Source organism: Leguminivora glycinivorella, chromosome 17 (genome assembly GCF_023078275.1).
Source record: "Leguminivora glycinivorella isolate SPB_JAAS2020 chromosome 17, LegGlyc_1.1, whole genome shotgun sequence".
Lineage (NCBI taxonomy): Eukaryota > Metazoa > Arthropoda > Insecta > Lepidoptera > Tortricidae > Leguminivora > Leguminivora glycinivorella.
Genome location: NC_062987.1, coordinates 12831811 through 12903693, shown reverse-complemented (window position 1 = coordinate 12903693; position 71883 = coordinate 12831811). Strand labels below are relative to the sequence as shown.

At 37.1% G+C, this 71883-nt stretch overlaps 6 protein-coding genes across 10 annotated transcripts; 3 read left to right on the top strand and 3 right to left on the bottom strand.

The window, feature by feature from the left end:
* Positions 1 to 18747: 18747 nt before the first annotated feature.
* On the top strand, positions 18748 to 25693 carry LOC125235310 (acyl-CoA Delta(11) desaturase-like). The gene is made up of 5 exons (XM_048141831.1): positions 18748 to 18815; positions 19333 to 19552; positions 23685 to 23851; positions 24354 to 24527; positions 25063 to 25693. Exons 3-5 carry the CDS (start codon positions 23685 to 23687, stop codon positions 25496 to 25498), a joined length of 777 nt encoding a protein of 258 aa, XP_047997788.1. The 5' UTR covers positions 18748 to 18815; positions 19333 to 19552; the 3' UTR covers positions 25499 to 25693.
* A 1304-nt stretch (positions 25694 to 26997) lies between these two features.
* LOC125235432 (collectin-11-like) lies at positions 26998 to 48199 on the top strand. Of its 5 annotated transcripts, XM_048141997.1 has the most exons (10): positions 26998 to 27286; positions 28212 to 28331; positions 28768 to 28902; positions 31573 to 31746; positions 32382 to 32606; positions 33225 to 33353; positions 33511 to 33883; positions 44336 to 44509; positions 46420 to 46530; positions 47950 to 48199. In XM_048141997.1, exons 1-7 carry the CDS (start codon positions 27253 to 27255, stop codon positions 33543 to 33545), a joined length of 852 nt encoding a protein of 283 aa, XP_047997954.1. In that variant the 5' UTR covers positions 26998 to 27252; the 3' UTR covers positions 33546 to 33883; positions 44336 to 44509; positions 46420 to 46530; positions 47950 to 48199. The 5 variants fall into 5 exon arrangements, with proteins under 5 accessions (XP_047997954.1, XP_047997953.1, XP_047997952.1 ...); XM_048141996.1 differs by lacking the exon at positions 26998 to 27286 and having other exon boundaries at positions 27848 to 28331; positions 31573 to 31686; XM_048141995.1 differs by lacking the exon at positions 26998 to 27286 and having other exon boundaries at positions 27848 to 28331.
* Positions 37321 to 39742, bottom strand: LOC125235606. Its single transcript, XM_048142204.1, has 2 exons — positions 38045 to 39742; positions 37321 to 37335 (listed from the first exon to the last, which is right to left on the bottom strand). The coding sequence occupies exons 1-2, from the start codon at positions 39740 to 39742 to the stop codon at positions 37321 to 37323; spliced, it is 1713 nt and encodes a 570-aa protein (XP_047998161.1).
* Positions 48200 to 48694: 495 nt separating the features above from the next.
* LOC125235266 lies at positions 48695 to 52607 on the top strand. Its single transcript, XM_048141766.1, has 4 exons — positions 48695 to 48841; positions 49216 to 49386; positions 50499 to 50621; positions 52384 to 52607. The coding sequence occupies exons 1-4, from the start codon at positions 48776 to 48778 to the stop codon at positions 52447 to 52449; spliced, it is 426 nt and encodes a 141-aa protein (XP_047997723.1). The 5' UTR covers positions 48695 to 48775; the 3' UTR covers positions 52450 to 52607.
* On the bottom strand, positions 52603 to 56286 carry LOC125235265. The gene is made up of 5 exons (XM_048141765.1): positions 56184 to 56286; positions 55060 to 55227; positions 54347 to 54472; positions 53408 to 53670; positions 52603 to 52717 (listed from the first exon to the last, which is right to left on the bottom strand). Exons 1-4 carry the CDS (start codon positions 56259 to 56261, stop codon positions 53527 to 53529), a joined length of 516 nt encoding a protein of 171 aa, XP_047997722.1. The 5' UTR covers positions 56262 to 56286; the 3' UTR covers positions 52603 to 52717; positions 53408 to 53526.
* Positions 56287 to 60478: 4192 nt separating this feature from the next.
* LOC125235643 lies at positions 60479 to 63559 on the bottom strand. Its single transcript, XM_048142244.1, has 4 exons — positions 63421 to 63559; positions 62247 to 62414; positions 60905 to 61012; positions 60479 to 60617 (listed from the first exon to the last, which is right to left on the bottom strand). The coding sequence occupies exons 1-4, from the start codon at positions 63484 to 63486 to the stop codon at positions 60504 to 60506; spliced, it is 456 nt and encodes a 151-aa protein (XP_047998201.1). The 5' UTR covers positions 63487 to 63559; the 3' UTR covers positions 60479 to 60503.
* Positions 63560 to 71883: the final 8324 nt, after the last annotated feature.

Here is a 71883-nt window from a genome sequence, read left to right as displayed (position 1 = left end):
AATGTGCCAGGCGAACGCCATTACGCTATTAAATAACAACAAAAAGGTGAGTTTGATGGATCATTATTGCATCGCAAATCATCTTCGCGATCTTGATACTGTTTCCAAATGGTATGAGATCAAATTAAAATCATGTATCGTTTTGCTCAATGATTGGCAGATGTTGTACATCACTGTATCATTCGATTCGAGTTAGTAGAAAACTGTGTCATGTTTCTGTTTACCCAATATTATGTTGACAGTGGAGGATCATGACCTACTCGTACATATACCTTAGTACAGATACTACACAATGATGATTTTTAGATTTCATGAATTTAAAATTCGAATAAGTACGTTTGTGAATAGAGCACTACGAGGGCGACACTGAAAGTTTTAGAACTGGCTTGTAAAGAATATAATTAAAAAATTAACTTTTTAACAAAAAATAAAACCGCCTTCAAAAATAAGCGCGTTACAAAACACGGAGAAACTAAAAAGCAAAAAATAATAAACCTTTGAATTCAGATTTCTTATCGGATTGCAATAATCTAAACATCCAAATTATAAACAAATCAATTACTTTTGTAGTCGGTACCAGACCTGTTCATCGCCTTGCTATTCCTGTTTGCACCACCCAACCATACGCAGGCTGGTACCGACTCCAAAAATAATTGATTTGTTTATAATTTGGATGTTTAGATTATTGCAATCCGATAAGAAATCTGAATTCAAAGGTTTATTATTTTTTGCTTTTTAGTTTCTCCGTGTTTTGTAACGCGCTTATTTTTGAAGGCGGTTTTATTTTTTGTTAAAAAGTTAATTTATTTGTTGATTTTTAGTGGTTCCTATTGATATTTTACGTATCAGTCCGAATATATGTACAGTAGTGAAAGAATTATCCTTTAACTCCTAACCATTGAGGAGTTGACCTTCCATCATCAGCTCAGCCACATAAAGTTATCACCATCAGGCGTAAATACTGGTGTACCTTTGAAAAATACACTAAAAACATTACATGTGCCTATAACATTTGAGGAGTTCCCTCGATTTCTCCAAGATCCCATCATCAGACCCCGACTTGGTGCCAATGGGACCATCTCGGGGTTATACCTGATCGAATGAAAAAAAAAATTTTGAAAATCGGTCCATGATTCTCGGAGATATCGAATAACATACATACAAAAAAAAAATAAAAAAAAAAAAAAAAAAAAAAAAAAAAACATTCAGTCGAATTGAGAACCTCCTCCTTTTTTGAAGTCGGTTAAAAATAAGTTTTAAGTAGGTACTTGACTGACAATATAAGCGAAGAAAGCATGTGTAAATTTTGGCTAGGAAAAACTTGTGTGTCTCCTTGAAAAATGACAATGAGTTCATATGATTACATATACATATAATATGTAGGTACAAGTAACAGTAGCAAATGGGTATGTGCGACATTTCTCACTACTATAAACCATGCCATTCACGAATACGCGTGCCTCCTTATATCATGTCATGCCATTAAAGGTTTGATTGATGGTTTGACGTGATTTTTAAGTGGAGATAGTTGAAGGGATGGAGAGTGACATAGGCTACTTTTTGTCTCTTTCTAACGCGAGCTAAGCTGCGGGCAAAAGCTAATATAAGATAATACTAAGCTACTAAATACAAGTGTGTTAAAACACTTGAAACAAAAGCATACCGCAGCACCTACACAGATTATTACTATTTATGAATTGCGTATTAAATCGTATTACCATACTTAGCCATTAAAATATTGATTTAGCGAGTGTAACACGAGTATTTATGTTACATAGCCACTTAGCAGCTGTTAAATATTGACAGACATATTTCAACAAGATTTGAATATATCGGCCGTAAGTTACACACACTAGTGATATATTTCAATATTCATAAGATAATTTTCCAGCGGTGCACTCTTGCATCGAGGAAGTCATTAACATTAATTTAAATTGCCGATGAAATTTGCCATAACATGCCACTGGCTTTAAGCGTTATTTTTAGAAAGAAAACAAATAAGTAACATAATTTGGGTTATTTTTATTATCAGTATTTGATATTGCAATCCAGATACGTATTTGATTCGCAAAATTTTTATACAGGCTGATAAGTAATGTTGAACAAATTTTACTTTGAGTGAAAAAATAATCAGCTATTGTGCTGATGATGCTGATGTTATCGTAATGTATGAAGCTAGTTTTTAAAAGTTGACTTACATGTGGATATATATATATATATGTCAACGACAAAAGTCACCTTTCAGAGTATGACAAAAAATAGGTCAAAAAAAAAAAAATCCTCCTGTAAAAGACACACAAATTTAGGTAGGTACACCATCAAGTAGACAATATTATAATTATTATAAACACCGAGAAAGTTTTAATTGCTTCATGAAGATATTGCAATTTGATAATATTCATGATTATGGCATATTTCTATCATTAACTATGTACATAAAACGTTGATTCTGATGATTCTGATGAAAATAAACTCGTTTTCCATAATCTTGCGTAGTGTACTCGTACTTTATTTCATAATTATATGGCTTTTATTAATAAAACAGAAATTGTAGAATCATAAAGTTTTCAAAGATGTCATTTTGACCTTATTTGTAATATCTTTACGTACTTTAAAACTAGTAGTTTCTGCAATACTATTAAAGCTTTTGCAAGATATGTAAGTTTTGGCTTAGTCAACAGTGAGTTGAAATCAAATAGTACAAACGTTCATGTGTTAATGAATTAGTCCACATGTCAAATATAATTCTGCAAGTCAGGCACTCATGATGGCATCCAACGACTTGACCAACTTGGCTTGGTAGGTGCCTATTTGCTTTTTTTTTAACTTTAGTGCCTATTAAGTAAGTCTTTGTCTTTTGCACGCAATATTTTTCCACAGTTGTTGATCTGTAATAGGTTCGAACCGTTGTGATGTTCATATACATATATTTATTGTGCGCTATTGTCCGTTTCTTTAGTTCTATTTTATAAGCAGGTAATGAACGTCATAATTGAAGCCATTATTAGTACATTACATCAGAGGCCGGGAAAATGAGGATTTCCGGCCAAGTGGGTATATACGGATAGGGATACGAGGCCGGGAATCCGTTTTCACGCCGAGGCATGTAAAGTGCTTTTCTCAAACATACAATGGAATAAAAAAAATGCTCTAAAGGACAATATTTTATATAAAAAAAAGTTACTTTGCAGGCCTAGGCCTAAAAAATTATATGAAATCCCATGACAGTCCTCTCGAGTTGTTGCGCCCAAAAAGCGATACTTCCCAGCCCATTTTAAGGAACGTAAAGACAATATTTCATTGCATGTTTGAGAAAAATAATTTTGTTATATATCTAAATAAATGTTGAATGACAGTAATCCTTTGCTATGCGGAATGCAGCACCATTTCATTTCCACTTTATGATTATTACATCATATCCATAACACTTAAATTATAAGATTTAATTACTCATATAAAGAGTAACCGACGGTGGAAATTTCTATCAACTAATTATTGCATCTTTTTTACTCTTAATAGCTACACTTTAATAATCGTTTTTTTTTGTTCGAGTGCATATTCATCAACAAAGTTATCTAACTGACTCTTTTATATCGTGGTCGCATTTGAGGTACTGATGTGCCGACAGAGAGTTTCCAAATTTCTGAAATTTTCGAATAGGAAAACTTCGGCAACTTTCCATACTTTGTATGGATAATTGTATGGATGGAAACTTTCCATTTCATAAATTTAAATTCCCTTTATTTTTCGTGATAAAATTGTGATTGTAATAACTATTAATTTCAGATAATAAATTAGTGATTTGACAGGTGATATATTACTTATTTGCATATCCTTATTTTTCCATGAGATCTCTTTTTTTTGGGTGGCATGCGTGGGGCCGAAATATATTTGAAAAAGAGTTATTTTTACAACTTTTGATGGTAAATTGGAAAATCATGATATATGTATTGTTAAGCAATTTTGTAGCTAAATTCAAAAACACAATTTACACAACAGTAGAGTAGGTAGTGTATTGATCTTATACACACATACATTTAACTGTCATCAACTTCTTCATATTCTACTAAGGTGCGATGGATTGAGATACTTGGTGCAGGATTCAGATTATGACACAGTTACATTGAGCTACATTATGTATACTTTAAAAAATATGTGATAGTGAAATACGGTAGCTATTATAAGACAAATGCATATCATTTTTATGCATTTAAGTGTCCATCTGCTCAGTTATCATCGCATTAACCTGGGTTATGTAAAATGACATAAGCATAATATAAATCTAGGCATCTTATACACTCAAAATCTCCGTTCTCACCATTTCACAAAACACAATTGTTAATTATATATATAAGACCGTTAAGTGTCTATTTTACTAGAACTTGAAATAAACAATGACGTTGCTCTGAAATTAGAGATTTTATTTTAAGTATCACACAATAAGCAATAATTACACTTTAAACTAAAACACATAGGTACTTTCTCACCTGAAATTAGAGAAACGACATTTTAAGTCTATTTCTTACAATTCCTTTTTATATTATTTATTATCTTATTTATTGTTGTACAATTTGCATTTCCATGACATACGTGACATAACGAGTTATATTCTATCACCTAGCAACCGTTCTATTTTAACGACTGCGCAGAACGCTGTTATGAATAGCGCCATCTATGCTATTCTGTATGCAACCTGTCACTGCTCACCGGCCTTCAGCACTGAGCAATAGATTAAAGAAATATATTTTCTTTACATCTCCCTCCATCGAAAAGAAAATTTAACAAAAATTTTCTCATATACGTAAGTATACTAACTATGTACATATAAGAATACTAATATCATATTAGTCCTCATTTAGTTCAGGTGAAGGTATAAGTTTACTGATATGAAAGAGATTTGATTCTGACTTTTTATGGCCAGTATCAATTCTATATATTGAATTTGATATCTTCTCAACTATTTTGTACGGTCCTATCTTCAACTCATCCAATTTTTTTCTATTAAGTTTATTGCCATTTTCGACATAGACCATATCACCCTTATTTAAGTTTAATTGCGATCGGTTTTTATCATAGATTTGTTTGTTATAATTATGTGATTTCATTGAGTTTTCAAACGCTCTTTTTCTATCAGTTTTCCACTCTACTTCTACTTTATTTTTTTTTAGTTCTTTTGGCAGAAAAGAAACATCAGTACCATCTAAGAGATACTTGGGTGTAAATCCTGTAACTGTATGTTCTGTACTATTATATTTTTCAACACACTCATGAGCTATAGTGGTCCATGCTAGTTTTTTACTTTTATTTTCATTTATTCGACATCTAATTTTGTTTACAAGTGTTTGATTCAATCTTTCATTAAGGCCGTTAGAAAACGCAGCATTTACAGCAGTAAAGATGATTTTAATAGATTTTTCATTTAGAAATGTTTTGAACTCTTTTGAGTTAATACCTGGATATTGATCAGTTAAAAGAATTTCTATTTTATCAGAATCGACCACTTTATTTATTAACTTAATGAAATCATTAGCACTTTGCGTTTTAGAAGTAATAATATAAGCATATCTTGTAAAGTGGTCCACTAGGAGATGAAGATATCTTTTTGTCGATCGTGAGCCTCCAAAACCCCCAATTGTGTCTATTGAGACTATTTGGAATGGTTTTGTGGCGGGACCTAAATGAGACATCAGGCCATATTTTTCTTGTCGTCTTGTTTTATTTTTTAAACATATTTCACAATTTTTGCAATGTGTTTTTATATTTGTAGTTAAATTTCTTGCTGTATATAATTTACTTATTTTATTTTGCATTTGTTTTACACCTGGATGACACATGTTTTCGTGTATGTATTCAATGAGATTTTTACTAAAGTCCTCAGTTAAAATTATTTTATCACGCTTATTGTATTTTTTATAATAAATATTCTGTTTTGATACCAATTTACTTTTATTTTTTTGTACGTCCTCATTATTTTCCTGATCTGTAACAATATCATTCAATGTTATCATGTTAACTATTTTTAATTGATCTCTAGTATCGTCACCTGCCTCCAATACTGGGTTTCTACTTAGACAATCCGCCTCTACATTATATTTCCCTGGAGCGTACTTTATATTGAAATCGTATTGTGACAAGTAGTATGTCAATTCCCCTAATTCATCATCTGTTCTAGACTTAATATTTAAATTTTCCAAAGGTTTATGATCTGAAAATACTGTAAAAGATCTACCTAAAAGCCAATATTGCCAATATTTTATGGCTTCTTTAACAGCCAAACATTCTAGGTAAACAGCTTTTTTTTTTTTGTAATTGATTTAATTTTTTGAAAAGTATGCTACTGGTTTTTCTTTTCCGTTTGGTTGTGTTTGTTTTAGTACAGCCCCGACACCTTGTAAAGACGCGTCAGTGTAAATGTTTATGGGCAAATTTTGATCAAATATTTCTAAGATTGGCTGAGAGCACAATAAGTCTTTTATTTTTTGAAATGATTTTTGACAATCCTCTGACCAAATAAATTTCTGATCTTTTCTAAGTAAGTTATGAAGAGGTTCTAGAATTATGGAACTATTTGGTACATATTCATGATAGAAGTTAATTTTCCCCAAAAATTGTCGTATATTTTTTTGAGTTGTTGGTGTTGGGAATTTTTTTATTGAAATTAAATTATCTCTTATCGGGCGTACCGTATTATTATTAATTATATGGCCAAGGTATTTTACCGAGTCGGAAGCAAAATTGCATTTAGTGAACTTTAATCTAAAACCCTCCTTTTTTATGGCTTCTAATAATTTTGTTAAGTGATCAATGTGTTCTGAGAAAGTTTTAGAGAATATTAGAATATCGTCGATATAGTTAACAGCAAAATCAGTAAGCTTATACTTGCGTAAAATATTACTCAGTATTCTTTGAAAAATAGCCGATGACGTCTTCAGACCAAATGGTAAGCATGTCCATTGATAGTGACCATCCTGCGTGACGAATCCCGTCTTTTTTCTATCTTCAACTCTTAATGGAATCGACCAAAAAGCTGAATTAACATCCAATGTGGTGAAATACTCGGAATTTCTCGTCTTAACTACCAAGTCATCGATCAACGGGAATGGTTGAGCTTGTGGTACCACTATTTTATTCAGGTCTCTAAAATCTATGCACAATCTGGATTTCCTGTTGTCCTCTTTTTTAAAAGCTAATGTTACTGGTGCCGCAAATGGACTATACGACTCTTCTATAAGTTTGTTATCAAGTAGCTTTGCTATCTGATCCTCGATTTCCTTTTTGTCTTCGAATGAACATCGATATGGCCTTTTACTACAGTATTTGTCCACGAGTAGATCAATGCGTGCTTCATATTCTCTCACTGTACCAATGTCATATTTGTCTTTCGCAAAAACTGCCTTATAAGTGTCTATCAATTTGTATATTTCAGATTTTTGATGAGTATTTAAGTTACCCATACTTATTTGGAAATCATCCTCTTTTATATGCTCATTAAAATTTATTAAGCAGTTTTTCATCTCATATTTAACTTCATCCGAAGCATTATTTTTATCAGTTTTTACATTTTCTTCTGTAGTTTTATCATTTTCTTCTGTAGGTTTAACATTTTCTTCTGTAGTTTTAACATTTACTTCTGTAATATCTTTCCTTTTTTGGGAAATTTTCAAGTTTTCATCTTGAGTCAGTCCGAATTGTTTTATAGTGTCAAGTCCTAATAGAAAGTCGTGTTTAAATTCTTCTCCATCAATTATATAAACGTCCGCTTTCTTTTCAGTGTCAAAACACTGTATATCTATAGTTGTCAAACCCTTAGCTTTTTTAACACCATTAATTGTAGTTAGATTATCATTCCTAGAATTTTCTTCTCCTTTTACTCTTACTAATTTCGAATGTATCAAAGAAACATTCGAGCCGGTATCATATACTCCCTGAGTTTCTAACTTTTTATTTAATAGCAGGTCGACTTTAATTAATGGTGTTGTTATTCGTTTTTTTTGTCATTATTGAGTTCAACATCAATCATTGCATTATTTACAGCTTTATTGTAATAGCTCTTCGTCTTATTTTTATTATCTTCTGTCTGTTTGAACCAACATTTGTCTTCCGGATGGAACCGTGTGCCTTTATTTAAATTCTCACAAGTCTTGCACGGCAATATCTTATCCGATTTTCCTTTAGTTTCGTTGGTGTTCCATTTTTTTATGAAACTCTTCTTATTTGCTGTATGTTCGTACCTACCGATTTCATTGTATAAATTTGAAGTTGATTTTACCTCTTCTTTGTCTATTTTATCAATAATGTAGTCGGGTAGTCCAATCACAATAAGATTTATCATAGTTGGAGTATCTATATTTTTGTTAACCTCCAATAACAGTCTTTCTTTTCTGGTTGCATATTCCAATAATGATCCTGTTTTATATCTAAATGTAAAAGCATACTTGACTTGAGACCAGCCCTTTTTCCCGTATGTTTCACAAAAGTTGGCCTTCCATTCTGTCCATTCTGAGTTTACAGTTAGCTTAATTAACATACTGCTATACCAGTCAAGGCACTGTTTTTCCAAGAGATGTTTTAAAATTCCTATTTTGTCTTGATCCTCTTTTATGTCAAATCTGTCACATTCACCCTCAAATTCATCAAGCCATTGGTCAGCACTTGATGTTTTGTTCGAAAATTTTTCTATCAAAAACTTTTCAGCTGTTTTTCCAATATTCTTTTTTCCGGGTTAGTGTCTCTATTGTTATTTTCAAATGAATTTGTTTTTTCTGTAATTTCGTTCAAATATTGGTCCCCGAATTGTACATTTTCACCTTCATCTAAGTATGTTTTCTTTAGATCCTCAGTTAACGGAATCCATATAGATCGTGTTTGGTGCCTTTTTTTTAGTGAAGCTCTTATTTTAGTGAATACGTCTGACGAAAATATAGCTGTGTGTTTGCTTGCAGGCTTGAATTCATCTGGAATTTCAAAGATGCATCCATCCGGCGTTTCAATTGACATGATGCAGATCACATTTGTTTTTCCGTCCGACGCTCCCAAAACCGCAAATTTAAATCGAAGTTTCTCCATTATTCTTGATTTTAACGAAAAATGTCGTTTTATAAGACCGTTAAGTGTCTATTTTACTATAACTTGAAATAAACAATGACGTTGCTCTGAAATTAGAGATTTTATTTTAAGTATCACACAATAAGCAATAATTACACTTTAAACTAAAACACATAGGTACTTTCTCACCTGAAATTAGAGAAACGACATTTTAAGTCTATTTCTTACAATTCCTTTTTATATTATTTATTATCTTATTTATTGTTGTACAATTTGCATTTCCATGACATACGTGACATAACGAGTTATATTCTATCACCTAGCAACCGTTCTATTTTAACGACTGCGCAGAACGCTGTTATGAATAGCGCCATCTATGCTATTCTGTATGCAACCTGTCACTGCTCACCGGCCTTCAGCACTGAGCAATAGATTAAAGAAATATATTTTCTTTACATGTGATATATAAAAGTGGCTTTCTGTAAGGAGGAGGTCATGACTGTCATGACATGAGTGACATATGTACATTGTACACCGTGTGCCCCCCTCTCCCTCACTGAGGCCTGGGCTGGGCACACACATTATTAACCACGTGACTCCCCCTTGGCGCTGATGGTCCTTGATATATTTGATGATTAGAGTCTACAAAAAATAGCGGGAACAAAGAGATTACCAGTAGTTATTAATAACTTGTCTGTACTGTCGTAAAACTTGAAAACACTGTGCCGGAAACGTCGGTTAATGGTCTGTACAGTTTTTTTGCTATTCTTGTAAGCTTCTGCAGCTGCATCATTTCAAAGAAGTTACGTAATGATGTAATAAGAACATGCTATGAAATAATGTATACTATATGTAAGACAATACTGCGCGTTTTCTAAGGAAAAATATAAATAAATCAACAATATTATTAAATGATATTGAATTAATTCTACTTAACACAAGTGAAATTATATTCTATAGAAAATATTTCAACTTGTGCTATCTTAAAGTAATCGCACTACTATATATATAAATTAAAACTGAAATAAATTGCGTATAAAATACACATAAAATTTGTATTTCAAGTAGTATACATAATATTATGATATTACAACACTTATAAAGTTTATAAACCTCAAATAACGCTATAGGTACAAAACTCTATTCTTACCACTGCCTGTGTTACGAAACCGTTCAAAAATCACCCTGATTTTGATCCTGTATTCGTTAGACTAAGTTAATTATTTTTGTTATTAAAAATCATTTTTCAATTTTATACATTTAATAATAATAATTCATTTTAATTCTAATTCATTATCATGTAACTGTTGACATTTCAATTTGTATATTCTTTCATTAAAATATTCAGTATTGTTCGAGTCGACATTATGCATTTTATAAATCTTCAGTATTAATTTATTCAATTTTTAATTTCATGTTATTGGTAATGTTTTAATTCATTCACATACTACTTGACTATTTTTTAAATAAAATATTCATTGAATTGTATAATTATAATAATATTTCAAATCTCTAGTTAAATCTAAATTTACAAATGGCAATGTGATAAGTTCAAATTTGACAGCTTTTAGAGCTTTTTAAAAAACTTACGGTTATTCCGCCTCCAACGACATTCACTGTACCACTTTCTTTGTCTTCCCCAATTCGGATTAAAACCAGCAACTGAGACCAGCGAAGATTTTACATGGTCCTTCGATCCGGCTCGAAGGACCATGTAAAATCTTCGCTGGTCTCAGGTCTTCGTAGTGGTGGTAGAAATAATAAGCGGACTGTAGTTTGGTGCTGGTTTTAATCCGAATTGGGGAAGACAAAGAAAGTGGTACAGTGAATGTCGTTGGAGGCGGAATAACCGTAAGTTTTTTAAAAAGCTCTAAAAGCTGTCAAATTTGAACTTATCACATTGCCATTTATAAATTTAGATTTAACTAGAGATTTGAAATATTATTATAATTATACAATTCAATGAATATTTTATTTAAAAAATAGTCAAGTAGTATGTGAATGAATTAAAACATTACCAATAACATGAAATTAAAAATTGAATAAATTAATACTGAAGATTTATAAAATGCATAATGTCGACTCGAACAATACTGAATATTTTAATGAAAGAATATACAAATTGAAATGTCAACAGTTACATGATAATGAATTAGAATTAAAATGAATTATTATTATTAAATGTATAAAATTGAAAAATGATTTTTAATAACAAAAATAATTAACTTAGTCTAACGAATACAGGATCAAAATCAGGGTGATTTTTGAACGGTTTCGTAACACCTGCATTTTCACATTATCCGATCCGATATCGGATGATGTAGACCCGTATACATATATTAGAAGCGCAATCTTTCACATTCTTGCTGCACCCAATACCGGATCGGATAATGTGAAAACGCTCTTAGAAGAATCAAATCTAACTCGCTTTCAATCCAAGCGATCGACAATCTGAGGCCAACGACCGCCACTGCTCCGATGACCAACAAAAACTGCAACACTGCATCTACTCGGCCGACCGTTATCTTGATGGGCCCTAAATCTATCAGTACAAGGTCGAAATTAGAATACATTAATGCAAATTGATAGTTGGCATGCTGCGAAGCATTGTCACTGCCAAGTGAAAGGCTTATCTCACATTTGGGGCTAAACGTTTGTTTGGAATTAGTTTCAATAGATAAATAAAACATAACGTCATCAGTTAGGTATCGATTTCTTCAATGATTCGAACTGGTATTCTAAGATTCATCTATCTTCGTGTATATTCGTCAGAATCATGAAAGCCTTGGTAAGAGTTTATACATAAACATCAATATTAGCCTGCACGTTGAAAAGCAGTCAGATCCAGCATGAGGATCATTGACCTATACAAATGTAGCAAAATTGTTGTTGGTCTCTTTATTATATAGGTAAGTACTATTTTCTGGAGCTACATATCCCATAGTTTACTTATTACCTTAAATATGTATGTACATAGTTCGTGCCGTCAAAGTTTCTAAATATGTACCTATGTACACATGGGAATGGGAATGGGAACCACATTACTTATGTCAGATTTAGGAAACGGTATACTTACCTGCCAGTGTATTATGATTCCAATTTTATCACTTATCCACGTGGATAAAGCATCCGTCACGCTTTGGCAAGTATGTCAGTGTGAGAGTGACAGTTGTCTTATCCACGTGGACAAGTGATAAAATTGGAAGCATGATACGCCGGCTGGTCAAACTATTACATACATACAATCACGCCTGTTTCCCATATAGGGGTAGGCAGAGCACATGAAACTGCTAAAGTTACAGTGCCACTCTTGGCAAATAAGGGGTTGAAAAAAAAACGAAACTGTGACATTGCAGTGACAGGTTGCCAGCCTCTCGCCTACGCCACAATTTACCATATCCCACAGTCGCCTTCTACGACACCCACGGGAAGAAAGGGGGTGGTGAAATTCTTAACCCGTCACCACACGGAAAACGGTCAAACTATTGTATTTACAAAATATTCTTTTTCATTTATTTTCTGTTAGATAGGTACTATGTTCGTTTACTGTACTGTACCACATGTTGACGGTTCAGTTTGAGTTTACAGTTACACGTGTTAAAAATGTCCATGAAATCTTTAACTTTTTACTCGTTCCGCATATTGCACAAATGCACATCTGTAACTATTACTTTGTTGCACCGCATAACTACGTGACCAACATAAAACTACATAGACCCGATACGATACGACTATTAATTCTAAATGAGCATTAATTGTTACATAATACGTTCATCTACGCCGTTTGTGCGCGTAATTGTAGTGCTACATACAGATTTATTAAAAAATACTTTGAGCACGTTATTACAACAGCTTGAGTCTGTTGTTCAATGTTCGTAAACATTATTAAAATCGAGATGTATTGGATCATTGTTGACCGGAGCTACTATATGTAAATTATAAACTGAAATAGATATCATACACGATAGAAAAAACGACAAGGCCCACTGGTGGCCGAGCCGGGAATCGAACCCGGGTCTTCAACTTACGCGGCTAACGGTCTAGAAGTGGGCCTTGTCGTTTTGTCTTTCGTGTATGATATCTATTTCAGTTTATAATACACCATCCGGTTTCATTCAGTTCACGGCCAAAAGACAAAGCCACTAGTTACGGCCCAGCCACGACATTGGTCTAAGCGCGGCAGCGGCGAGCGGCAGTCATACGTGCGAATGAAAAGTCCCATCGCTGTGTCTCGCTTCAATGTATGGCCGCCGCTCGCCGCTGCCGCGCTTAGACCAATGTCGTGGCTGAGCCGTTAGAATCGAGCCGTAAGATTCGCTCATGCTTGTCAAGCAGTTGTAATGGCACGCACTGCATCGCCGGCAAATTTTCACTTTTCTTAGCGGTCTCCATCATTCGCGTATTCGGGTGTAATAACCGATGACGCGACTAATGCACTGGTCCCCCCGCGAGCTAGTAAGCTATGAACTATCGGCTATAAAAACGAACAAAAGACAATCACTCCCGTGCAAATAAGAGACACGGCCATGTTTATAGTTACTCGCCCAGCGGTGAGCTATCAAAATCGCCGTGTCTCTTTTATTTACACAGGAGTGCTTGTCTTTTGTTCGTTTTTATAGCCGATAGCTTACTAGCTCGCGGTGGGACCAGTGCCTCATGCATTATTCATGCCCATGTTGTCGTCTTGTGTCTCACGAAATTTTCAAACCGCCTTATGTAATGTGATCTCTAATAAGATGTTAACTAATGAACCGATAGTTTTAGAGATAAGTGTGCTGACTTGATCGTTACGATCATAAGTTAAGTTTAAAGAGGGTCAAACTGCTGTTTGTAAGTTGAGTTATAAGATTGGCCCACTGATAGGCCTTTGTTGTTGTGTATAAAATAAAATAAAACAAATACAGATAGTGAAAGAAACATTGAGTGACGTTGCCTGACGTGAGAATGAAACGCGAATTTATTAGGAACTAATTTCAATTTTATTTTTTATTTTTTAGCTGCAGAGGAGTGGAGCGTTGAGAGGGTTTACTGAAGGTTACCTACCTAAAAAAAATTTAGGCACCGATTAAACAGAATAATGTTCACCACATTCATACGTGGAAAATGCTAACTGTAAAACACTAAACAAAATCCAATCAAATGAAATACAAAAACTATCCAAATTTATTTAAAACTTTAAAGACAAGTCTTATGATATGAAGAAAGCTGGGTGAATTTACTGCCATCTGTAGTGCATTCTCCGAATTAACAAGGTTAAAGATAGGTACAGATGTAGTGCAAAAAGCTTTTCCTTCGTATATTTACGGAAACATTCGTATTTATTATGCTAGTTCAGACAGTGTCAGTAAGTCTTGTACTGAGACTGACTGAAAGAGCCACGTTCGTACGTTTCCGTAAGAATATGAAGGAAAATATTTTCGCACTACATCTGTAATAAATGAATAAAACCCTCTTAGGTAAGCTTTGAAAGTTGAAGCGTTAGCTGCGCCATCTGTGATGCGCGCATCAGAACTCAAGTGAAAGGTTACCAATACATCGTTGTAACTTAGGTGGCTAGTGGCTATACCTAGTTTGCTTCGTTGTCCATAGAGTGCGTATGAAACACTGAATAAACCTCCGCGGAGTTTGAAATAAGGTAATATGTACCTATTACATATTAGGTTCCTAGGGTGGTATATTTGCGGCGTTTGAGGCTTTCGGCTGAGGATACTGCAGCGCCAGCAGCAAGGCTGGTGACCGGAACATGAGACGGCGCCAGTGTATCAACGCAAGTAGCGTCCCAAACTTAGCGGCCGACCCATGCTCCAAGGCATCAGTGTCATACCGTCAGGCCTCTTTCCGAAAGTCGGTAAAATGCAATTTTTGCTATCTGTTTTCGAATAGCAAAGAGAGCCTTTGCCAGTTGGTGTGACGTGTGGTGAAAAATCAAAATAATCTAATACTACTCATACTCATTTATTTGTAACGCCATTTTACACGTCAAGATTTGATTTAAAAAAATAATATTCATACAACAATAATACTTAGAAAATAAATAGACAGAAGATTGAAATTACAAAAAGTTAGGCAATATTCACATAAAAAATTGACAAAAATATTTTTCTAATTAGGTAATAAAAAAATTGTCATAAGTGAAGAACGGGTGCTCGACCAGCCAATTTTTTAAGCAATACTTAAAGTTCGACACTCTAGGTACTTCAACCACATATTGCGGCAATTTATTATAGACGGCAGGGTCCATCACATGTGTTAACTTGTTGGATTTCGCCAATATACGGTCGATACCTACTAACTTTCCGGCATTTAGAGTGTACTTGGAACACATGTTGTTAGTGTTGTCACAGAATATATACAAGTACAGAAGGCTCACTCCTTTGATGTTCACAAAATACCGCCATTCTAAATTATTACCTTCATTAACAAACGGACCGTACGCGAGCAGCCAACATTGCATTTTATTTCGCCGTGCGAAGGTCGTCGCCAATGAATGGGCCGCGAACTCGCGGCCGCTGACATGTACTTGTAGCGCGGCGATAGAATCGCGGAGTCAGCCACCCCTGGTTTTGTATGCTTCCAAGTTCTCTCTTACATAAAAGGCTACCCGCATGATAATTAATCTTTACGGGTGGCGGTGTCGCCAGAATCTCGTAATTAGTACAGTACAATTAGTTCCGATTATTGTCACCCGCATAAATAAAGTTGTAAAGTAATGAGTGGTTTTAGATAGTGTATTAAGAGGGGACGCGAGTCGTATTAACCGTTAAAAAATGTCTGAAAACAAGTCTCAAATTGTAGGGACCGGCGTAAAATGGCGTATAATGCGGGAAATCGTATTAAACGTGATCGTTTTAACCGGGTTCTACTGTAATTGATGTCATAATCATAAGTGTATATACGTTAATTAAAACTAGGACGAGATTTAGGTACCACTGAGGTACCGTATCGTTTTTTGATTGCTAGTCATATCTCTCCAAGGAGGAGTAATTTCTCCATACAAACGCTCTTGGCTGTTTTCTCTGACATTGACACTGCAAGCTGAATAAACACATCGTCACTACTTTAAAAAAAACTTGTATAGGTCTGTCAATGAAAAGAAAATTGTAGTAAGTATGTACGGAATGCATATAGACTTACTGCGTTTTAGCTTTGAGGAACATCGTGAGATACGAGATTTTTTAAAAGTAGTGACGACATAATATTTCAAATGGGGATGAAACAAGAGACGACATGCAGATTCTGCCAGGAAACCGAGGAGACTGCAATGCACATCCTCTGTTCCTGCAGACCACTAATGTCAAAGAGAAGTATCTACTTAGGGCGGCATGTAAATACATACTGGAACTCTATGAGGTACAAGACCTTACAGCCCAAAGAATCTGGAACTTTCTGGACTCAACGGGAATAAGTAAGGATATTTAATCACAAAGGGCCGTCACAAAAGATCACTGCTGGTCGACGTGACGCAGAAAGGCCCACAACACACCCAATAATAATAAAACAGTCGGTACTAAGTAGCTCACGTGAGTCACGTGCAGTTTAACTGGCCTCGACCGTGACCACAGAATAATTAATTAATTATATCATAGTTTGACGCACTGCATGCAGATTTTGATTTTCGCTCGTTGTCATCAAGCGTCTTGGCAATTTTATTTTCCCCTCACTATCTCGGAAACACGTGTTTTGTCCTTTAATACCAGCGGGTAAAAACGCATTTTATCCACTAGTGGGTAAAGTAATTTGACCTTGAATAGAGGCAAATTTTCTGCTTTAAAATTGATAAAAGTGGGTAAATCTAGTAATGAAGATGTTTTACCACCTGTGGAACTACTGGAAGCAGTGATTAAGGCGTTTTTTGCGTTGTAGTTTCCTCGCTATAGTGAGGGGAAAAGTTTTGTGTTACACACGAGTGCAAATGTATTTTACTTCTCGTGTGTTGAAAAACTCGCAAGCTCAAGATTCTATTCTCGAACCACTCGCTTCGCTCGTGGTTCAACTATAGAATCCTTTCACTTGCTCGTTTTTCAATTCCACACTCGGCGTTAAAATACAACTTTGCACTCTTGTATAACAAATAACTATTTTGTCGTTCTCCGTTTTTAGGGTTCCGTAGTCAACAAGGAACCCTTATAGTTTCGCCATGTCTGTCTGTCCGTCCGTCCGTCCGTCTGTCCGTCCGTCCGTCCGTCCGTCCGTCCGTCCGTCCGTCCGTCCGTCCGTCCGTCCGTCCGTCCGTCCGTCCGTCCGTCCGTCCGTCCGTCCGTCCGTCCGTCCGTCCGTCCGCGGATAATCTCAGTAACCGTAAGCACTAGAAAGCTGAAATTTGGTACCAATATGTATAATATTGTATAACAATCACGCCAACAAAGTGCAAAATAAAAAATGGAAAAAAATGTTTTATTAGGGTACCCCCCCTACATGTAAAGTGGGGGCTGATTTTTTTTTCATTCCAACCCCAACGTGTGATATATTGTTGGATAGGTATTTAAAAATGAATAAAGGTTTACTAAGATCGTTTTTTGATAATATTAATATTTTCGGAAATAATCGCTCCTAAAGGAAAAAAAAGTGCGTCTCCCCCCTCTAACTTTTGAACCATATATTTAAAAAATATGAAAAAAATCACAAAAGTAGAACTTTATAAAGAATTTCTAGGAAAATTGTTTTTAACTTGATAGGTTCAGTAGTTTTTGAGTAAATTACGGAAAACTACGGAACCCTACACTGAGCGTGGCCCGACACGCTCTTGGCCGGTTTTTGCATGTTACCCTCGCTCCCATTTAGATTGGGCAAAATTATTTATTTATTGTTTTCTCCGTTAGTTATTTATGTGCATCTTTTGGGAAATAAATAAATACTACAACATTTTTCTTTACTCACAAAGATAGCTAAATTGCAAATTAATAAAAATCATTTTTGGTAATAATTTAATAAATAAAAAGCGGCCAAGAGCGTGTCGGACCACGCTCAGTGGAGGGTTCCGTAGTTTACCGTATTTTTCTCAAAAACTATTCAATCTATCAAGTTCAAAACAATTTTCCTAGAAAGACTTTATAAAGTTCTACTTTTGTGATTTTTTTTATATTAAAAAATATGAAAATAATCACAAAAGTAGAACTTATGGTTCAAACGTTAGAGGAGGAGATTTAAAGTTTTGGACCGATTATTTCCGAAAATATTTACAATATCAAAAAACCATTTTCGAAAACCCCTATTCATTTTTAAATACCTATCCAACAATATATTACACGTAGGGATTGGAAGGAAAAAAAATCACTCCCCACTTTACGTGTAGCCCCCCCCCCTACACTACTAATAATTAGGTATAGGCAATAGTTATTTGTTATACAAGAGTGCAAATGTATTTTACTTCTCGTGTATTGAAAAACTCGCAAGCTCAGGATTCTATTCTCGAACCACTCGCTTCGCTCGTGGTTCAACTATAGAATCCTTTCGCTTGCTCGTCTTTCAATTCCACACTCGGCGTTAAAATACAACTTTGCACTCTTGTATAACAAATAACTATTGCCTGTACCTAATTATTTTTCGCGCGTAAATGATACTCAAGATTCCAGTATAATTCGATACGACCTAATAAATTAACATCTTATATTTATTTGATCTATTGTTGTGTTCCGCTTCATTAAAGGATGTAAATTAGTATATAAGGCCATAATTTTAGTAATTAAGCATTTAGTTTTTAATCGACTGTAGTGTTGTTACATTCTACATTTCCTTTCCTTTCCCAGTAATAAAAGGAGCGTTTATGAAATGTAAAGTGTACTTGTAATTTGTAATCAGTTTTGGCAACTAAAATTGTCAGTTTGATATCGTATTCAATGCCAAGTCCTTGTGTAATTTAGCATTTTTTTTTTTTGCCATTTTTATGAAACGTGATATTTTTGAAAAAAAATATGCTATTTCTACTCAGAATTAGTAGCTTTTTCAATCCTAGTAGTAAAAAAAAATTTCCCATACGATTTTTTTTTATTTTCTTGCCATTTTCCGTACATGTTGTATGGGTAACAAAAGAGGAAAGTAACAAAAATGTATGGAAATTCTGGGACACTTTATGTCTCCCAGTGAGATTGAAAGTAGGTACTCGTGATTCTGAGTACAATTGACTTAAAATTCCCTAAAACAATCAAAATAAAAAAAATGGCAAAAAAAAGAAATGCTCAATTGTATAATACAGAGTGTATTTTTGATATTACCACGTGTATATTTAAAGTGTTCCTAATATGCCTAAGCCCTACGGATGTAATGTAACATTTGTTTTTGTTTCTTCAGGTTCTTATATTACAAACCGGAAAAATGGCACCAAATGTGAAAGACACGGATTTTCTAGAAGCAGTTAAGGAAATTAAGGAACCGCTAAAACCGGCAGCATTGAAGCGAAAATATACTATATTATATCATGTGGCATTGATCCTCGCATATCTGCACATCGGAGCGCTGTACGGAGTGTACTTGGCATTCACATCTGCCAAATGGGCAACTATAGTGTTCAGTACGTACCTACATATTACTTGACTAGCTTTTACCCGCGGCTTCGCCCGCGTAATAAAAGTATTCATTAAGATTTTCATTTGGATCCGTAGGGACCGTAGGTTTCTCTGTAGGTATATTTATCTGCGATTATTTCGATTGCACGTAATACTTTTGCTTGCAATGATTGTAGAAATATTACACATCGACCACAGCGTAGGTAATTCTATATACGCTGGGGAAACCTTTATAAACATCCCACATAGCCCGTATTTCGACACTATGATCGGTAAAAAGTACTTTTTTCTATTATCCCTTACAATTTTTTACATTTTGCTTATACTTATCGCAAACGTAATCTTCAAGCAAGCAAACAACGATCGGGTAATTCTATATACGCTGGGGAAACCTTTATAAACATCCCACATAGCCCGTATTTCGACACTATGATCGGTAAAAAGTACTTTTTTCTATTATCCCTTACAATTTTTTACATTTTGCTTATACTTATCGCAAACGTAATCTTCAAGCAAGCAAACAACGATCGTCTTAGAGCACATTGATTGTAAGAGACCGCCGACCAATTATCCGTATCCCTCTAACGATACCCATATCCGTATCCGTATCCGTATCCCTATCGCTATCGCTATCGCTATCGCTATCGCTATCGCTATCGCTAACGCTATCGCTATCGCTATCGCTGTCGCTATCGCTATCCCTATAGCTATCCCTATCGCTATCCCTATCGCTTTCCCTATCGCTATCCCTATCGCTATCCCTATCGCTATCCCTATCCCTATCCCTATCCCTATCCCTATCCCTTATCAAGATGTTTAATGATATAACACTTTAAGTTCTCGCGCATTGTACACATATTTAAAGTCACAACATACAGGTCGAACGCGATTAATTAACATTATTTTTACCTTTTCTCCCAACGTTTCGATTTAAAGTCACATACAGGTCGAACGCGATTAATTAACATTATTTTTACCTTTTTTCCCAACGTTTCGGCCAGGTTGCACTGGCCGTGGTCGCGGAAGACTGACGTCCCAGCAAAATGTCACCGGAGATGTAAACAACACAAAACTACCCGATATTAATTTATATAAATGTTCGGGGTAGACAAATAAATATAATCTACCCGCTTTTAGTTAATGTTTATTTCCCACCATGTTTATTTTAAAGGTAATAATCACGTTCGACCTGTATGTGACTTTAAATATATGTTTAATGATTTCTTATCAAGTGCTAAAATATAAAGTTTCATGGTTTTATCTTTTAAAATTAAGAAATACCATACAAACTTTCAACCTATTTTTCAACCCCTTCATCCCTTTTTTTCGAAATAAAAAGTAGCCTATGTTCTGTCTCAGGGTCTAAAGATTGTCTGTTCCAAATTTCATCAAAATCGGTTGCGTGGTTTAAGCGGGAAAGCGTAACAGACAGACAGACAGACAGACAGACAGACAGAGTTACTTTCGCATTTATAATATTAGTATGGATATTACTCACACACAAGATATAAACTCATGCCTTTATTTTTAAAAGCGGGACACATTCAACTACTCAAGTCACGCCCGTATTCCCAAAATGATTATGCGTGTACGCGTATGCACATGAAACTACTCAACTTTCATTGCCACGGTAGCAATTAAGGTAACGTACCCAATCATGGACAGTTTAAGATATTTTTTTGCCTATTTTTGATATTTCACTGATACGTGTAAAAATTCTACCGGTGTTAAACGTGTTAAATCTTGAATGTCCTATCATTATTTAACATTTCAAGCGTATTGCAGAATAGGTACCTACTGCTATTGGTTTCCTCATAGTAAGCAAATTAAAACGAGGTGTTTTTTCTCCAGCCATGGATGTCAGTTCTCCAGTAATTGATCCCCCATTATGGACAGTGAAATAAGTTTAAATTTTTACTTTTAAAGCCAACTGATATTCAATGTGTCAATTTTATATACCCCAAATAAAATGAATTTGCGTTATTTTACCATAGGATTATTTCTTGTAAATGTTGGTTTCGTAAATTGTTTCTTGTCCATCATATAGGAGGTATGTAGTTTTCCAGCTCCAGTTATGGACATTAGCAAAATAACACTATTTCTTTATATCTTTGGAGTAACAAACCAGTATGTTTTATACCTTATCTCATGGTTAATGCAGTAAGTAAAACTTATTCAAGTTTATACCGAGTATTATTTATTTATTATTTAATACATGAACTCTTAGCAACTTTACTAAGAATTCGTCCTAATGTTTTTTTCAGGTAGCTGATGACTTTTATCTTGCCGCCAAATCTTTCAGAAATAACCGAATTAAATGAAATGTCAAAATTAAGCAGCTCTATGACTCTTGCTTATGGTACAATGCCATCAGGTTTTAGAAACTACTTTATAATTTTAGATACATGATTATTTTTAAGGATTTGTCTTTTTTTTTGTCCATAATGTCATCACCGTCCATTAGAGGGTATTTTACCTTAAGGTGTTATAAAAAAATGAATTCGTGATACTAGACTACTGACAGATTGCTAGCCTATCGCGCTCACCACAACTAAACCCATACCTATCCCATGGTTAACACCCACGACCCACTGGTAGAAAGGGGGAGGTGCAATTCTTAAGCCAATCACTACACGGACTACTGAAGCAGTTTAATATAAGTAAGTCAGTAACCAAATAATGAACAGTCGACCAGTTTGAATCCTAGGCCACTGTACGTACAACCCTTTCACAGTAAAAGTACCTAAATAAAGCACGGTGTCAATACGACAGGGTTCTAGAGTGGCCAAGAATATAATTATATTTATTGTAATATAATAAAAATAAAAAGCCTTTTATTTCATTGCAAATTTAAAAAAAAAAGTGGAGAAACTAAAGTAGAATTTGTTAGTACTGTTCATTTTTATTAGTAGTAATATGTATCTCTAAGTTTATTATTAATTTTTTAAGTTTAGATGTTAGTTATGTTATTTTTTTTTTTTATACATTACATAAGTATTAATTATTTAATTTGCAAGAACCCCTCTGCAGGTGAAGGCCTCCTCCAAAGATAGCCAGTCTTCTCTAGATTGGGCTATTTGAATCCAGTTAGGGCCGGCAGTTATCTTCAACTCGTCTTCCCATCTGTCTACCGGTTTACCTTTCCTGCTTTTGCCCTGTGGACCTGTCCATGTAGTCACCCTTTTAGTCCATCTCTGATCTTGCAGGCGTACCACATGTCCGGCCCACTTCCATTTTGATGATTGAGCGTGTAGCAATGCATCTTTTGCTTTCGTGATATGTCTTATTTTTGTGTGTCTTATCTTTTGTATTTTTTTGATATTCATCATGCTGCGCTCTATGCCTCTTTGGCATGAAGTAATTTTGGCCTTTATTTTATTAGACTTATATTGACCGGGATATAGACCGTGATTACCTTTTTGATTTTTGTCGAGCTCCCGATATTTCGACGCAGTTGCATGCATCATGATCACGGAAAACTGACGAAGGCGGGTGGATGTTAAAGTTGTATAGACAGCGCGCGATCTACCCTCCTTCGCGCGCGTCGGTCTATATCCCGGTCAATATAAGTCTAATGAAAATAACCGTGAATCATTCAAAACTCTTTATTTTATTGTTGAACTTCCACGTTTGGCAAGCATATGTTAGGCAAGGTATTAGGCACGAGTTTAGTACCTTGGTTTTAATTTTAGTTGGTAAGTTACTTTTAAATATTTCCTTTAATGCCCAGTATTTGTTCGACGTTAATTGTGTCCTGCGATCCACTTCTTGTTCGTTGCTGTTCTGGTTAAAGCTAATTTGTCTTCCTAGGTATATGTACTTGTCTGTGTACTTGAGGGGCTCGCTACAGTTGCTTCCAACGTATATTGTCCTTTTTGTGCTGTTTGTCATCATCATTGTCTTTGCTAGGTTCATTTCTAAGCCAACTCTTTTACTGGCTTCATTAAGTGATTTTACCATATACTCGATTCCTTGTAATATAGTGTATTGTTAATTAAGGATTATATTATAGACATTCGAATACAATGTATATTGTTACTGAATAAATGAAATGAAATGAATGAAATGAAGAAATCCAATCGGTTGACTGTACTATGATGTGTCTATATGTATATATATGATCTTTATTATTTTCAGATGTTTTTATGTATGTACATAACCGGAGGTTTAGGAATAGCAGCGGGTGTGCACCGGCTCTGGTCCCACCGCGCCTATAAGGCCAACATGCCGCTGCAGATACTCCTGATGTTGATGCATACCACCTCAGGACAGACCACTGTTATTAACTGGGCCAGAGACCACAGGTATACGCTATAAGTGTTTTGCGATAAAATACGAGTAAGTAATGCTACAGAATTTGCAACTGCAAACTCTATCAACTATTATTTAGTGTACCGTGTCGGCGGCCGATCGTAAAATCCGCCAGATCACGAGATTCCTGGCGCCGTTTCACGATATGCCTAGGAATCTCGTGATCTGGCGGATTCTTCGTTCGGCCGCCGACAGATAGAAGAAATTTAATAAGTTCGACTATTTGTATAAGGGCCGAGCCTGTCACATTTTTAACCCCCACCCCGACGCAAAAACGACGGGGTGTTATAAGTGCCTGTCTGTCTGTCTGTCTGTCTGTTTGTCTGTAAGTCTGTCTGTGGCATCGTAGCTCCCGAACGGATAAACCGATTTAAATTTAGTTTTTTTTTGTTTGAAAACTGAGTTAGTCGGGAGTGTTCTTAGCCATGTTTCATGAAAATTGGTCCACTATGTCGCGGTCGGGGTTTTTTTTTTTCAAAATTTTAATTTTAACAGAGTGCACCACAAGTACTGTGACACCGATGCTGACCCGTACAGTTCAGTGAGAGGACTATTTTACTCACACATCGGCTGGATATTGGTGAAGAGACACCCGGACTGTGTTCAAAAGGGAAAAGAAATAGATATATCGGATCTACTGCAAAACCCGGTACTAAGGTTTCAGAAAAAGTAAGTTTGAGCCTGCCCACAGAGAGGGAGAGAGATAATAACCCACAACACACATTGCATGTAGTATTCACTTTTTTTATAGCCTATAATTGTGTCCCACTGCTGGGCAAAGGCCTCCCCTTTCTTCCGCCACCCATCACGATTTGCCGCCTGCTCCGGCCGACATTATATGATTATGATATATAATATTATGAACGTAAAATTGGCTTCGAAGTATTTTCACAAATACCTATGTACCTGTAGAAGTAGTACCAAACCACTTATAACAGTAGCGTTTTAAATATCTTTATTTACATGAACATATTTACATAAATAATTATATAAGAAACTAAGATTAGCGTTTTATTTTCGCACTTAAGTATGTTATAAAAACATGCATGGAGATGATTTTTGTATATATTTTTTCTGTCCGTGTATTTTTACTCCATTGTCATTGATTCTAAAAATGTTATTTAAATATACCTACCTACCTCACACCAGACTATGTTATGCTTAATTATGATCTCGAAAATTAAATATACTATTCTTTTTACAGATACTACGCAATCCTCAGTCTTTTGACAGTGTTCATACTCCCGACACTGATACCAATGTACTTCTGGAACGAAACTATGAGCAACGCGTTCTACGTCCATCTCGACGCGGTAATTTTCGGCGCCAACGCAACGTTTTGTCTCAATAGCGTCGCGCATGCATTCGGCACAAAACCCTACGACAAAAATATATCGGCGACAAAATTTGTCCCGTTGTCGCTTACGTCATTCGGAGAGGGCTACCACAACTTCCACCACGCGTTTCCTGTTGACTACCGATCCTCTGAGTTTGGAAATGATTATATCAATCTGCCTACTCTCTTTATAGATTTCTTCGCGCGGATCGGTTGGGCGTATGACTTGAAAACCGTGAGCCCAGGTATGGTTGCGAAAAGAGTGCGTAGGACCGGGGATGGAACCCATCATCGGCACGAATGATGGAAAAGTTTGAAAAACCAACAGGCTTTGGTTTGTTTGGTTTCACGATTCTGAGAGGGAGGTACCTAAAAAAGTTATTAATTTATAAATTAGGTTCTGAATTGTATTACGATAAAAAAATGTATTTTCTCAAACATGCAATGAAATATTGTCTTTACGTTCCTTAAAATGGGCTGGGAAGTATCGCTTTTTGGGCGCAACAACTCGAGAGGACTGTAAAGGGATTTCATATTATTGTTTAGGCCTAGGCCTGCAAAGTAACTTTTTTTATAAAATATTGTCCTTTAGAGCATTTTTTTTTATTTCATTGTATGTTTGAGAAAAGCACTATACATGCCTCGGTGTGAAAACGGATTCCCGGCCTCGTAGCCCTATCCCCACCCACCGTATATACCCACTTGGGCGGAAATCCTCATTTTCCCGGCCTCTGATGTAATGTACTATTACAGCTCACGGGCAACACGTGCGGTGCATAATTATTATTATATAAATTAAATAAATTTATTTTGTAATACAAACATACTAAAAAAAAATTGTTGTTTTTTTTATTTCAATTGTTTTTTTATTGTTTCTAACGTAGGTACTTTTTGTTTATAACGTATTTTTAAAGCAATGTAGGCACATATCGTCGGGTGACGAGTAAAACCCATCAAGTAATTTCCAACCTAGGACGATATAATACGGCACCTACAAAACCCATACAAAAATGCGTACCCCTGAAATGTATGGGCTTCTTAGGCTTAAAACTAGATAGCGCTGTTTCGCGGCCTGGAAGTGGCCAAAATCATATTTTCCCCAAATATTTTTACGTGTTTTTGTTTTTTTATAAGAACAAATGACATGCTTCTTTGTTTTAATATCATGATATCACGTCAATACACATTTTGAAAAAAAAATCGTAGGGATAATCAGTATAGTTATGATAGTATTTAATAGGTGGCACTAAAAAATCGAGGTACGATCCTTAGTATGAAGATTGTAAATGCTATATAAATTATCCTTGTTTCCAACACAAGGTCAGCCATAGTGAACCGATTTTTTAAAATACTTTTTCCCCTCACTAGCTCGGAAACACGTGTTTTGTCCTTTAATACCAGCGGGTAAAAACGCATTTTATCCACTAGTGGGTAAAGTAATTTGACCTTGAATAAAGTCAAATTAACAGCTTTAAAATTGATAAAAGTAGGTGAATCTAGTAATAAAGATGATTTACCACCTGTGGAACTATTAGAAGCAGTGATAAACGCATTTTTTGCGTTGTAGTTTCCTCGCTATAGTCTGAGGGGAAAAGTTTTGTGTTACACTCGGGTGCAAATGTATTTTACTTCTCGCGTGTTAAAAAACTCGCAAGTTCAGGATTCTATTCTCGAACCACTCGCTTCGCTCGTGGTTCAACTATAGAATCCTTTCACTTGCTCGTTTTTCAATTCCACACTCGGCGTTAAAATACATCTTTGCCCCCTTGTATAACAAATAACTATTAGCGCTATGTGCTTGCCTATGCCTATGCCTACACAGCAGTTGCAGAAGGCACAGATCATAAAATAATAGGCACCTACTGTGTAGGCAAGCATTGTTTGATTTTGCTGGTACATTTTTCCGGGAAACCACCAGTTATTTGTGGTAGGCTATCGGCTCACTCGATGAGCGAATGATCAAAAGTTTTTACTGGGTAACTGGCAACGACGAGGTAGACAAGTGAGCTTCAAATATAAACGAATAAATTAGTGATTAGTGATAAACGGCACTAAAAGATGTTCCCATTTTCTAGCATTTTTTTGGTCTTGGGTAAGTACCTAAATAGATTTTTATAGGTAATTATTTTTATTTGTTATTATTTATTGGTGACATATAGATAATATAGGTGCATGGTATGGTAGGTTGAAAAAGGACCTCAAAGGGAAGACCGTTAGAATTGAGAAAGAATGTGAGAATTTAAAACTAAATTTTTCTAAGTAAAGATATATTGAAGTATGGTTAGGTTCTCCCTTTGTTTAACATAATTATTGTGTCGTAATGTATATGATTGCCAGGTGCCAGGGTTTTTGTTAATGTCATCTCTCATGTCTGAGAAAAACCAAATTATGACTAATGAAAATGTCGACAAACGATACATTATGACTGAAGACTTGGGAAGCAATAGAGTCCCGGTTGGGTGGTTTTACCTCATATTCCTACTTCCTAGTTTACCCTTCGGGTTAAATGGTCTGATGGCAGTTGCTTTCGTAAAAACCAGTGTCTACGCCAAATGTTGGTATTTGAGAGAAATTTGCATTGTGAATTTAACAAGTTTGACTTGTTGCGGGTTTATCTGTTTGAAACCAAAGTATTTTAGTAAACGGAATAAATCACAATATTGATGATACAAGTCGAATTTGTTCGAACAACAAGGTCAAACTTGTTAAAAGATATTTGATTGAATCAGCCAACAATATGAGTCATGTTGCTTTTGTAAAATTGACTTGTAGAATGTACTAGTTACAGCTACACTTAACAAAATCGAACTTGTTGGTTGAACCAAAGTGCACGTAGGCGCTATTTTAACCAAAAAACTTGTTGAACGAAAATGAAAACTGGATGTTTTTTCTCCCAGTGATACCTAGTTGCCTGATAAGCCATGGCAAAGAATGTTCGGATAACGCTAGGAAGAAGAGAGTTGGGTACGCTGAAAGTGAAAGTTGGTTTCATAAAATGTCTAATGATACCTTTACAGGACTGTACTACGCTGCTAGAGCCGATGCCGACTTCGTGTACAGTTCAGAAGCTGGTGGGCTGGTTCTGCACACATTACCCGGCATCTGGTCGGACGCTGCCATGCGCTGCTATCTCGAAGGTGCCTAAGCAAATGAAGGGTCACCATGTAAGGGACGAGGGGACGAGGAGTGAAAGATACTCCTGAGGTGATAATTGTTGTTGTAGTCCTAAGGCAACCAGAGGAGCAAAGGGCCTTCACAAGCTCGTGCCACGCCTTCGTAATATCTTGTTGACAATGGACGAGGTTAAAATTTAAATCTTTATAAGATTATTTCATACCACAGTCTGAGGATCAAATTCAGGCGTGGGCGTGGGTTTTTCCATGTTTAAAAGATTTTTTTCGACCATCCATCGCATACTTATAGCGTATCTGTATAATATTGGTATGTCTGTTACTTAGTAAAATTCTATTTTATTTCGCATCATCTGTTAGATTAGTTAAGTAGTAAAATAATATTTCGTAGAGTAGATATTGCTTAAATGATTTTAAATTATCTAATATGTATTGATTGCAGGTGGGATGCTAGCTTCTCCGACGAGCAGTGGGTTAGTAAGGGAGATGACGGCCAATATGGCCGAACACAAGCTGACTCGTGTCTTCACCGGGATCAATTCCATCCTGTACCAAAAAAGCTTCAAGTCTCTTGACGGTAAGATTAAGTCATGAAGGATAATCATAATATTCTTAAATATTGCATATTATTCAACAACTAATACATACTACTATAAATGAGGATTTTTTTCCACCCATTCCCTTGCCATGTGTCAAAATCCAGTAAACATGTGTCTATTTCAAGAAAGCCGTTCTAGAAACTATTTAAAAAGTGCATGGTTGTAGAAAAAGTAGGTATTTTATGCAGCGACGTTATTTAACTGAGTCATTATTGCATCGAGTACATACCCTAATAGAGCAGAAATGTTATTTAATTTGTTCGAGAACGATTCCGCCAACTCGCGGCTACTCATATCCCCTCTCACTGCGCTCCCATTGGCTGATACAAGGTCAAGTAATAGGTGCTAGGGATGAGGTAGTGCGTAAGTAAGGTTTATCGATAAGGATATTTTAACCCCTTACGCGCTTTATGCACCACTGTGTGTGCAAGCCCCAAAAGTCCGTAACATTGCATGCACACACGGTGGAGCAGAAATCTATTACATACTACTACTATATTATTATTAGTATAAAACACGGTATACAAAAAGGAAAACTATATTTTCTTGGAAGTAAAAATCAGATTATAATTATTTTAAGTAAAAGTTATGAAATTTTCCAATCCCTAATTATGTATCTTCGAGTTTCTCAAATTGTGTTTTTTATTTGATTTAAATAACAATTTATTATTTTACAAATTACTTGAACGTAATATTTAAACTAATACATATATCAGATATAGATTTTACGAAATCGTGTCACCTAAATATACCCAAAACATATCTAATTACATCTAAGAATTAGGTACCTAATACATTAATATAATCAATCAAGCATAACATAATCGATAATATACAAATATTCGACATAAACCATTAATGCAAACATTAGTGAAAGATAACTTTCTCGTTTCTTTATTTAAATAGAGTGTGATCATTATATAGTAGGTACACAAAATAATATTCCTTACTCATTACTTAAATATCGATACACCACTTGATGCTATAAATTAAGCATGTACAACACTAGTGCAGACTGGAAAGAGATGGTGTGATGTGAATTGAGTTACGTGGAAGCAAGAGATAACGACATACGTCTAGCCTGCGTCATCACCTTTCACTTTTGTTGTCCAGTTTGACTTGGCCTCCGGACAAAATTTAATATAAAGTAGTTTATAATTTAAAATCGTAACTTACCGATGAAAAGTTATTCCTTATGTTTTAAAGTCAGATGTTTTGCTGTTTTTTCTACGAAACTGAATAGAACAGCACGCCATTATAATAATAGTAAAACAAACTATAATTTATTTCGTAATTCGCAGAGACGTACGCACGGATCCAATACTGGTTTTGTACTGTTTTAGTGAGAGCGTGCGCTAACATTTATAAGTGACAAATCACATATCCGTTGCGCAGACGGACAGCCCCATATTACCACTCTATTGGGTATGTCCTCGATGTTATTGTCATTAATACTCCAGCGTCTTTATCACACCTCGGACACTGGCGATCAAATATATGAAAGAGGCGCGTTCCTAGCACACATTCTAAGCTCGTGTAGGTGAACGCGTACCATGCTTGTATGAGTGAGATATGACAGGTCGACTGTTCGCGTTTTTGACAGGCGGTAACTGTCAGGTAACTGAGAGGGGGTGGGCGGCACTTTCAGCGGGGAGCGGGAGTGGCCATACTGTACGATAGTACTCTTTATTATACTGTGTCTTTATTATCAATTGTTGGCTTGGCCATTTAAGTTTAAATAATAAGCCACAAAATTATATCCTCATATTTAACGTCAACTGATAAAATTTTCCTGTTCGCGTATATTAATTTCATCAATAAATTATTATTTAAAATAGTAGCACTTTTAAATTGTTTATGATCTATAATTTAGACTCTTCGTCATACTTAGCTTTATTTAACGTTCATATGCGCATTGTAATAATAAGCATACTTGAAAAATAAATATTTCATTTTCATTTATTTTCGCAGCAACGAAATTTGTAAGGTGTCTAACTATTTACAAGTTACAACACCTAGAAGGTTTTTTAGAAAGCCTATTATCTCACGAGAAGGAAAAACCTCTATGTGTGTTAAAAAGCCGCCAAGTGTGCTTTGGGCCAGTCGCACCAAACCGTCTGTCACCGTTAAGGCGTTCGTTTAATTTTATTACATGGGAAGTTCCACAGACCTCTGCTGCGTGACGATGATGTGTCTGTCAAATGTGGTTGATGCAACTGGCCCTTAGTCGTGTAGCGTGTAGTAACATTTGACCGGCATCGCATGAAATGTCTAATCCATATAAGGTTTCCCCAAACCAGCTGACGCAGAATCGGCTCTAGCGGACTAAAAATCGCTCATTAGTAAGTATTAAGATGCTTACGCGTCGTCGTCGCTAAACGCATGCGTACACATGTTCATACTGAAGAGATTTTTGGCCGACGAAAGCCGTTTCCGCGTCGATAGGTATGAGACGCGAGCATACAGTCAAGTGCAAAAATACGTATCGATTTTATCCGCTCAAAAATATGTACCGAGACCTTATTCCGCCGACATAAAGTGCTATGGGACATATTTTTGATAAGTTGTACGCACCCATATTTTGACACTTGACGTACAACGAGCATTGTAGAATAAAGTTAGTATAATGGGTCTAAACTTTGTGTCAGGGGTGCCGCGGTCATCCATCCCAGTGGGCTGGGCCGAGGGCCAGCCGGACAACGCGAATACGGACGAGGACTGCTTGGTGCTGACGAACGAGGGCCAGCTGACAGACATGAGCTGTGAGAGTATACTGCCGTACTTCTGCCTAGACGACAAATGCGGTCCCGTTATGGCAAAAGGTGATCAAGCTAGATTCTTCTTTGTTAGGGGCTAATACCTATGTAAGGCTTCGTAGTGCCTATGTATCGATGCGACCATTCCTGATCTATTGTGATCGCCACCTAGTATTACAGCTCTCGGTCAAGCCCTACAAATAAAAGACAAAGAAAAGTATATTTCCGAACTCATCAAGCTACGTAGCTTACCTGAACTATCCTATTAAGTGTGACCATTACGTGGATCTCTCGTCCTAGATATAAGCAAACTGGTATAGGTACTAATATCATATACGTAAATGCAAAAGTGTGCCTGCCTGTGTATTACCACAGATCATATAATAATAGTACAGATACCTAATCTCACTACACACTTATTCCGCTGAACCGTTTTAAGTCCGGAAAAGGATTATTTCTATCTCGGCACTCATTCCTTAATAGGATAAAAGAATATCTATTTATTTCATTTTTACTTTGAAAGTAGCTAAGATATTAGGCATCGCCTGTTATTGATGTAAACATTTTGATCAAATGGTACAATTGCCTTTATATTTTTGTCAGGTGCAACGCTATCCAAAATATCTAAATTACTAATTCCCTCACTGAAACTCACTAATTCACTGTGTGTCGTCGCCTCGATCAACTAACTTTGCTTTCAGGGTACAAATGGGAGGAAAGAACTAAAAGCTGCTACAAATATCATGAGACTGGAGAGACTTGGCGCCAAGCCCTAGCCACGTGTCATGCCGATGGCGGCCATTTGGCTATCATCAACACACAGACTGAGTCTACTGTACTTAAGGAAATGTTCAACGAAAAAGGGGGCCTACACGCATTTGTTGGCTTTTCGCATTATTATGATGATGAGTGGGCGACTATTCATGGTAAGGGTTTGTAGGTATTTAGTTTTAGTTTGATATTGGACAAGATAGAAAGCCGCCGTGTTACGTTATACTAACTCTTTTCATCTTATCCCTCAATAAAAACCCTTCAATGTTACCTTATTTGACCATATTCTATAAAAAAGCTTTACATTTGCAAAAGAACAATGTGGGAATGATTATTGTATTTTAAATTACACAATTAAATATACATAGGAAGGAAGAAAATAGAAACGCTTTTCTAATGTAGTGTAGTGTAAAAAATGTATACCTACGATTGCCTCATCTTTTGTGGTGCGGACTGCAAAGGAATGGAATTGCGCTCCCAGAAAAATACGAACCGGAAACCGGAACCGCAAAAATAAAAATTGGTCGTATTTTTATTTTTGCGGTTCCGGTTTCCGGTTCGTATTTTTCGTATTCGGTGTTCCCAGAAAAATACGACCTCGGTCTCTTTAAAGCAAGAGTGAATTGGCTACTACTGAATCGGTGAGCTCCATCTTAGACTCTGTCTTCACTTTCCATCAGGTGTGACTAAAGGTCAATCGCCGATCAGTCCATAATAAAAATAAATACTTATATCATTTTGGTAAAACAAATTTGTATTTCGTGTGTTGGCAGGTGAGACGCTTTCTGGCGCCGGTTTTTCTAAATGGGGCAAAGATGAGCCCAACAACACGGGTAAAAATGAGTTTTGCGGGTCCATCAACCAGGAAGGACTCCTCAACGACGCTTCGTGCAACGTACCAGGCCCCGTAGCCGAATGGCATTTCTCCGACGCCAAACGAAAGCGATACGCCGCTGGCTCTGTCGCGCCAATACGCAAGCGCGATAGAGATAGATATCTACTAGCGCTTCGTTTCGTGAGCGTTTCGTGAGCGATTGTGCCATTCGGCTAGCCACCCAGCTCCATTTATTTGCGAGTTTATCCCTAAAAAATAGTTTGTGGCCATTTCATCGAAGCAAACACATTATATAAATCCATATGAGATATTTACCCTCTTATTCAGAAACGTACTCTAAAGTTATCAAGCCGATAAAGTTCGTTTGTCCCTTTCCGACGTATTGGTGTGAGAGAAAAGGACAAACGAACTTTATCGGCTTGATAACTTTAGAGTACGTTTATGAATAAGGTGGTTAAAGTGTAAAAATCGTACCTCGGAATCATACGGAAACATTTATTATGATTCAGATGGCGCTACACATTTGGTTGACACTCGGTGAGACCACTCGGGAATCTTCATTTTCTCGGCCACTGCTGTAATTCAGTATTTCTGACTGTTTGTTTATTCTGTGACAGTACTTAAATAATATTTAAGCCTTCTGGAACGTGTGACTTAAGTCTATTTGTTCAACCATGTCACTATACTATTTCTTTTTCTTTACGAGCACCGCATATGTACAGTCAACCAATTGGAACCCTACCGACCCTACCAACGAACCATGTCAAAATGACAAGCAGTAAAGGATTTCTTACAATTTGATTTCTAACGTCACTATGACATAGTTCTACAGTGGCCTAGGGTTCCGATTGGTTGACTGTACGAGTAAGCGTCTAAAATTAGCACATCCGAGCCAAATCGCGCGCGACACAATTAATCTAATACAATTTTGAATTGACGATAGAGTCGGCATGTGCACACAGATGGCTTTAATAGTTATTTTCAGTACAGATGGTGTTTTTCACGCACTAGTGCGAGAAGTGGTTCATTGAATGTCAGGTCGAAACTTCGGAGAGCCATCTGTACTCAAAAACGTCGTACGATACACGTGCGAAAAGGAAATAACTTCATTTTTTACGCACTTGTATCGTAATGTACTATTGTTATACAAGGGTGCAAAGTTGTATCTTAACGCCGAGTGTGGAATTGAAAAACGAGCAAGTGAAAGGATTCTATAGTTGAACCACGAGCGAATTTCATTTCTTTCGAAAACCACTCGCTTCGTGAATAGAATTCTGAACTTGGCGAGTTTTTCAACACACGAGAAGTAAAATACATTTGCACCCGTGTGTAACATAAACCTTTTCCCCTCACTATAGCGAGGAAAGTACAACGCAAAAAACGTGTTTATCACTGCTTCCAGTAGCTCCACAGGTGGTAGATATCTTCATCCCTAGATTCACCGACTTTTATAAATTGTAAAGCAGAACATTTTACTATATTCAGGTTCAGTGTCAAATTACTTTATCCACCAGTGGTTCAAATGCGTTTTTGCCCGCTGATATTAAGGATAACACACGTCTTTCCGAGCTAGTGAGGGGAAAGTCATAATATCGTATATCTACATATCATAAGTTCTCTATAATATGCTGAGGAGCGATAAGTAAATGGCCTATATTAAGAAATGTGTACTTAATTACCTACCCGCTAGTGCATTACAATTATTACCTTCCGATCGAACTTTCGGATTGAATAGAAGAAAGAATTTGCGATTGGAGTTCATCGGTCAGTCACTTGTTTCGTTTCAAATATCGAACGTTTTAAAAGTGAGTCAATCAACTACACTTCTAAACTTGATATTAACTCTTACCTTGATTTAGGCTACAAATATCTGTACATATTATTGTAGAAAACTTATTATACGGATGTAGATAAAGTTATGTATGTAACTGTACATAATTAGGCATTAAAACACTCGTGTTTTATGCACCATTCACATAAATTATTGTATATACGTGAGGTCCGTATCGTGCTGTCCCTAACCGCCAAAGTGGGCTGGGGAATAACTTACCGAATATTTAGGTCACTGGTTTGCTCCTTGGCGAGTGTTCTCACTGACTTTGGGTTTAGTTGGTTGAATTTAGATATTAATTTTAGGATCCTTTTAATTATATATGATTAACACAATCTTCGCAACACATGAATTTCGAGTTTTTCTTTCGTGACACTGACGTTACTGTCACTTTTTTCTTTATTTCAACTCCTTGTTGACAACACCCGACGAGGAGGCCATAATAGGTTTTTAACAAGAAGTTTTGAATTGAGGCGCAAACATTCCCCCGGCCTTGAAAGAAGTAGCTTTCAAAAGTTATTAAAATAAATAATTACGTAATAGCATCCTCATTGCTCAAAGAAATTAAAATAACATAAACAATTTAGGCCTAATACATAACCTAAGATTAATAACTAATATAATATATAATTACTGAGAAGGCAAAGGACATAATTTGACTAAAGGCCTTTTTAGTATGCCAGATTTTGTTTTAACCAAAGCAACTCTGGCAATACCATCCCTGCCTGGAATGAGCTGAGTTATAAGACCTAACGGCCATTGTAGAGGCCTGACATTTTCTTGAAGAATGATTACAACTGTTCCTTCCTTAACAGGCTTAGAAGGAGTATTCCATTTTTGTCTGGTTTGAAGCGTGTGCAAATACTCATCGCGCCACCTCTTCCAAAATGATTGCGTTAAGCGATCTAATAATTGATATCTTTGTAAGAGATGATCAGAGGTTACCTCCGCAATTGACGCAGCTGGGAGATAATTTAAAGGAGTAACATGAAGAAAATGAGCCGGTGTCAAAGCAGAAGGTTCCGCGGGATCAGAACTTAACACGGATAGTGGCCTAGAATTTAACAAAGCCTCAATTTGACTAAGAACTGTCATTAATTCTTCAAATGATAATATTTGTTTACCTATAGTGCGAAACAAGTGGGATTTGACACATTTGATATTACTTTCCCAACAGCCTCCAAAATGTGGAGCGCTGGGAGGGATAAACCGCCAAATTATTTGATTGGCAGCTAGTTCATTTTCCCAAGCTTCACGGTACTCATTTCCCAGAAAATCATGAAGCTCTTGCAAATATGTGTTGGCTCCCTGGAAATTGGTTCCGTTATCACTGTACATATATTTTACAGGACCACGTCTGGATAAAAACCGCTTAAATGCCGACATAAAACTTGCTGTACTTAAGTCAGTTGCAAGTTCTAAATGAATGGCCCGCGTCGTGAGACACGTGAAAAGGCATAAATAGACCTTTTGACTCTTCACACCTCTACGTCGAACAGGTGTACAATACAAAGGACCCGCGTAATCACAGCCAGTATGTATAAAGGCCTTTTCAACTTGATTTACCCTGCATGCTGGTAAATCTGCCATCATTGGGCAGTTAGCCCTTGGCTTGATTCGGAAGCAATAATTGCATAAGTGAATCCGATGACGAATAATACATCTAGCTGCTATAATCCAGAACCGATGTCGCAGAATAGATATAAGAGCTTCAGGTCCTGCATGTAAATGGCGTCGATGATAATAATCGACCAGTAAGTTAATGATGTGATCACGACGTGGCAATAACAAAGGATGTTTATAATCGTAATCTTCATTAGAGTTACTGAGACGCCCTCCAACACGTAGGATTCCATCTTCAATAAACGGCTTCAGGCTTGTAAAGGCCTTTACAAACCCCTTCTTCAAGGTCGAATCTAATATATGTCTACTAAAATAAACTCTTTGTAGAGCTCGCACTATTTCCAATTCGGCTGCTATTAAGTCATCAGCATTAATAGGACCTATAGATATTTTTTTAATGAATTTCAAGATATAGGCAACTGTGCGTACATATTTAATCCATGAAGAGAATCGTTTAGACAATTCATAAATTATGTTATTTTTCGAACTATCACATGTCACTAAGGAAACCGTTTTTTCTTCAGGAACATTGACTTCATCTGGAATAAACGGCTGAACAGGCCATTCCTTTTCGGAAACTTCATCCACGGAGGGCCTGAAAGCCATAGAGGATGATTTACTAGTTGAGATGGAGTTAAACCTCTGGACAGACAGTCGCTAGGATTCTCCGTTCCCTTAATATGGTAGAAATGATTACTTGACAAATTCTCTTGGATCTTGGTAACACGGTTTGCCACAAAGGTTTGCCATCGATGAGGCGACGAATGAATCCAACAGAGTGTTACTGTTGAATCGGAAAAGGCTAACACAGAGTCAATATTGAATCTGGTCGAGTATATGTCAACCACCCTTTTTATTAGTTGTGACAGCAGCAGCGCTGCGCATAATTCCAGTCTTGCTAGGCTTATAACCTTTACAGGTGAAATTTTAGATTTAGCGCAAATTAAATTAATAACTCCTCTGTCGTTATTAGGCAAGCTGACATAGGCATAAACCACTCCACCATAAGCCTTTTCACTAGCATCTGAAAACCCGACGATAGTTAATGAACAGCTTTCAATAACACCTATATGTCTGGGAATGCTAATGTGAGATAACAGCGGTAGTTCGCTCTGGAACAGTTGCCATTGGCGTACAATATGATCAGGTGGCAATTCATCCCAATCGATTTTCAAAAGCCATAACTCCTTTATTAGAAGCTTAGCGTACACGATGACAGGAGCCACCAGGCCTAGAACATCAAATAGTCGAGCTACCGATGATAAAATGTTCCTTTTACTACACGGTCGGTCATCGGAACTAACCTGGAATTTGAATACGTCTTCACCAGGATACCAACGTAGACCCAAAATCTTCAACGTCGTATCATCGTCGAAGGTGACACTTTTCGACAAATGTAGCTCTGTTGGTATTTCTTTCAGAACAGCTTCAGAATTTGACGACCACTTTGCTAGTTGGAATCCACCCTTTAAGAATAAATCCAGCAGCTCTTTAGTCGCTTGTACAGCTTGGTGTTCATCAATAACTGAACTGGCTACATCATCCATATAAACATCACGAGATGCAATTTCTTTTGCGAGTGGGTATTTGTCGCCTTCATCATCTACTAACTGTTTGACAGTTCGCAGCGCTAGAAAGGGACTGCTGCGTAGGCCGAAAGCTACCCTATTATATTGAAATATTCTTATAGTTTCTTCAGGATTAAACCTATAAAGTATACGCTGATAAGGACGATCCTCCCCCCGTACGTCAATACACAGATACATTTGACGTACATCAGACGTAATAGCTATAGCAAACAATCTTAGGTTTAGTAGAATGCAAAACAAGTCAGCTTGAAGACTTGGTCCTGCGTGAAGAATGTCATTTAATGATAAACCGCTTGTGGTCTGTGCACTAGCGTCCAGCACCACTCGAACCTTTGTAGTAGTTCTGTCATTTTTGACAATTGCGTGGTGGGGTATATGATAAGCAGCATTAGACTTATCATTTGGAACTTCAGATAAATATTTTTTATCAATGTGTTCACGAATAACTTCATCGTAAGCGGGTTTTAATTCTGGTACTGCGCGGAATTTTCTTTCAAGTGCCAAAAACCGGCGTTCGGCTGTCTTGTAAGAATCGCCTAAATTGCTTGGTTCCAATTTAAATGGGAGTGCTACTTCGTAACGTCCATCTTCTAAACGCTTGACTGTATTGTTGAATATATCTTCAGCCTTTTTCTCGTCAGCATTATAAATCACGCCTCCATCTAAATCTTCAATTTCCCAGAGTTTTTGCATTAGATTTCCCACATCAACTGAAGTAAAATATCCTGCTGCTGAGTAGGAAGTGTTTACTGCGGGAGCATCGCCTAATATGATGTACCCCAGTGTAGTTTCCAAGGCGTCAGGAAAACCAGGTTTGTTTTCAATCTTCTCTGACATTAACAATTTGGTGAATAACTTGACACCAAGAAGTACGTCAATTTCACCTGGAATCGCCCAGGAGTCATCTGCAAGATGTAAATTATCAAACAGATCAGTTGTAGATTGATCAATATGACAGGTAGGTAAATCAGGCGTGATCTCGTCTAAAACAAGCGCTTCGATAGTATATTGACGATTAGGATCATATCTTGACCTAAAGGTTAAGTTGACAGTTCCTCGAATGGGTTGCGTTATTGCTGTTCCACCTAATCCATTTATTGAAGTTACAGGGCTGCTGAGTACATGAAGACCCAAACTCTTGCAACACTTCAAGGTAACGTAATGTTTCTGAGATCCTGGATCCAGCAGACACCTCAAAACCTTGTCCTTGCCGTTACGTCCACTAGCGAGTACCTTAGCAGTGGCGAGAATCTCCGTCAAGGGTGATTTATTCTGTCCCGATGCCGAATGCGTGCATACAGAGGCACTGTTGTCCTTAACTGATGAACTTGTGCTAGCTTCACTATCATCTTTAGATGAGGACTTGGACTCGTTTCTATTCAATGCGGGCTTTGAGTTATCGAAGTGCAACATGGTGTGATGTTTTCCCTTACATTTACGACAGGTTTTGTATGAGGAACATTTTGATGCAGTATGGTGCGTGTTTAGACAATTAGTGCACGCGTGATTTTCCTTAACGAAATTAAATTTTTCGTTAGGCGTGAGTTTCACGAAAGAGTTACAATTATAGAGTTGCGAGTGATCATTACTCTTGCACAAAGCACATGGGTTTTCGTCCTTATGCCCTTGCGTGCTAATATACGCCTGGGGCGTCCGAGGAAGTGGAGCTCGCACGCCGCTAGTGCTGGCAGCGGATACGCTTTCAAGCTTAGTTGGCGCTCGTTGCGATGTCCGATATAAAATCTTTACTTGCTCTCTAACGAAACAAATGAATTCATCATATGTAGGCATCTTAGAAGAATTCCGAATAGACATCTCGAAATTCTTGGTGGTGTCCGAGTCTAATAACTTAAGACCCAGGTGAATGAAAATAAAATCACTTAAGTTTTCGAGCTTGGGTTGTTTTATTGCTGAAATAGTAGCAGCAAACGAATCAATTGTTTTTTCTAAAGTAGATGCCAAAGGACCGTTGACGTTGACAGGCTTCATCGAAAACAGCTGGTTTAAATATGACGTAGCCAATGCGCGTTTGTCATCATATTTCGCGATTAATGCTTCCCATACTGTGTTATAGTTTTCTGCGGCAGGTATTACTCCAGCACAGATCGACTTAGCTTTATCTGTCAGATGACTAAATAAATAGTGAACACGCTCAGAATCAGTAAGGTTTTTATTCTCATGAATAACACGTTTAAATGTTTCATAGAAGAAAGGAAAATTTTGAATATCTCCATCGAAAGACGGAAGATCAATCCTTGGGATTTTAATGGAGTTGTCCTTACAGGAATGGCTCGAATCCCTGGATGTCGGGGTGCTCTGAGAAGGTGCATCAATTTTTCCAATTTGACATTTTATTACGCAGTAGATATCATCAAACGCGTTCATTGCGCTGTAGTTGACGATGTACTCTGGGTTCAACTCCAAGTTCAGAAGATTGACTTCATCCATCAACTCTATAAATTCTTTCCTTAGTTGATCGACCAATCGAGCTTGCGCGATGAACTGAGAGAAAGCCTTCTTGTCACTGCTTAGCTTTGGAATCATGTCGAAAATGGTTTGCAAACGCATGAAACATTGAGCACGTTTTGCTTCCGCGAGCTTAAGTCTAGTTGCCATGGTTACCTAATTGTTACTATGACAGCACGAGAAATATGAATAAATGCCTAAGATGCACCAATAATAACGAATAATATTCAACTTGTATAGTACCTTAATACAAGTCGAAGGAAATTAAATAAGTAGGAACGGTCCGCTTGTGTAATATCTTAACACAAGTGTAACTTTCGCGAAAATATAATTAATTACAGTGAAAGAAAAACTGAGGCTTTTAGGAATAATTTACCCGTAGTATTCAGTTTAGTTTAATGTATTAATAACTTAAATACACCGATATTATGTTACGAAGATCGCTATAAAACTTCCCGTGAAAATAATGACAAATGTCAAAAACAAATTTTGAAAATTTATTTGAAATTTACGAATATAAGTAACGCGATGAATAGTCCCACGCGCTCCGCGTAAATTAAGCCACAGAAAATAACAATAACTTAGTATGACTGTGCCTTAAGTAACACGATGTATAAACGGGAACATTTTTATAAAACAATTTAAATAAAGGAAGTTAAAGGAAATAATTTAAATCAGTGAGCAACAAGGATTACTTATTGAGAAATAAATTTAGAAAATCCGATTCGGTGGGCCAAAAATATGGGGCTGCGGAATAACTTACCGAATATTTAGGTCACTGGTTTGCTCCTTGGCGAGTGTTCTCACTGACTTTGGGTTTAGTTGGTTGAATTTAGATATTAATTTTAGGATCCTTTTAATTATATATGATTAACACAATCTTCGCAACACATGAATTTCGAGTTTTTCTTTCGTGACACTGACGTTACTGTCACTTTTTTCTTTATTTCAACTCCTTGTTGACAACACCCGACGAGGAGGCCATAATAGGTTTTTAACAAGAAGTTTTGAATTGAGGCGCAAACAAATTGCCCTACACGATAATCATGCTATCCTACTATTATCTACATATTTAAGATTATAATCTTATTGTTAAGATACAAACAAACATACAGACATAATTACGACCACAACCGAGTAGGATAGCATGATTATCGTGTAGGGCAATTACTTTGGCGGTTAGGGACAGCACGATACGGACCTCACGTATATACAATAATTTATGTGAATGGTGCATAAAACACGAGTGTTTTAATGCCTAATTATGTACAGTTACATACATAACTTTATCTACATCCGTATAGTGCAACGCGACATGGAAAAATTATGTTCCTTATAAATTTTAGCAAATTTTATTTTCAATGTAAATGTATTTTTGTTCTGTCTTCCAACTGGGAAAGTACCTCCACTTTTAGGGAAACCGTAGCCACTACCTAAAACTCATAGTGTTTAGTGTTGTAGCAGATGAGTAAAGTAGCCAAAACTTAACCAGGGTCGGAGTGTTAAATTCGACAACCGGCGCGTTCCTAGCACAAGTGTGATGTAGTCTAAGGAAGGAAGGAGAGACATGGAAAATAGTATTTATATGAGTGTATCGGTGTAAAATCAATAGATGGCGCTTCCATAGCCAATAGGTATATAAATACAATAAAAATGTATTTGTCAATAACGGCTAATTTCATTTCGTATCTAACAAACCTACTCTAGCACAACTCGGGGTAGGAGATGTTTGGAACTGTGTATTTTAAAACCTTTTTAACATAGTTATTAATATGGATCTTACCGAACTGCTTTTAGACTCATAAGTCAAGAAATTACACACGCGTGCCTTTTTATCATAATAATACCTGGGCCATGGGATCGGAATAACTGAAATAACGCTCGACATACCAACCCAATTTGATTCAACCCATTTCCGAGGATCTTTTGTATAACGATCCCGCCTTTACCTACTTATCTGTGCGGCCATTCCCGTTTAAAATATTTTAAATATGTTTGAGTCTCAAGTGAGTTTCATTGTAGTTAAAATTATTAATTGAGTATTTATAGCACTTATACTGTGGCTCGGCGAATGTTAGCGCAGCCTGGGGGCGACTAGCTTTATCAGAATTGAAAAGAGAGGAGAGATGGATCAGAATTAAAAACATAGAGACATAGCGCTAACCCTAAGCTGTCCCTGGCCTCAGTCAAAAATAGCCCACCATAGTGAGATCGCGTGTGTTCTGTTTATACCGGCAACATGGACTTGGCCGGGGTTAAAACGATGTTAAAACATTATTTCTTATTATCAACACACTTTTTGGGGTAAGTGCGTGACGCATTAAAAAATAAACATGTATTTTTGAGCTTCTTTCAAGACGGATCTATTCGGCTTAGATTCATGAACTACGATTATGGTTATGCAGTTTCAGTTTAATTTCGAGCAATAAATATGGACCAAAAACCCAGAACTGCCAAACCTTCCCAATTTTCTCAAGGATGAAACTTTGTATTTTTTGCTATTTAGGCCTGATGACAGCCATTTCTCGGCCAAAAGGTTAAACAATATTACACTAACTTCCCTTAAGCCGGGTCCAGACATGTATCATTTGCCCGATCCTATCACCGTATCCGATCACCGTACCGTATCTGCGTATTGTATCAAGCCCCGTATCAAGTTGTGGACGCCTCCGATTTGCTCCGTATCCGTATCTTCACAATAGTCATGATCGCGTATCAAATTGCCCAGTTCTGTTTCTGCTACGGCGAAGGGCTGCCAATAGTGCCAATAAATAATCCATCTTTTTCTTTAATTCACCAACTGTACACTCCATTTCGACGGAGAGTTCATCCCAGGCTTCCTGCTTCAGATTCCTGTTGTAATAGCTTTTGTGGCTGGGGTCCCATAATACTTGCTTTTCTTTATAGGCCTCGATTAATTTAATAACATTTTCATTGTTCCAATTCATTGTTTTTATTTCACGGCAAGGACGCGCACGTGCAACAGACCGAGCGTCGCGAGTGATGCGTCCAGACTGACCCCCGTCCGTATCTGTATCACCTTTGATGATCGGACAAAAACCGACATGACATGGGTCGGGCCGTATCATAACGGCGTATCGAGATCGCGTATCATGATACGCGTATCATTACCCGTCCACATATGCGATCATGATACGCGTCGGCGATACGGATACGGTGATCGGATCGGGCAAATGATACATGTCTGGACCCGGCTTTAAATTCTCATCTTCTGATAATTAGCATTACCTGGGTGGCTAGCCGAATGGCACAATCGCTCACGAAACGCTCACGAAACGAAGCGCTAGTAGATATCTATCTCTATCGCGCTTGCGTATTGGCGCGACAGAGCCAGCGGCGTATCGCTTTCGTTTGGCGTCGGAGAAATGCCATTCGGCTACGGGGCCTGACCATTTCCTCCGGTCGCCACTTTTAAGGTTTGTCAAGTACTTAAAAACAATATTTAGCTTTTTTAACTATAGTACGTATAGTTAAAAAAGCTTAGTTTTTAATAAGTTATAAACGTTATACCATTTGCAGTTAGTTCCTGGGTTCCTGTCATTGTCGTTGGGTTTGTCATTTGCGATCAGCTTTGGGTCGAGGCACGGCCTCTTTCCTACTGTCGTGGGCTTCGTGGTTGGCGCCTTGTTCCTCATCGTCACTGTCCTGGGCTACTGTGGGGCTATCAAGGAAAATAGGGTCATGTTATACGTAGTAAGTATTGTTCTGCCACATGACATGACCTGCGGGCGTAGCACACTAGTTTGATAAACTTTATCGCATCGGTGCGTCCCTATCGCACCTACAAATAGTGCGAAAAAGATGGCCAGGCGTTATAGTACGTTGCTTCTGGAAAGTTATGTATGAAAATTTTGGCATAATTAATGGAAGATTTTTTTTGATTGGGATATGTACATTATAGGCCGAAGTTATTTTTCATCAACCCTCTCCATCCCTCCCCCCTCTGCGTCACCCCTCTTCCCCCCCTTAAATAGCCGAAAATGCGGTTTTTCGCGATTTCTGACAAAACCGTTGATGATACAGAAAAAGCGTGTATGAATAAAGTAATCCTTAATAAATTTACTACAAATCATTCATTGACACTTTGGTTCTAGCACTAATAGTTTTTGCGTGATCCATCACGAAAGTTGGTCCTTTGCTGCAATTTTCTTTAATGAATGTTAAGTTTTCGCCCAAATTGCTTACGAAATCTGTTTGATATTACTAAAATATTATAAACTGAAAATTAATTTCAGGGGGAAAAATCACTACCATGGGTGGAACTTGAACTCACGGCTTCTGGATTGATACTCCAGGGCTCTACCAACAGCTACCAAAAACTCATCCCCAGTCATCGATATACTATATGGATCAATGGTACTCCTAGCGACTACTACCGTGAAAATATTACGTCTTAAATAGTTACTGGAATTCCAAGACATATTTTATTTTAGTCATGAGTTACAATATTTTAGTCATATCAAACAAATTTCGACGATTTCGTAAGCATTTTGGGCGAAAACTTAACATTCATTAAAGAAAATTGCAGCAAAGGACCAACTTTCGTGACGGATCGCGCGAAAACTATAAGTGCTAGAACCAAAGTGTTAATCAATGATTTGTAGTAAATTTATTAAGGATTACTTTGTTCCTACGCGCTTTTTCTGTATCTTCAACATTTTTGTCAGAAATCGAGAAAAACCGCATTTTCGGTACTTTAAGGGAGGGTAGAGGGGTGACGCAGAGGGGGGAGGAGTGGGGAGGGTTGATGAAAAATAACTTCGGTGTATAAGGTACATATTTCAATTAAAAAAAAACCTTCCATTAATTATGCCGTAATTTTAGCTAATTTCCCCCTACTATTATATCGTAAACGATAAATCACGCGACCATGCAGGCAAGTATGGTCGCGCGATAAATGATAAAACATCTGGCCGTCGCTATCGCACTTATTAATAGTGCGATAGGGACGGCCAAATTTTTTATCGTCTATCGCGCGACCACACTACCCGTGCATGTTTGCCTGTCTGGTTTCATCTTCAGTGACTCAACATGGTCGTATATGCGACTTATAGGCTTGTATAGTCAACCAATTGGAACCATAGGCACTCTACAACCATGTAAAAATGACAAGCAGTAAGAGATCTCTTACAAGCTGATTACTAACGTCACTATGACATAGTTCTACAGTGGCCTAGGGTTCCAATTGGTTGACAGTACAGTGATAATCATTATTTATTTGATGCTCGTAAAATGAGCTTTCCTCCACGAATTGCTACAAGATTCGAAATTTGATAAGGCGGGGCAAATCTCAACTGGGGGACAAATGTAACTGGTCCATTTTTCCATGTTTTACAATGCTTGCATTATTATATAGAGTGACCATCGGTTATGTCTGGTATTAGGCGTGTTCAGTGAATACATATATAACTCAACATCAGTGTAATAATGGAAAAAATGGATCAGTTATATTGGCCCCCTGTCGAGATTTACCCCGCTGTACATTTAAACATTTTGAACTGATACTAAAAGCTGATTAGATAGAGAATAACCTTGCTGGAGAAAAGTAGGGAAATTTTACAGAACGCCTAACTTTCAATTGAATTATCTTGTATTTTTTTCAGTATTCCGGTATCATGGCGGTGTCCGCAGTAATAAACCTGTTGTTATTGGTTCTGATCCAGACCAGTGATATGACAGTGAATGCCGGACCGGTCCTTAATATTGGCGGAGCGGTAAATATATCTCGATTTTTTAACTTAGGTCAAGGTACTGGCAGCTGCAAAAGTGCATGGAGAAATTATGATGAATTCATTGATAAATTCGCCATGCACTTTTTCAGCTGATAGTACATTACTAGGTATCGTTTTACACCTACTGATAAGCTTCATCTCATAACACATTGTACCCCATTCAAATCAGCATATTTAACCCTTAAATGCATGACCTTGACAAAGATTTATTCAAATTTGAATTTTGACGTGCTGTCAATAGAGTCAAAAATGCATGATGCATATATGCATCACTATGCATTTAAGGGTTAAAAAAGTAGTAAAAGTAGGGAATTTTCAACTAGTTTAAAAACTTTGCAGCATATCTTCTTCTGGCAGATAACAAGTATCGAAGAAAACTTTGCCGCATTCATAATTTCGCATAATATCCAAAAGACACCTGCAGGGTTAGCATTAGCACATGATTGACGCGAGAGACGCGAGAGTATGTCGCCGCGAGACAGACTACCCATCCTTATGTCATTAATAGAGAAGAAGACGTGTGATCTATCTCGCGACGACATACTCTCGCGGCAATCATGTGCTAGTCCGGCGTCCAGGGGGCCGATTTTTAAATCTCAGCCATTCGATTTCGTGAAATTCGCTCAATAATATCTCCACCACTAGCGATTTAAATTCTACTAACAGAATCGAAAACGAGAGGTAATTACCACAAGTTTTAAAATTACTAGCCGTCCTTTTCCGAAAATAGCATTACGTCGTTTTCCACAGACTTTTGAACGGCGAATTCGTGCATTCGAAATTCAAAAATCGATCCCCAGGGGAACTGAATAAGGCCACAGGTGCCTTCTCTTATATCAGGGCCTCTTGCCATTCTTGCCAAACGTTACTCGTTGACGCTTTGTGGCGAACAATACGCATTGGCTCTGGCACGCCAATACAAACCAAAGACCAATAGAGAGAGAGAATTACAAAGTGGGACGGAGCGTCACTGATTTCATGCTTGTCTAGACGGTCAGATGGCAAGACCACTTATCAGTAATTCCCGGTAAGTTTGTACATTTGGATCACGTCTCCGATTTAGATAAAAATTGGTAGGATGATAGAGTCCATGATGCTGAGCAAGATCCACTAGGTTTCCCAAAATGTCCTAGGTTGATTGTATGAAACTTTCCTTTTTTGTTACCGAAAATGTATAGAAATCTGGTAACAAAACAGGAATGTTTCATACAAACTACATAGGACATTTTGGGAAACCTAGTGGATCTTGCTCAGCATCATGGACTCTATCAGCCTACCAATTTTTATCAAAATCGGAGACGTGATCCAAATGTACAAACTTAACGGGAATTGCTCTTATAATACTCGTAGTTATAATATGTGATATCAATTTAATTACATACAAGTATTTCTTTTTTTCAGATACTGTCATTGTCATTAGCGGTGATCCTGGCGGGTCTGACACGCAAGGGCGTCAACCAGGGCTGCGTCCTGAGCCCGCCACCTACTTCGTACACGCCTAACATTTAATTTTATCTGTTTCAACATGCTATGCCTGTTAACGCTACGACTATAGAAGGTTATTTTTTATAACCGACAATATTTTCTGGTTATTATGGGCTGACTATGTAAAATAATAATGAAAGATCAAATAACATATTTCTTTTTTTTTACCTAGACGCCTAGACTTTACCCCTTTCATTATGCGTCAAAAAAGCTCAAACTTCACGTGGGGCGAGTTGATCAGCTATTCGGGCGACTTTTGCTATAATTTTTTTTGCAGATCAGTTCAATAACACCTATATATAAAACTATTTTTGCCCGCGGCTTCGCTCGCATTAGAAAGAGACAAAAAGTAGCCTATGTCACTCTCCATCCCTTCAAGTGTCTCCACTTAAAAAAATCACATCAATTCGTCGCTCCGTTTTACCGTGAAAGACGGATAAACAAACAGACACACACACTTTCCCATCTATAATATTAGTATGGATAATGCATGCGAATTTGTCAAAACAACGTCTTCATCTTTATGGTGACAACTTGCTGTACGATATTGAACCTTAAATGAGTCGAAACTGTGGAGAAGCGGTAGACTATTATTGTCTAAGTTGTGCAAATAGGGATTAAATAGTACATTTTTAGAACGGATGCTGTGTTATCACTAGAATGTTATCAGTTGAACATAGTCTACGGTAGCAGAGATATCGCTTAGGTGTTCATATACGAGTATTGAGTAAATACTAGTACCATGGGCTCCTCAGCGGTTCAAAGTGATATCAAAATATTATTTTATATTGTGAACTCACTCATCGGGGTAAGTAATGAAAAGGTTTTTTTTTTGTATTTGTTTAATTCTGGAAGGTAAGTGTAACCTAAACCCGTGTAATTACCTCACCTGTCCATATATTTCGAGTATGTTGGTGTGGTGAACACCCTCGCAACGCTCAAGATTCCACTTTTTGAACCACTCGCTAGCTCTGGTATATTATATTGGCACGTGCGGTTAAACAACAACTTTGCCCCCTTGTAAATAACTATTCAAAAAACTATTCGTCGTGTTGGTGTGGAGAATAAATCCGTGTTTCAATCGGTGACAAAATCTGTTTAACCTCCGTGCCTTGAATATTTGAACGTGCGGTTAAACAACAACTTTGCCCCTTTATTAAACAAACAACTATTGATTTCCAGTTGGTTCCCGGATTTTTGACGTTTTGTTACGGCGTGGCGTTTGGTGTGAACTTCGGGATGCAATTCGGACCGTTCCCTTTAGTTCTAATACTCGCTGGAGTCATAGTTCTTGGCGCGACCGCGCTGGGTTACTTTGGGGCTATCAAAGACCATAGAATAACACTTTACATTGTAAGTATCGGAACGAAAGCCTTTAAAGTCAGCTGCCGCTCTTTCGAGAGATAAGTACCTAAATACGAAAATATAATGTGATTGAAATTGGATATTAAAATTTTATTGTATTGATATTCATTGAAATCATTTAAATTTTTGGTCCAATTTCAAAAGAAAAAAAACATATTACACTTGAATCATTAGGACCCATTTTTTATAGATAAGGTGCTGCGGGGCAAATCTCGACTGGAGGGCAAATGTAACTGGTCCTTTTTTCCATGTTTTACAATGTTTGCATTATTAAATAGAGTGTCCACCGGTTATGACCAGGCGTGTTCAGTGGATACAATATGCAGAACTCAACATCATAGTGTAATAATGGAAAAAAATGGACTAGTTACAATTGCCCCCCAGTCGAGATTTGCCCCGCTGTACCTTACGCACATATAGGTATTATTCTTCCCGTGTCTTTAAACTTCAGACACCCAGTCATATCCTTCTTAACACAAAATTCTTCCGCTAAAATATGTAGGTAGGGGGTCAAAGCCATTAGATTACAGAGACTCAGGATTTTACAACGTTTTATCCAATTTCGGATGTAAGTAAAATAACTTTTTATTTTCTCATAATTAAATTAATTAATGTTTCGTTATTCATTTCAAGAGAAAGTAAATAGTCAGCAAGGAAGTTCATAAGCGGCAAGTCTTGTTTACGTGGGGTTTTAGATACGAGAAATACTCTTGCGCGCTAATCATATCTGCAGAATGTACTACTTGAAATCTCTTATTGTTTGTCTATTTTACTGCAGTGTTCTTAGTGTTACTTAATATTTGTTTTGTTCATTGTCAATGTAAACTGGAAATTCCAATGTTTTGTGCGTACTTACCTAGTCAAATTTTTCAGCCGCAGTGTATAACGGGTGATTTTTCAACTCAAGGCCAATTATTCCTATACTTGTGGTCAACTTTGCCTCTTTGCCTACTGGAAGAAAGTCACCTTGCAAAAATGAATTATATTAATTATATTATTAAACACTGTATGTACAATCAAATAAGTCTAAAAATCATCTAGGAAGCAATTAATTTGTAGAAAACTGTGTCTTTATTGTATGTTCATAACAAATTTTCCAGTATTCCGGTCTTTTGGCCCTAGCTGCTTTGGGTGACCTAGTGACGTATGTGGTGATGCAGCCGACCAACCCTCGGAGGGACCCTACGCTGTTAGCTACGCCGCTCGTGCATCTCGGCCTTTCGGTACATCTTCATTACCTAATGTTGCCTTTACATTATGGTTAAAGAATTCAAAGATTGACGACCGGTCTGGCTCAGTCGGTAGTGACCCTGCCTGCTAAGCCGCGGTCCTGGGTTCGAATCCCGGTAAGGGCATTTATTTGTGCGAAGAGCACAGATATTTGTTCCCGGGTCATGGATGTTTTCTATGTATATAAGTATGTATTTATCTATTTAAGTATGTATATCGTCGCTTAGCACCCATATCATTTCATTTCATTTCATTTCATTTATTTGCCATAAATTGTATGTTTACATAAGATGGTACATGTACATGTTTAATAAGTTTCAACACAATTTTACCAGATTGGTGTAGCATTATTTAAACAATGTTTACAAAAGTAAAACTAACATGCAATACATTTTATTTTATTTTATTTTATTTTACAAGCTGAAAGTACTCTTTAAGACTATATGGACACAGTTCGATAAGATATTTTTTTAGACGATTGAGGAATTTAGTGGATGAAAGAGACTTTATTTCTATCGGTAAGGCATTGTAAACCCCTGCCGCTACCTGCCTGTGGCATCTCATGAACAATGCTGATTTGCTCACAGGAGCCTGGACGTCATGGGCAAATATCTTGTTGAGCCTTTCGCTATTAAAGTTTGTTTTCGGCGGATATGTACTAGGATATCGCCTTACAATCTTGCATAGCTCCATAATATACAGTGATGTCAGAGTAGGTATACCTAATTTCTTAAAAGATTCTCTACATGATTCACGATTTGACATTAATCCACTCAAAATACGAACACATCTCTTTTGAAGTATAAACAATCTTTGTATGTCTACACAATTTCCCCAAATTGCTAGTCCAAAAATCATATTTGACTGAAAAAATGCATAATATGATTGCAAGGCAGCCGTTTGAGTGGAAACTCGTCTCAGTCCTCGAAGCGCAAAAGCGAAGCTGCTAAGCTTGTTACTGAGAGAATCAACATGTTTTTTCCAATTTAAGTTTTCATCTACCCATACACCTAAAAATTTAGTTTCCTCCACAAAATCGACAGTTGCATTGTTTAAATTGATATCAAGTTTTAATGAATTAGTTTTAATGTTTCTAAAATGTACAATTTTGGTTTTATTTACATTGGTAGATAAGTTAATAGTTTTAAACCAATCAACAATTTTAGCCAGAGCTTGTTCTATTTCTACGGTAAGATTTTCTACTTCATTCCTTTTAAACTTAAAGAGTACACAGATCTACAAGCTTTGCTTAGTTTGGGGCTAGGTTGATCTGTGTAAAGTGTCCCCAATATTTATTATTATTATTTATTAAAGATTGCAGTAAATTTCAGCGGGGCGGGTAAATATTATATCAGTTGAAAATTGTTCCCCAGTCGTAATTGCCCCGCTGTACCTTACTCGAAAATGATTAGTAAGGCCAATGAGAGAGAAACAGTCTCGCTTTGCACTATTTTATCAGTAAATACTAGTAAGAATATCATAACAGGATTAAATGTCATGAAGGTCGTTTACATTGCAAACTTTGCACCAACTATTATAATGGATGGCTAACTAACGTCACTTAGCAGCAGCGCTTAGTAATCATAACATAAAACTATTATTCCACCAGCCGACATGAGGAAATGGCTAAAATAGGCATATAATTAGTAAATGTGACGCTAGTGGCTAAAATGTAATTTTTCAATTAGGACCTACTTAATATTTGACGTATAAAGAGTCCCTTCACGAGTGCTAATATGTCATATTTTATTGCAGTTACTGGCGCTAGGACTGGCTGTAACCCTGGCGAGGCAGGCTCGCCAACATGTTAACTTCGAGTAAGACTTAACTTACCTCACCCTCCACACAACATGATAAAAATGATGTAAAAACAGACGGACAGAGCGTCGCCATAAGGGTTCCTTTTGTACCTTTTTGGTACCCTAAAAAAAATATCAGTTCGAACAAAACTGTTGACAATAAAAATGAGTGAACTTGCATTTCATATTAATTTATTTTTGTGATTTAGTAGGTAGTAAGTATAAGACCTCATATTGAGCGTGCAGCAGGGCGACACGTGCGACGTGCATATCAAAACAATTGAAGCTCATAATATACACGGTGTTTCCGGTATCACTCAAAACCTCAGACACCCCAACTGATTTTTATTTTTTTAAACTCATCTAGAGTATTTATCTTTTAATCTGATCGTTACTTTTTTTTTAATTGAATTTTTAATTTTCTGTACAGCTCTACTTGACTTTTAGCTCTACACTCAATAAAATAGTTGCTAACTACCATCATAAACCATAAGACTATTTATTTGTGTACGTTACTGCAACGACATAAGGTTTACCAATAGACAGCTAAGATGTCACTGTAAAACACTTTAAAGCTTTGTCACAGTAAACTTCAAATTGGACAGGTAATCGCAGTAAGCAAATAAACTCAATATTCAAAATGACAAGGTTGTAATTAGGTACGAGTTCAATTTGTTATGACTTATGATAAACATTAAGATTGAACTGACAAACAACGTCAAACTAGTAGCGGAAAAAATAATCGTCCATGTAACCAGCCAGTATTAATACCCCTAAATACTGAAAAAAGGTAAACAACCTCTAGCAATGCGATATACACAATGTTGTATTACGAGTACAATAGAATGGGCACCTAAAAAATAACTAATAATACTAATTTAAATAAAAATATTACCCCCATCAAGATATAGCTCAATCGATTCTACTCTCGATTCCGAACAAACTGTTTTCAGGTTTTTAGTGTTAAGTGAAACACGGTGTATAATACAAGTGTCCTGAATCCACGCTACATAGTTTGTACGCACGTTCGCCCGCCCCGAACGCCCAAAATGAGCACGCACACAGGCTTTAGACTAGGTATACAAAGTTATGCAATTAATCAAACGAATTTAACGAAATACCCAAGAAGCAGCACGATAAGCAATCCGTAGCCAAGCCACTTGCAGGAGCTCTGAGAGGACGTTTTGAAAGTATCGGAGGGAATTTGCTTCGCCAGACACAATGCTGACGCCAGCACTGATAGCTGCAACATGATAATAACAATGCTTAGAAATAAAGGAAAAGAGGGAGATATCACAAAAGTGCCAAATAATGCCCTATTAGGTAGTAAGTGTGGGGGCAAGCCCCAAAATCTCGACTCCGGGATAGCAGCCCAAATTGTTCTACCAACTGATCAAATTCCCTAGCTAAAAGGTCAACGTTTATCCATTGATCATAAATAAATTGTTGGTGAGCTGATACCCCGAGGACGCGGGTTCAGGACTCGTCCAAGACAGTTTTAAATTTTATCTTTTCTACTTATCAGACTATACCCAGACGCAAAAATGTATGCTTACTTTATGAATTCATTCATACAAAACATCGTAGATACAGGTAAACACAAATTATGAAGTACAGGTCCGGATTTAGAGACCTAGTTCATAGGCACTACGGCCCATTTTAACATTAAGAGGGCCCCCGTTTTCATCTCAAATCAAGTAAAGGTTGCTTGGCCCTCTAGTCAGGCGTGCAATCGCTGACGGTCCGTATAGCTTCGTAGTTTTCTCCATCTCTCTATCGCTCTTCCGTATTGACGCGACAGCCAATTGCGTAGGTAATAATACTATCGGTCACTTAGCGTCAGTAACTGTTTTTGGCTAGAGATCCTGGGCTCCTAGGTCTAGACCCTAACGACCAAGACATGGTGGATTCCCACTCACCGCGATTCCAATGTGGAAGATGCAGAAGTGGACATAGATCACATTGTCGACGTAAACATCGGGTAGCATCTGTGCTGCCACGACCAGCGTCTCTGCCGCCGCTACTAGCCCCATGAGCACTGAGTACTGTAACAATTAATACCTACGTTCAATAGAATTCAATATAGAAGAACATTTTTTCAGTTTACGACTAAATGGCTTCGGAATCGCCCAAAATAGCTTCGGAATCGCCCACCGAGTCGAGGTTCCGTAGAAACTTATCTTTGTTTATTTTAATGTTTTCAGATTTTTTTTTAGGTAAATGCAGTATGAATTGACAAACTTCATAGTTCTTGGTCAGGAAAAGTAACCTTGTGTCTAAATTCATACCTTTACGGCAAAACGGAAGTATCTTTTTCTTTTTACTTTTGATTTTTTCAAAAATCAAAAGAACTGTAAATTTCAGTGCCTCTCCAGACTGTATTACCTCTAAGATAAAGACCCTCAGTCAGTTTTCACTTTATCCGATCCGATATCGGACGTCCGAAGGATTTCAATACAAAAAATGCAAGATGGCGCCTGTTGTGTACGTTCTCCGATATCGGATCGAACGTCAAAGTGTTGCATCCATTCAAGTCTTTTTAACCTTTTCAAAGTGCAAGATCCTATAAGGCTTGCACTTTTTCCAATCAATAAACTTCAAAAATGGTAGTCTAGTGTAGGTAGGTACTTACAATTGTCAGCATATTCCTATTCTCTTTGAAAGATGCGTAGAAGCCAAACGCGCTGAGGCCCCCTAAAGGCACACCGACCGCCATAGCGCAGTACGCTGGGGATTGATATGGTTCGCCGATCAAAAACAAGCTTGCACCCAATGATATAGGAAATAGACCGGCTACAAGCTGAAAATAAATGTTTTCGTTACTCTATGGCTAATTAATAATTATATAACAGATATTAGTGACAGAGTTATGTTAATAAATTTAATTGTAAAGAGAACTTAAGTAATCACTTTAAGGTGTAAGGTACAGCGGGGCAAATCTCGCCTGGGGGACAATTGTAACTAATCCATTTTTTCTTTATTACACTATGATGTTGAGTTCTACGTGTATCCGCTAACCACGCCTACCATATATAACCGGTGGACACTCTATTTAATAATAAAAACATTGTAAAACATTGAAAAATGGACCCCCCCCCCCTCCCCGCCGTCAAGATTGGCCCCACTGTACCTTACTGGGAAAATTTCGACTAGGGAGCAATTTAAGTTAATTGTCATGTCAACACGTTTTAAACTATTAACAGACTGCCATATGCATCCAATTATATTCTTCTAATTTCCCCGGTACAACGTGTATACCGTATGTAAACTAACGAAAACCATTTACTGTAACCCGTAAATGTCCAGGTGATACAATCGCTCACGAAACTCACGAAACGAAGCGCTTTAGTAGATATCTATCTCTATCGGCTTGCGTATTGGCGCGAAGAGCCAGCGGCGTATCGCTTTCGTTTGGCGTCGGAAAATGCCATTCGGCTACGGGACAGAAACTTTTACTATGGGATCAGGAAATCAAGTATCTTCTGACAGTTTTATTTTTTATTTTATAGTAAGTATTTCCTATGGGAGAGTAAATTTTTATTTCGCGTTTTGGGTGTTGGTCCCATAGTAAAAGTTGCTCTGTGTAACTTAAATATTAACAGGCTTCAGTAAATGGTTTTCGTTGGTTTACATACTGTATGTATTTAAATAAGGAGAGAAAACTAAACAACACACCTTTTACCCTTATTATTTTGTTTTAAATTATACGATTTTTTTGTCAAAATATTACTATGACTTACCATGACTAGAACTTACCGCATTAAAACAGTTTGCAATGAGAAAAGTAGTTTTAATATCATTTTTAATCGTAGTTTTAACACTGTCCTCGACCATGTTGATACACTGGTTGTCAGTTGGACTGCTTCTAAATGAATGCCCTGTAAATTTTTGAGACCAAAAATTACCTAATTTCGCTAATATATTTTAGGCAGAAGGAACACTGACAGCGAGCAGAGGATAAGCTAGCATTCTTCCATTAAAGTAACAGAGGTAATAAAACTGTGAGAGCTCGGACAACGTTTATTAAATTATGGATTTCTTGTCATTGGCCACAGCATCTTTGCAGATGACAGTTGCAGCGACTAAGGATTTTGAAGCCTACATGGGCTGCGATGGTTGTAACTACAAGCCAATGGCCGATCTGCATTTCCTGCCGCATACATCACAAATATGCCTTGATTCCTGGAATGGCCCATCAGCTCGACGGACTCGCTTTTGCTTAAGTCGATCCAAACAATCGTTCGTTGTTATTTACCATAAACTCCCGTAAGATACGACGCCACTCCGGTCTCATCTATGCACGTGCCTCCCAGCTCCTAGCTGGAATATTGAATGCTAGCTGGCTGCTTGTAAACGTTTTTAAATCATATAAATTCTCAAAAAAAAACTTTTCGCCATTCCAACAGCATCGCCTTTGATAGGTCCTGTGTGCGCGACAAGTTGTAAATGGATCACGCTCCGTAGCGTATCGTAGCTATCTGACTTCATCACTCTACTACGGGTAGGAAGCTAAATCCACAAAACGCTTACGATAATATCGTTATCTATCTATCTATCATTCTTCCGTATTGGTGCGACAGAGCCAGACTGCGTTTCGATCGGCGTCTAGCGTCAACGATTGTTATTTCGGCTAGGCCGACTTAAGCTAGGAACATATTACGCGGACGTCCGCCGTTGATCTAGACAATGAATATTATACACTTAACCGTGCGAACTATCGGTCGTCGGTCGTGGATGTTTTGGTCAGCCGAAGCCACGTCCCGAAGACCGTGCACACTGATCGGCTGCGGTCGCGGTTGCGCGACCGCGGACTTCCGCGTAGTATGTTTCTAGCTTGATGCGGTAGATTCGGCAGAGCCAGATGCGTTTCATTCGCAACGGAGCATTAACAAATTGTGATTGACAAAATTTCTGAAATACTGCACCTTTAAAAACTATTATAGCTTTCACTGCGCTTTCTTGCATTGGACACCAGCCGATGCGTACCTACCTATTGCAATAATTTGCGCTAGTTAATCGCTTCATTGTAATGACCTTAAAAATTATAAGGATGTTAACTAATTATGTAGTCATTGCGTTTATTTTTATTCATATATTTTTATACCGTATATTATATACGCACACACATATCATGAACAGGGTTCTGATATCTCGTAGCATGGTAAGACGTCAGAGAACCATTAAATTTAATGTATACTCCTCATGTAGGTATAGGTACTTATAATTTGTCACAAACTGCTTTTAATTTCATCTAAAGCGATGAATTATTAAAACTGTATGACTGAATGTTAACTGTTAACTATTTTTTGTTTACGTGTTTTTTTACGTAGTATACAACATAGTGTGGCAGTCGTTTTCATTTAAAATATAGTTTTATTCAATTCCAAATTATATTTACATATTTCTTTTATAATCAACTTTTGGAATGAGTAGGTATGTGAGTATGAGTATGAGTTGACTTTTATGTTAAAATCGACTCCATGGTTCTCTAACGTCTTACCATGCTACGAGATATCCGAACCCTGATCAATTGATCATGAACCTTATATCATCAATATCATCATCATCAATTCATTTGGGGTCGGCGCACAATGTCTTCCTCTTCCATACCGCTCTATCGCCCGTCATCTCATCATTGACTTGCTTTTGTTTCATATCTTCTCATACTCAGTATAACCAACTTTTCTTTCGTTTTACTCCCGCGTTTATTCCTTTCACGGGTGAATTTCTCAGCGTGATTTTTTGTGGCGGAGCTGATAATCATTGTGTGGGCTAATTGTTTCCGGGTTTTTATTTTTTTTATGAAAACCAATCCTAAAATACTACCTTCGGCAACATTGCAAATTGTTACAAGTGTTATGTATATTTATTTAAAAATAATTTTCCATCGAAATTCTAATTTTGGTGTAGCGTCCAGAGCCTGTTTTTAACGGATTATTGCTATGGTAAATCCAGTAAATCCGCAGCTATAAAGAAAACATGCCATAACTTCATTCTTTATTACATTAAGTATATTTTAAGATGACATAAGTCAATATTATTATACAATTTGACACTTATAACTGAGCACCAAAAGTTGTCCGGGGGAAAGAACCAATTTTGGTGGTAAGTATTGAAATCATTTTTATGGTTAACCGAGACGCAGCAAGACGAACAAACGTGTCGTAACATGACCATTCAGGTTCGTTCCTGCATTTAGACATGACACAAGTGTCATACCTTGCTGGATTGGTCCGCCCCACACAAAAATATCTAATTTTGGTGGGTCGTAATACTTTTTCCACCAAAATTGCATAAATTTTGGTGGCGAACAAATTGAGGGCAATAACGTTTTTGTTTCTATTTGAAAAGTATTTATTACATGTTAAAAGTTTATTATTTCAAGTAGAAAATAATAGAAAAATGAATAGAAGGCTTTATTTTTGATTTTATTTTTTATTTTTGTGGGTAGACCAATTTTGGTGGCGACCATGTCATTGAAATCGTAATTGCTCTAAAACTACTTATTATAATGAAAGGTCATTGATACAGAACATTGGTAATAATTAGTTATGTAACATCGGTACATAATTTCAACAAAAATTACAAAACTAAAAAAATCCACCAAAATTAGGCAAATTTCGAGTATGTTGAAATTCACCCTCCACGTTCATTGCCAGAGGGTTCACGAGGGGCATTTGGTGAAAAGGGCTGGAAGTCACATATACCTAGTGTAAATCGGTTCCTACAGAAAACCAGCGTCTCAGATGGCCGATTTTCTTTGGTAATACGGAATATGAAATTTCTGCGCTCGCGCCTGCGTTATAATAATTTAACTATGGAAAGAAATAAATGATTGATAATATGTATTCACATTTTCACAAAAGAGAAGTTGCCTATAAAATCATCCGTCTCAGTCTGCCAGTCCTTACATGCACAAGGCAGCATTTTATAATTACACATTTCCAAACATATTTCAAAAATTCTAAAATTTTCACATAGGAAAACTTCGGAAACTTTCCATACTTTGTATGTTTGGAAACATTCCATTTCATAAATTTAAATTCCCTTTATTTTTCGTGAAAGTTTCGTGAATTTTTCATGAAATTTAAGATATTTTTGGAAAGTTTCCTCAACTTGCACATGCACTCGGGTCGGGACGCATTGTAATTGACTAGTAATGTGCATACTGCTCCATCCATTTTTGAATTTACTTTCCCTCTACGTAGCAATAGTAGTTAAGTAGTAGACGTAGTAGTAATCACTTTATATGTATAATTGCTTAAGGAACAGGAGCAAAAATGCTCAAATGTAAAGGAGCCCCCTTTCAATTTGAGTATTTTAGTTAAATATACTCGTGTTTCTGACTAGATTTGTAGAAAAAGGACCGAAACTAGTTCGACCTCCTAACTGGATCAACTCATGTGATTACGAGTTAGCGAAGAGAGAGGAAATAAGGTCTAGGAATCGACCATCGCGGTCCATTGAATAAAACACAATGTAATTTCATGATGTTTATTTTGTCATTAGTTATTGGAACTCGCTGGTGGAAGTAATATGAATAGGTAACTGATGTCTTATAAAAATGTTAAGTGGGTAAGTACAGTCAGAATAATAAATAGCGGACCAAATAACGCTTCCGAAGTAACTATAGGTACCATTCTGTAATGCACACCGGACACCCGACGAAATATTATACAATAAGTAACCTCATGACAGTTTATAGTGAATTAACTACGGCTTAAAGGGCGTGGTACAGTCAGCAATAAACAATATACATACATTTTGAAGTTCCAAAACGATTTATACAGGACTTTATTGCCTGTAAATTAAAGTTACACGGCTGTACATTTTATTGCAATTTGCCTTTAATTTTTTAACCCCCGACGCAAAAACGACGGGGTGTTATAAGTTTGACGTGTCTGTCTGTCTGTCTGTCTGTCCGTCTGTCTGTCTGTCTGTCTGTTTGTCTGTCTGTGTGTGTCTGTCTGTAGTCTGAAAGCTGAGTTACTCGGGAGTGTTCTTAGCCATGTTTCATGAAAAACTATGTCGCAGTCAATTTTAATTTTGTACCTAACTGTACATCAAATAGGTAGACTACAATGCTGTAGGTAATGTGGGCGCACTGGGTGTCCCTGCGTTCACTGATGTAACAGGGTACAGTTGATTGTGGCTCCGTTTCAGGGCCACCGAGAGAAGTAATGCTGTCAACTGAAAGACAAATACATAGGTCGTAAATTATTTATATCAACAAAAAAATTGTCGTCCAATCAATTTATAAAAGAATATGTATGTACACAGCCAGTGGCGGAGCGTCGATACAACTCCATTCCCAACGGGTTCCCTAAAATTCTCTAGTATCTGTAGAAGTCCATACAGAACAGATTCCAAAACCCCCTCCGGCTTTACCAACGAAAATTTTCACGCCGCCACTGGTACAAACACACTTGTAATACAAGGCTTGTACCTTTCGAGAAACGGGCCACAGGCATACCTACCGTTACGATAATGTGGAATATACCAAAGGCCAGGATATCTCCAGTTCTCGGCAGTTTCCCCAGCACCACTAGTCCCATGAACAATACCAACCCCACCGCTACTGCGTACTGTAAAAACACAATGATTTTCAAAAATAAATCTCGAATATCGAATTTCGCCAGATCTGCATGTGTTTCGGCTCATTTTTCTCAGAATTACGAGCTGATTCGATCCCGATGACAAAAAAGTGTCCTAAATTTTCCATACAAAATTCGAGTTTCCAATACGTCACGTTCGTAGTAAGTTACTTACCTACTTACCATACTTACCTACTAAAATCGTGACGTAAAGGAAAAAAAATGAGGACACATTTTTTATCGTCAGGATCGAATCAGCTCGTGATTCTGAGAAAAATGAGCCCATACACGTCCAGGCCCCGTAGCCAAATGGCATTTCTACGACGCGAAACGAAAACGAAACGCCGCGAAAGGTAGTCTCTGGCTCTGTTGCGCCAATACGCAAGAGCGGTAGAGATAGATATCTACGAGCGTTTCGTTTCGTGAGCGTTTTGTGAGCGTTTGTGCCATTCGGCTATTACGCACTCTGATCTGGTGAAATTCTATTTTCGAGATTTATTTTGAAAAACGCCCAAGAGGAAATGAAATTTCATTATAAAATAAAGAATAAGGAAGACAATTTATATTATGATATATTCCATTTTATAAACTCTAGCACTCCATGGTTCCAAAATATGGAAATCTAATTAATTAAAAAAAACCGGCCAAGAGCGTGTCGGGCCACGCTCAGTGTAGGGTTCCGTAGTTTTTCGTATTTTTCTCAAAAACTACTGAACCTATCAAGTTCAAAACAATTTTCCTAGAAAGTCTTTATAAAGTTCTACTTTTGTGATTTTTTTCATATTTTTTAAACATATGGTTCAAAAGTTAGAGGGGGGGGACGCACTTTTTTTTCCTTTAGGAGCAATTATTTCCGAAAATATCAATATTACCAAAAAACGATTTTAGTAAACCCTTATTCATTTTTAAATACCTATCCAACAATATATCACACGTTGGGGTTGGAATGAAAAAAAATATCAGCCCCCACTTTACATGTAGGGGGGGTACCCTAACAAAACATTTTTTTCCATTTTTTATTTTTGCACTTTGTTGGCGTGATTGATATACATATTGGTACCAAATTTCAGCTTTCTAGTGCTTACGGTTACTGAGATTATCCGCGGACGGACGGACGGACGGACGGACGGACGGACGGACGGACGGACGGACGGACGGACAGACAGACATGGCGAAACTATAAGGGTTCCTAGTTGACTACGGAACCCTAAAAACCGGGACTCACTATAACAAGCATAGTCTTTCTATCCAAAATAGCTCCGAAGTGACCGAGCGCGGTCAGCCCGAGTATAAAGGTGCCCATGACGAGAGACGCCACGATTATCTCCATATCCCATTCTTTGGTGACCACCAACGCCGTGCCCAGGGACACTGGGAATAACCCGAGGGACATCTGGAATACATATTTAGTTTTATAAACCTTATTCATACGGCGTATTTAGATTTTGTTGTCGATTTCACTTTTTTTTCTAGAAAATTTTCACTTTTTAAACTCAGAACCTTGATCTCGATCGATTCCAATAGGGAACAAAAAATGTCCCACCATACATGTATTTTTTTGCCTTCCTCTGAGTTACGCCCAAACAAGTTGTATGAGAAATTGTAACTCATTGGAAATAAAAATATCAGACATTTTTTTTCTCATGCGGAATCGAAAGAGCTCATGATTCTGAACAGAAAAAGTACAAAAAATCCCGCATTTGAAAAAAAAGTAAAACAGACAAGAAAATAAAAATCTGCCCATTAATAATATTTGGTCCCTTTCTAACGTATTAGTATGATGGAAAGAGACAAACGATTTTTATCGGCCTGTCGACTTTAGTAATCGTTTAAAGGGAGTTATCCTGAAAATGGTCGGCAACCAAAGCTTAAGTAGATATTGCACAACGATTGTAATATTTTAAAGCATGATATGAAAAACTTAAAGGAAGTAATAAATAATCAAAAGTCTAAACATTTTCCATCACGTTCACATAAATAAGAAATATAAATTAAGCGTCAAATATTTTATTGAATGTTTACATTTTTGTAAACTGAGAACTATACTTGGAACAGGGATATCGCTATAGTTTTTTACCTAAAGGCACTCACAAAAACAAAAGTACTACTAAGAAGGGTGCAATAAAAATGTTTGACAAATAGACGTCTCAAGTGGATGTGGAGTTACTTATGAGCAACGCTCACAATGTCTTAAGTATTCTTGGATTGTATGGTAATAAATTAAGCTTCATGTTTTTTTATACCTATTCAAGAATTTATGAATGTTTGCCCTTTACAGCATACGAAGCGTCTTGAAATTTGAAGAAGCGGACTTGATGTACGCTGTTAAAGTTAAAACTACAACAAACATTTTTTTTAATACGACAAATGGTTTGTTTAAAAAGCTAGTAGGTACTTACCGCAAGATACGAGTTTACAATGAGGAATAAGTTTTTTATTTCATTTTTGTAACTGACCGCTCCCATTTTGTACCTACTTTATAATAGTTTACTAAAATAACTTTTAACAGGCTATAAAATATTTACACGTGCAATAGCTTTCCACGATGTTTTAGACTGAGTGTGAAATAATTGTCTCATTATAGAATTTTGTAAATTTTGTTAAAGCTACATTACCACTGAAAGCAAAATGTTGGCTACGAAGACTATTTTTATTGATATAGAATTTTTGAATTTTGTATAACGTGCTCTAGAGCAGATATAATAACAGATATTTTTAAGCAGAAATGAATAGCACATAATATTTCAGATATATAACATACAAAAATTGATAAATATATACTTTACTTTTAATGAAGTAAATATGTCTAAAATAAAATTTTCAATGGAAATGATTTTGCAGAATTATACCTATTTTGTGAACAAGATAGTATCGCGTAGCTTCGCTGACGGTAGACAGTTATTTCATGAGCGCTCATTAATTGAAGTGCTTTATTAATATAACCTTCAATATTAATACGAGATAACTCTTGTTAATATTTAACTTATTAAGCAGTCTGCTTTTAATCCATAAAAAAATCATTAAGTAAATAGGTACTTTTTAGGGTTCCGTAGTCAACTAGGAACCCTTATAGTTTCGCCATGTCTGTCTGTCCGTCCGTCCGTCCGTCCGTCCGTCCGTTCGCGGATAATCTCAGTAACCGTAAGCACTAGAAAGCTGAAATTTGGTACCAATATGTATATCAATCACGCCAACAAAGTACAAAAATAAAAAATCGAAAAAAATGTTTTATTAGGGTATCCCCCCTACATGTAAAGTGGGGGCTGATTTTTTTTTTCATTCTAACCCCAACGTGTGATATATTGTTGAATAGGTATTTAAAAATGAATAAGGGTTTACTAAGATCGTATTTTGATCGTATTAATATTTTCGGAAATAATCGCTCCTAAAGGAAAAAAAAAGTGCGTCCCCCCCTCTAACTTTTGAACCCTATGTTTAAAAAATATGAAAAAATCACAAACGTAGAACTTTATAAAGACTTTCTAGGAAAATTGTTTTGAACTTAGTAGGTCCAGTAGTTTTTGAGAAAAATACGAAAAACTACGGAACCCTACACTGAACGTGGCCCGACACGCTCTTGGCCGGTTTTTTTAGATTTGAAATTGGACAGGTACTTATTATTTATAGCAGTGCACCGAAGAGAAGCTTCCAAAACGCACAGTTATTGCCAAGTTATAAAATTAATTTCTATGGCATTTGATGGGTTGATAACAAACACCAGTGCAAAACTTATACATCAAATGTAGCGATCGTCAACTGTTGAGAACATTGCGTGTCTCTGCTCCATAGCAGCTTTTCGTCGGTTGATGTTTTAAATTAAAGTACAGAGTACCGCCGTGTAATGGCCGTTGGGGCGGAAAGGTTCTTGAGTGGCGACCGCGTACCGGAAGACGCAGCGTGGGTAGGCTCCCCACAAGGTGGACTGATGACCTGGTGAAGGTCGCAGGAGTCCTCTGGATGCGGGTGGCGCAGGACAGGTCATTGTGGCAATCTTTGGGGGAGTCCTATGTCCAGCAGTGGGCGTCTTTCGGCTGATATGATGATGATGATGATGATGACAGAGTACAATCGCCATCAGATAAGTATATTAAGGCGGCCACGACGCGAATAAAGATCTGAACAAGGCATTAGTGAGTGTATACTGCACACTAATTTATGAACTCCTCTCATAAAATTGGAAGCGACTGTTACAAAACTGGGCCCTGTCAAAAGTTAATATAGAGAATCGCATTTCGATTCTATCAAGTCTGGTTTCGATCAACTGTACAACCAAAGTGTGATACTATACAGCACGACCACGGATGATTTTATTAATTCTGATGCGGTACAAATTCACGAAAAAAAATGTACTTTTTTGTACTGACGTTTAAAAAAAATGTACCCTTATGAATTTGGAGTTTCGACATAGGGCCCGTGGTCGTGCTAGGTAGGTACTCCCTGGCACGACCACACTATATTTAATGAGATTTTAAATTTCTGTTGCAGTACAAATTCACGAAAAAAAATGTACTTTTTTGTACTTACCTTTTAAAAAAAAATACCCTCATGGTTTCGGAGTTTTGACATGGGGTGTGGTCGTGCTAGATAGGTGGTACTTCCTGGCACGACCACACTATATTTATGTTTAATTTGATGGTGAAATGAATACTAAACAAGTGTTTTGAAATTGTACTATGTAAATTACTTCAAAAACTTAGTGCGGTCGTGCCAGGGAGTACCTATCTAGCACGACCACAACCCATGTCTAAACTCCGAAACCATGAGGGTACTTTTTATAAAAAGGTAAGTACAGAAAAGTACATGTTTTTTTCGTGAATTTGTACCACTACAGAAATTAAAAAAATCATTAAATATAGTGTGGTCGTGCCAGGAAGTACCACCTATCTAGCACGACCACACCCCATGTCAAAACTCCGAAACCATGAGAGTATTTTTTTTAAAAGGTAAGTACAAAAAAGTACATTTTTTTTCGTGAATTTGTACTGCAACAGAAATTTAAAATCTCATTAAATATAGTATGGTCGTGCCAGGGAGTACCTACCTAGCACGACCACGGGCCCTATGTCGAAACTCCAAAATCATAAGGGTACATTTTTTTTAAACGTCAGTACAAAAAAGTACATTTTTTTTCGTGAATTTGTACCGCATCAGAATTAATAAAATCATCCGTGGTCGTGCTGTATAGTATCACACCAACCAAAACGTATTACCAAGTACCTATTACTTAATTTAAAAAAAAATCCATACTTCCATACTAATATTATAAATGGGAAAGTGTGTGTGCATGTTTGTTTGTCCGTCTTTCGCGACAAAACGGAGCGACGATTTAACGTGATTTTTTAAGGGGAAATAGTTGAAGGGATGGAAAGTAACATACACTGAGAGAAATTTGCATTGTGAATTTAACAAGTTCAACTTGTTGCGGTTTATCCTTTTGAATCAGCCGTTGTTTTTATAAAATCGACTTGTTGATTCAAATATATTGCCGATTCAAATGACAAGTAGCTTGTTGTTTGAACCAAAGAGCACGTAGGCGCTATTTTAACCAAAAAACTTGTTGAACGAACATGAAAACTGGTTGTATTTTCTCTCAGTGTAGGCTACTTAAGAGGATACGGTAGCGAAAATGCTAAAATGGAAAGGAGCCCCCCTTTCTACTTGGGAATTTTAGTTAAATATACAAGTGTTATTAACTAGATTTATCGAAAAAAAATTGTCCATTAAGAACAACTCAGTCAAAAGATATTTCAAAAAAATCTTTAAAATCGAGGTTCCGCTCTCGACTCTTTCCTCCTTCAAAACTTAATCAATCGGAACGAAATTTGAGAATCTGAATAACAATGAAATAATCTATGTCGGACCGTTTAGTTTTTTTGGTTAATTGTTACCAATCTTGACTATCACACCTTTTTTTGCGCCACAATGAAAAAGGCCCTTTTTGGAAATTTTTGATTGGATCTAGAGTCTTTAAAAAGCAGAATATCAAAAAAATCAAAACGGTCCGACACGGATAAAAATAATAACAATCTGTGTTGAAAAAATCGTTGCTCTATCTTCAAAAACCAGGGAGGAAATAGTCGAGAGCATTTGTATGGAGAATTGACCCCTACCGTATCGTCTTAATGTCTCTTTCTAACGCGAGCGAAACTGCGGGCAAAAGCTAGTAGTATAATAAAAATTAATCGTCAATGGCAAGTCGAATAAAGTATTCAAAGGGAATTTACCTTGACATCCGGTCAGTATAAAATTACGTAATAACACTAGAGCTTCTTCTGAGAATGTGAAACTGAGAGCTTAGGGCCTGGCCACATGGGCGCGTTGCGGCGACGCACCGCAAAAATTCTGCGTTGCGTTGCCGCGCCGCCAGTTTTTGCGGCAGGAAATCTGCGGCGCGGCACCGCGACGCAAGAACTCGCGGTGCGTCGCCCCACCGCAAAAACTCGCGGCGCGGCACCGCAACGCAGAATTTTTGCGGCGCGTCGCCGCGCCGCCAAAACTGGCGGTGCGTCGCCGCGCCTCGATAACTATACACAGTGCAGAACTTCACGATCAGTCTTTATCCAGACATGGATCCCATTACGCGCATTCTGCTCTTGCTCGTATTACGGAGGCGCTTAAAAAAAAGATGAGATGGAGACGAAAAGAAGATGCTGGGTCAACCCATATCTTATACTATTAAACGAGCAATTCTTGTATATTTATTTATTTATTTATTTATATATACCGACGATCTCGGAAACCGCTCTAACGATTTCGCTGAAATTTGTTTTGTGGGGGTTTTCGCATTTTTAAACGTAAAATACGGTCCTTAATTTCGCCGCGCGCGCATCGATTCCGCTTAGCTCAGTCGCACGAGGTCGGTCTAATGTACGCAGATAGATCGTAGGTGTCAGGGTTTCGAATCCCGGTCAGAAATTAAGTTTTTGTTTTTTGTCTTTTTTTTTTGTTTTTGTATTTATAAGAGTTTTTTTTTAATCTAAAGACGTGATATATTAAAATAGAACCGAGCGAAGCTCGGTCGCCCAGATATTATATATAAAATGAATAATGACGGAACTCATTTTGAAAGGAAATATGCGGCATTAAAGACAAGTGAAGTGAAGTTCAAAGAATATTTCAGAATGACAATAGCAAGTTTCGAAGAACTGGTCTTTAAAATCTCACCTCGAATAAAAAAACAATATATATTTAGAAAACCTGTCGGACCTCTGGAGATGCTGAGATTAACTAAATATGCCGAATACCGAATATTTACCGAATATGCGGCCCATCTCTAATGTGGACAAAGGACGAAAGGACAGCCTTATAGACAGCAGGCAGGCAATTATGGTCGCGCGATAAATGATAAAAATATCAGGCCGTCCCTATCGCACTATTTGTAAGTGCGATAGGGACTAGGGACGGCCCGATGTTTTATCATTACCATGCGACCATGATTGCCCTGCAACTTCTTATTGCTATCGGTGTCGAGTACTTATCCAAGCTAGGTATCTATTTTAAATATGACGGTGTAATTGTGTGCAGTACAGTACCTACAAAAAAAATGGTACAGAAATTAAAAATAATTACAGTACGCTGAACCAAAATAATATATTACTTTAATTACTTACAATACTATATATCATATCATTTTCCTCAGAGCATTTTTCCTGTCTTTGTGTATACTACCTACGGTTGGCAACCCTACGGCCGTTTTCACATTATAGAATAGAATAGAATAGAATATCTTTATTGCGAACCATGGTACACGTAGAGTTGTTACATTTCATTAAAATAGAGCGACATGGCGCCCTGAGAGGGCATTGCAAAGCAGTCTTATATCTAGTTATCGTAAAACAAAACAAATACTTAAAAGTAGTGTTTACATATTAGCGAAATCCGATCCGATATCGGATATAGGAAGGATGTAAAATGTAAGATTTATGCGCTTCCAGGTTTTTATTTATGTATTTAATAGATCATTTTATTACTAAAAAACGATATAAAACGCAAAAATTGCGGATTTAATGCAGATGGTACTCTCCTAGAACAGTTTTTGTCCGAGGCACCACCGAACTGCCGATATCGGCAGGACGCTTCCGACATTTTTGGCATGCCGGACCCCCCGCCAGCTGTCGGCCGATAATATTTGTGTGTGTGCGTATATAATGTAGGTATACGTTTGTAGTGTACACCGTGTCCAATAAGTTTGAATACAGCACAAATAGCCAATAAAACAAAATGAACAAATAGTTACTACATTATTATTATATTTTATGAATGGCACTCTTATTTACTACATTCACAACAAATGTTTTGGAATAACTCCAGCATTAACTTGTTTACCAGCCTCAAACGCTTCTCAAACGGATCACACGCGGCACGCACCGTTTTCTTCACATTTCATCCCAAATACTCTCGATAACCTTTTTGAAATGATCTAGGTTTATGATTTTATAAAAATTTAGTCTTCAAAGCATGTATGACCATACAAAATAGTCTAATACGCCTAAACCTGGAGGCCTGGGTGGCCACTCATGTTTCGGATAAAAAACTGCCAAATTAGTCTGAAACTACCCTAGAATACCATTTGCCGAATGTGCTGGAGGTGCGTCTTGTTGGGACACATGATACTCATTCCCAAGCATCCTTTTTAACTTTAAGGCATTTTTTTCTCCAAAACCTTGGTTTTAAAGAAAAAAACGTTGATTTTAACGCTTTTATCTGTAAGTACTGAAGGTAGTTTACCTCGCTTACATACTGCATCCCACACCTGGGCCGATGGTGAGCTCTGGAACCTAGGCACATTTTTCTAGTTGCCCGGAACGTTATCTATCCTCGGTACCCATAATAGTTTATTTTGGACACGTGGCGTCTGTTTTATCACATACAGATTCTCCTTATAAAAAATAACTCGTCACCTGCGTGCCGAGCAAGTATTTTGTTGGCACTTTACCTCTTTGTTTTTCTTAGACACTTCGGAAATTTCATGTACTTTGTACTTGTATTTTATTAAGAGGAATATACTCTTTAGTTTAAATAAGAATTTGATGGCCTGTGATCCCTATATCTTTAGAACTAAGGTAAAATGTGAGTATTCGGACTTATTGGACACGGTGTAGTGTGCGTGACAAAAATGGCGTCCATTAAACAGCTGCTGTTAATGATGAATTTCTGTTGAAAACAAAAAGATTGTAATTCATCGGTCCGAATTGCGGATACTAATTTTTTCATCTTTTAGTAGATATAGTTAAATGTAAAATTATAAGTATTTATTTTACTTGCCGCTCTTGAGTATTTTTAACCCCCGACGCAAAAACGAAGGGGTGTCATAAGTTTGACGTGTCTGTCCGTCTGTCTGTCTGTCTGTCTGTCTGTCTGTCTGTCTGTCTGTCTATCTGTCTGTCTGTCTGTCTGTCTGTCTGTCTGTCTGTCTGTTTGTCTGTCTGTCTGTGTGTGTGTCTGTCTGTGGCATCGTAGCTCCCGAACGGATGAACCGATTTAGATTTAGTTTTTTTTGTCTGAAAGCTGAGTTATTATGCTCGTTATTTTAATTTTACAATAAAATATTTGAAATATAGTGCTTATAATTATTAAATATAAAACTTTTTAAAAATATTTTTTGATACAAAATCATACTTCATTGATTTGGAACAATGCGTTTTATCGGACCGACATCCGACACTATCGGAAGCGTTTATCGGATGTAGGATGTCGGTCCGACACCCGATATCGGATCGGATAATGTGAAAACGGCCTACACCGCTCAATGTGTAATGCTTTTACACGGGTCAGCTTTGGAATAGGTAATGCTTTTTTTAGGCACTCGTTCAATGCGCTAAGGGTACAATATAACAATGCCTTTCGTATTTTGCTGAAATTACCACGTTTCTGCAGTGCGAAGGGCATGTTTGCTGATGCGAGAGTCCCTGACTTCTTCACCATTCTGAGAGCCAGGTCAGCTGCATTCCGGGAGAGACTGATAGCCTCTAGCAATGAAATTCTGTCGCTGGTAGCTAGAGACTACAGTGACGAACTTAATAAACATTGGCGAAGATTGCACCGGTCTGAGAACGGCCATCTGTAGTGCATAAGTTTGTGAATGTTTTATTTCATTGTATTAGGTGTAAGTTTTACACAGATGTCATATATACCATAGATCAAGCAAACGTATCTACTTAGCGTGTCAAATGAACTCAGTGAAATCCACTGAGTTGTCCGTCTTTACTCGCAGCTTGCAGCTTTCGGGCGTCAATTTTTGTAAGTTGAAGTCAACCAAAACATAAAAAATGCCTCGTTACGTGATATTCAATTGCAACAACACAAAAATTATGAACAATCAAGAGCCTGAGACATATTTAAAATTACAGGCAAGAATCAACTTCAGTACCTACAAAATTTGACACGCTCGGCCCCTATACAAATATATGAATTTGTTTCTTCTATCTAAATTAAGTTCTGTGAAGTTTTACTTTTTATTTTTATTTGTATATTATTTATCACTTTATTGTATATTTTTATTGTATTTCTGGGTTTCTTGCCTGCCAAATAAAGAATTATTATTTGTATGTCTTTCCCATCACGGAACAATGGTATTCCGGACCTTTGGGAGGCGTGCGCGGGGCCGAAGCCAACACGTAGAGGCCCTTTCGACACTTTAATGAAATGTAAGGGGTACACCGAGCGGATGTTGCCCTTGCTCGTATCATGGGACACACGCAGAGGCAACACCCGCCAGGGTGTAAGGACTATTTGAGAGTTAATGGAATCTAAAATGAACTATTATTATTATTATATAATGTGGCATTTGCACGATACAGCAACGTGCCGCGGCGGCCGGCCGTGTCGCAGTTGTTAGCTAAGCTACCCTTGTGTGCGTGCGT

Coding starts and splice junctions, on each gene's coding strand:
- LOC125235606 (XM_048142204.1), bottom strand. CDS start 39,742: ATGTTGCACTTCGATAACTCAAAGCCCGCATTGAATAGAAACGAGTCC.
- LOC125235265 (XM_048141765.1), bottom strand. CDS start 56,261: ATGGTCGAGGACAGTGTTAAAACTACGATTAAAAATGATATTAAAACT. Junction 55,228..56,183: donor TTGCAAACTGTTTTAATGCG/GTAAGTTCTAGT, acceptor ATTTATTTTCAG/CTTGTAGCCGGTCTATTTCC. Junction 54,473..55,059: donor ATAGGAATATGCTGACAATT/GTAAGTACCTAC, acceptor TAATTGTTACAG/TACTCAGTGCTCATGGGGCT.
- LOC125235310 (XM_048141831.1), top strand. CDS start 23,685: ATGTTTTTATGTATGTACATAACCGGAGGTTTAGGAATAGCAGCGGGT. Junction 23,852..24,353: donor AACTGGGCCAGAGACCACAG/GTATACGCTATA, acceptor TAATTTTAACAG/AGTGCACCACAAGTACTGTG. Junction 24,528..25,062: donor GTACTAAGGTTTCAGAAAAA/GTAAGTTTGAGC, acceptor TTCTTTTTACAG/ATACTACGCAATCCTCAGTC.
- LOC125235266 (XM_048141766.1), top strand. CDS start 48,776: ATGGGCTCCTCAGCGGTTCAAAGTGATATCAAAATATTATTTTATATT. Junction 48,842..49,215: donor TTGTGAACTCACTCATCGGG/GTAAGTAATGAA, acceptor ATTGATTTCCAG/TTGGTTCCCGGATTTTTGAC. Junction 49,387..50,498: donor ATAGAATAACACTTTACATT/GTAAGTATCGGA, acceptor CAAATTTTCCAG/TATTCCGGTCTTTTGGCCCT.
- LOC125235643 (XM_048142244.1), bottom strand. CDS start 63,486: ATGGGAGCGGTCAGTTACAAAAATGAAATAAAAAACTTATTCCTCATT. Junction 61,013..62,246: donor GAAAGACTATGCTTGTTATA/GTGAGTCCCGGT, acceptor GTGTTTTTACAG/TACGCAGTAGCGGTGGGGTT. Junction 60,618..60,904: donor TATTCCACATTATCGTAACG/GTAGGTATGCCT, acceptor TTTGTCTTTCAG/TTGACAGCATTACTTCTCTC.
- LOC125235432 (XM_048141995.1), top strand. CDS start 28,076: ATGTTTTTTCTCCCAGTGATACCTAGTTGCCTGATAAGCCATGGCAAA. Junction 31,747..32,381: donor CGGTCCCGTTATGGCAAAAG/GTGATCAAGCTA, acceptor CTTTGCTTTCAG/GGTACAAATGGGAGGAAAGA. Junction 33,354..33,510: donor CGCTTCGTGCAACGTACCAG/GCCCCGTAGCCG, acceptor CTAGCCACCCAG/CTCCATTTATTTGCGAGTTT.